Here is a 72,089-nt window from a genome sequence, read left to right on the forward strand (position 1 = left end):
TTCCTTCTACTTCATAATTATCTGCCACTTTGTGTCGGTCTATCACATAAAATCCCAATAAAATACATTTACATGTTTGGTTGTAACATGACAAAATGTGGAAAATTTCAAGGGGCGTGTATAATATATGGAGAAAGAGAGATTGCTAAATAAGAAAATTGCAATTAAATATGATGTGGCGTGATTGCACAGTGGGAGGAGTATAATAATCCTAGGTAATATAAAGGAAATCTGCAGAACATCCCAACAATCTGATTTCAACATCAGTAACAACATTGAGAAGTTTCCCGTGTCTCTATACAGGTGAGTTGATCTTCTTTTCTCATCAGTGATACATTCATAGCACACAAGTAACTATTTTGATCAAATATTATTTTATTAAAATGTTTCAGTTATATAAGACAAAATGAATCAATAATAATGTGGTATTTTGTGAGCAAACTATGGATGTGCTGACTGGTAATGCTGCTAGCACTGTTCACTCCCCATAGGTGAGTGTGTGATTGAAAGAAATATGTGATATTGTTGTGCTGCGCAAAACTAAGGAAGAGTGCTGCTTGTAAACTGCATTACCTGTGCATTGAATGTAACAAATGAGATACATTATGTGTCTAATTATAATGTGACTTATTAACCACTTTACCACTGGAGGATTTTGCTGTCTTACATCCAGGCAGTGCTGTATTTTGGCCTAGGCCAACAAGGCCCAGGCCTAGGGCGGCACTTTGCAGGGGGGCAGCAAAAAAGTCGCCCCTCTCTACCCTGGACTCTATTGGCCACTGGTTGCTAGAGCTGCCTCTCTCACCCCCTCTCTCTCATTTACCCCCTCTCTATCACCCCCTCCTCTCTCTCATCCCCTTCTCTCTCTTTCTCTCACCCCTTTCTCTCTCTCTCATCCCCCCTCTCTCTCTCTCACCCCCCCCCCTCTCATCCCCTCTCTCTATCATCCCCCCCTCTCTCTCATCCCCTCTCTCTCTCACTCTTTGATTCCCCCCTCTCTCAACCCTCTCTCTTTCAACCCCTCCTCTCTCTTCCCCTCTCTCTCTCCCCCTCTCGCTCTCTCCCCCCCTCTCTCCCTCCCTCCATCACCCAACTCCCCTCTCGTGAGATCTCAGGGGTTCATGGGACTTGTAGTCCTTCAATTTTGGAGGGAGTCACATCCGTTAAAAAAGGAGTGGGGCAAATTTACATAGGGGGGGAGCAGGGCGCCCAATTTTAGTCTTGCCTAGGGCAGCACAAAACCAAAATACACCACTGCGTCCAGGCCACTTTTTGCGATTTGGCACTGTGCGACTTTAACTGACAATTGCGGGCGGTCATGCAACGCCGTACCCAAACGAAAATTGACGTCCTTTTTTTCCCACAAACTGAGCTTTCTTTTGGTGGTATTTGATCACCTCTGCGCTTTTCATTTTTTTGCGATATTAATAAAAAAATGCGATAATTTTGAAAAAATTACAATATTTTTCTACTTTGACAGTTAAAAAATATCCAATATATTCAATTTTTGTCATATATTTAGGCCAAAATGTATTTAGCTACATGTCTTTGACAAAAAAATTCTCAATGAGCGTATTTTTAACCGCTTTAAGACCGGAAGATTTTACCCCCTTCCTGACCAGGCCATATTTTGCGATTTGGCACTGCATTACTTTAATGGACAATTGCGCGGTCATGCAAGGCTGTACCCAAATGAAATTGACGTCCTTTTTTTTCTCCACAAACAGAGCTTTCTTTTGGTGGTATTTGATCACCTGTGCAATTTTTATTTTTTGCGCTATAAACAAAAAAAGCGACAATTTGGAAAAAATAACAATATTTTTCACATTTTTTTTTTATATGAAATTCTCAAAAACAGAATGTAAAAATCAAAATTTTAACATTTTGGGTCAATTTGTTTTCTGCTACATATTTCTGGTAAAATAAATCGCAATAAGCGTATTTTGATTGGTTTGCACAAAAGTTATTGCGTTTACTAACTAAGGGAAAGATTTATGTCATTTTTGGTGTTTTTTTTTTTTAACTAGTAATGGCGCCGATCTGCAATTTTTTTTTGCGGGACTGCAAGATTGCGGCAGACAGATCACACCCCTAACTGACATTTTAGACACTGTTGGGGGTACCGGAGACATTACTACAGTAATCAGTGCTATAAATATGCACTGTTACTGTAAAAATGACACTGGCAGGGAAGGGGTTAACTTTACTGATGATCAATGGGTTAAGTGTGTCCCTAGTGGCGTGATTCTAACTGTAAGGGGGCGTGGCTAGTTAACCACTTGCCGACCGCCGCACGACTATTTACTGCGGCGGTCAGCCCCTCACAGGCAGAGTGACATAGATCTACGTCGCTAGCCTGTGAGGGTCTAGGGAGCAAGCGCGCCCCCCGGAGGCGCGCTCCCGAGTGGTCACGGACCCCCCCGCGCGTGTGACTGGCGGACCCAATCGGGAGATCCCGAGAGGGAGAAAGGCAGGCGGCTAGTGTAAACAAGCCGCCTGTCATTCTCCCCGGTGTGTGAATGGTGATCATACGGTTCTACTATGTAGAACTGTTGATCACTGTTCATACATCTCAAGCCACAGCCAATCACAGTTAGAATCACGCCCCTAGGGACATATATAGCCCCTCCCTCTCAAAAAAAGTGAACCCCTTCACTGCCAGTGTAATTTTACAGTAACAGTGCATATGTATAGCACTGATTACTGTAGAAATGTCACTGGTACCCCCAAAAGTGTCAAAAATGTCATTCAAGGGTCCGATCTGTCCGCCGCAATGTCGCAGTCCCGCAAAAAAATCCCAGATCGCCGCCATTACGCGTTAAAAAAAAAACAGCAAAAATGACAAAAATCTTTCCCTTTGTAGTAAACGCGATAACTTTTGCGCAAACCAATCAAAATAGCATAAAAACAAATTGGCCGAAAATGTTAAAAAATTTTGATTTTTACATTTTTTTGGGGGGGAATTTCATATAAAAAAAATTGAAAAATATTGCTATTTTTGCAAAATTGATGTTCTTTTTTTGTTTATAGCGCATGATCAAAAAATCGCACAGGTGATCAAATACCACCAAAAGAAAGCTCTGTTAGTGGGGAAAAAAGGACATTAAATTTGTTTAGGTACAGCGTCGCACGATCGCGCAATTGTCCATTAAAATCACGCAGTGCCGAATCGCAAAATAGGCCCTGGTCAGGAAGGGGGTAAAATCTTCCGGGGCTTAAGTGGTTAAGTAACCACAGAGACATGCGATCCTATATAGCAGGATCGCATAGCCTCTGTGATCACTTCAGGGAGACTGACAGACGGCTGTGTTTACATCAGCCGTCCGTCCTTCTCCCTCTCCTGCGGGAGATTGCGGGTGGCAGGCGGACATCGGAGCCACCGGTCACACGCGTGGGGATGTCTGTGAACGAGCGAGGGCGGGAGCGCGCCTCCGCCGGCACAAGCTCGCCCCCTACAGGCTCCTGGGTGAGCGACGTAGGTCTACGTCGGTTTGCCCAGGAGCTGCTGACTGCCGCAGTAAATAGTCGTGCGGCGGTCGACAAGTGGTTAAGACAAAATTAATCTTTATAGTAAACATAGAAAAAAACAAGTGTGTAAACAAAAAAAAAAAAGAATACCCCTTCACCAATGTTTGGGATACAGCGTACATTCCATATATATATTTTAAGGGAGTACAGCCCCAAACTGGAACATGATAAAAAATAACTCAAGTGTTCAATTAGGTAAAAAAATGATAGTTAAATCTTAGTAAATCGTATATTCTGCCTTTGTTTTGGGGATCACCTCTATATGCTTATTGTTCGTGTTACACTCGCTAAACGCATTGTCGTTTTATTCTTTTTTTGTTTATCATGCAAAATATAAAAACCTCAGAGGTGATAAAATATCATCAAAAGAAAACTCTTTTTCTGGGGAAAAAAATGCCATAAATTTTGTTTGCGTACAGCGTCGCACTCCTGCGCAGTTGTCAGTTAAAATAACGCAGTGCCTGGCCTGGTCATGAAGGGGGGTAAATCTTCTGCAGTGCAAGTGGTGATCTAGTTACTGTTCCACCCTCCAGGAACCAAATATTATTTCATAAGAATTTTGCTTCTGTTTTCCAGATCTTGGTAGCTATGAAGTTTTACGTTACTTTACTGTTTCTGTTCTTCATACCAGGTAATTTTATTTTATATTTACATATATATTTATATTACACTCAGTCACCAATGGGTTCAAGTGTGAATAACTGTGCAATGATTTCTACCAGAACCATCATAGTGCCCCATCATTGGTGTCAGTGGAAGAAATTGCGCCCCATAATTGGTGTCAGTGGAAGGAATAGTGCCCCATCATTGGTGTCAGTGGGAGCAATAGCACCCCATCATTGGTGTCAGTGGGAGGAATAGTGCCCCATCATTGGTGTCAGTGTGATTAATAGTGCCCCATCATTGGTGTCAGTGGGAGGAATAGTGCCCCATCATTGGTGTCAGTGGGAGGAATAGTGCCCCATCATTGGTGTCAGTGGAAGGAATAGTGCCCCATAATTGGTGTCAGTGGAAGGAATAGTGCCCCATCATTGGTGTCAGTGGGAGCAATAGCACCTCATCATTGGTGTCAGTGGGAGGAATAGTGCCCCATCATTGGTGTCAGTGTGATTAATAGTGCCCCATAATTGGTGTCAGTGGGAGGAATAGTGCCCCATAATTGGTGTCACTGAGAGTAATAGTGCCCCATAATTGGTGTCAGTGGAAGGAATAGTGCCCCATCATTGGTGTCAGTGGGAGCAATAGCACCCCATCATTGGTGTCAGTGGGAGGAATAGTGCCCCATCATTGGTGTCAGTGTGATTAATAGTGCCCCATAATTGGTGTCAGTGGGAGGAATAGTGCCCCATAATTGGTGTCAGTGGGAGGAATAGTGCCCCATCATTGGTGTCAGTGGGAGCAATAGCACCCCATCATTGGTGTCAGTGGGAGGAATAGTGCCCCATCATTGGTGTCAGTGTGATTAATAGTGCCCCATTATTGGTGTCAGTGGGAGGAATAGTGGCCCATCATTGCTGTCAGTGGGAGGAGTCGTTTCCCATCATTCAGCTTCGGGTGTGGCTGCTGGAAGGTTCTCTGGCTGTGTGTCTGTTGCTGCTGCAGGTGATCTGTGCAAGAGGGGAGTGAGGTGAAATCCCTCCCAGCTCTCCTGGCCCCCTTCTGGGGAAGCCATGGAGGCCAGCAGGGCCTCTCCTGCTGGAGGCTCTCAGACATCCCCTGGGCGGATGGATGGCACCCCTGCTCCTGTGCAGCCCGTGGTTGGTGATCTCTCTGCACCTGGTGAGGATGAAGATGCTGGATCCATTCGGGAGCGAGTGGTGGCCGGGATCAAAGTCCTCAATAAGGAAAGAGACAAGCTCTACAAGCTTAGAGCGGATTTAAAGCGCCTGAGAAAGCAGCGTGAAGGCTTGTTCAGCAAGAACCGTGGATCAATGGATTCAGAGGTCCAATTAGCGAAAGTCCGTGTGGATCATCAAGAAACTATCGTGGCCATGATGGAAGGCAGGGATGGTCCCTTCAGGGAGAAGTTTTGCAATGAACGGAGGTTTGCAAAGATGGAGGTGGAGGAGGAGACCCCCGGTTCTGACCCCCTTCCCCCTCAAGGTGAGGTAAGCAGCCCATTGCCATCTCAGGGCTCAGGAGGCATGTTGAAAGTTATACAGGTAATGGAGTCTCCAATGCAGGAAGATCAGCTGTTGTTTGGTGATGTGGAGGACTTACCTGAGAGTGTGCCTGATAAAGTAAAGGATATAAAGCCCCAGCTTACAGATAAAACAGTTTTTGTGCCTTTTAGCACCTTGCCTAGTGATGGGTTTCCTAATGACACTCAGTGTGATTCCCCTATGCTCAGCAATGTTGTGCCTGCTGCTGATGTCTCTAAACAGGAAAAGTTGTGTTTAAAAAATGACATTTCTGCTGAAGAACCACAAAACCCAGAAGAGCCGATTAACCCCCCTTCTGCTGAGCTTAAAACTATTTCAGTCACTGTTGAACAGGACTCTACAGCGCAGCAGCAGGAATCATCTGGTACTGCATCAGAAACAGTTATCCCTAATAACATTGCAGGCATGGTGGATCCCACCATTATATGTGGAACTGATAATGCTGCTTGTTTAGGCCAAGCTGGTAAAAATAATAATAGTAGTGTACCTGATAATGTGACATCAGTGTGGGGTCTTGGCCCTAAAAAACCTACATTTGCACAGGTGGTAAGCTGTGCTCCTGGCAATATCACCAAGCCAGGGTTACAATCAAGGAGGAGCTCTGCTTCTAATCAGGGTTTTCCCTCGCGGGCTGCCACTATGAGCACCATTGGATCTGGTATTGGATCTATGGCTTCTGCTGGGGGTCCAAGGCGGAACGTAGTCCTCCTTAAATGGGAAGGTGGTGTGGTCCCTCTAGCAAGGCGTATGGTGGTGGACCTGATCTTAGATATGGGTTTTGGGGCTAATGACCTATATGCCCTGATACATGTGGCTGGAAGCCGGGAATACACAGTTAGTTTCACCAGACCAGAGGGTCTTGACTTGTTCTGGGAACGATATATGGCTCGGTGCAGGTCAAGACCCGAATGGGAAGGTCTGGTGCCAGTGGCAGTTTCCCAAAGGTCAACAGTGAAGAAAATTACTATTGTCCTTACAAATGAGAGTGTTCCTGCTCGGGACTTAGAGGTCTGGTTGAGAAATTATGGGGATGTTTTGACCAGGCCGGATAAAATTCATGATGAGCGTGGCATCTGGACCGGGGGTTGGTCGGTAACGGTCAGGTTGGCTAGGGATGGGAATGTTGTCCGTCACCTGCCCTCCTCTGCTTTTATAGGGAGGGATAGGATGACTATTTTTTATCCCGGTCAGCCAAAACTGTGTCACCGCTGTGGAGAAAAGGGGCATTTTAGCTCCTCTTGTTCAGCACTGATCTGTTCAGTGTGTCGGGGACAGGGTCATGTGGCCAGGGACTGCACCCAGGCGATAAGGTGCAACCTGTGCCTGCGCCTTGGCCACCCCTACAGCCGATGTCCTGAAGCCTGGCATAATATGGATAGAGAGGTGATAGATGATCTGTTAAGGCTGGACAGGATGGAGGATGAGGCCCCTGTTGTACCACCCTCCTCTGCAGTGACTGACCCCCCTGGTCTTGTGCAGGATCCCTCCCTAGTCCCTGTGCCCACCCCTCCTGTATCTGTAAGTTTTCCTTCTGTGTCTGTCCCTGTGTCCCCCCAGCCTACTGTACCGGCTCCTCTTGTGTCAGAATCTGCCAAGTCTGTGCCCCCTGAGTCAGTTATTCCCGATCAGTCTTCCCTTCCTAAGTGTGACCTTAAAGAAGCCCCCCACCCACCAGGAGTGGTAGAGGGCACCAAAAAGGGTGCTGCTGCGGCTTCCTCTGTAAAGAAGTCTTCTGTGAAGACTTCAAAGAAGAAGAAGAAAACAAGAGATGAAAGCATCTCTGAATCTGACCTGCAGTACCTGGAGGAGAGAAGGAGGTTTGTGAGGCGGAAGAGACAGACGGTGAGGACGGAACAGGGACAGGATGCCTCAGTGACTGTCTCCAACCGTTCTAGGGCTTCTGCTTGGGATATCTCCTCATCTGGGGATTCTTCTGAGCAGAATTCAGAAATTGAAATGGAGTTGGAGGAGGCTTCAAGAAAGAGAGAGGCTTCTGGTGATGAGCAGCAGAGGGGAGCTAAGAAGCAATCCACCCAATAACCCAAATGGCGGTTCCCCCTCCGTTAAAAGTGGTGACAATAAATGTCGCCAGCATTAAGTCGGTAAGAGCTCGTTCTATGGCCTTATTTTTGTTCAGCCAATTAGATGCTGAAATTTTATTTTTGCAGGAGACTAGGCTCACCTCCTTGGCAGATATTCATATGGCCAAGAGAGAGTGGAGGTATGGTCCATCTTACTGGTCTCTTGCGGCCGAGCCTTACGGCGGGGTGGCGGTGTTGTTTAAAACTGGCATGGTAACTGTCCGGCGGGTTATTGAGGTGGAGATTGGGAGATGTATGGTCTTAGACGTTCTTGTGGGAGGGCAGGACCTGCGCCTAATTAATATTTATGGGCCGCACACAAAGTGGGACAGGAAATGCCTTTTTACAAGGATCAAGCCATTTCTTTTTACATCCCGGCAAGTGGTTTTTGGAGGTGACTTTAATACTGTGACTAGGCCCAAGGACAGGAAGGACTTCAATGACCGGCTGGGATATGATAGCGTTTTTTTAAATAGTATGGTTAGGGATGCTGGTCTTGTGGATGTGCACATTAAGCACCTCCCGGATGACACAGGGTTCACCTTTCATCGAGGTAATAGTCAGAGTAGGATAGATAGGTTTTTTTTGAAGGAGGCCTCTGCTTTCTCACCCCCAGTGGTGCAGGCGGTGGAGTTCTCTGATCACTGTATGCTATCTGTGGTCTTGAATGCTTCAGATTTCCCTCAGAGGGGCAAAGGCATCTGGAGATTAAATTCGACTCTCCTTGAGGAAGAACATGTTAGACAATCCTTTGAGGAATTCTTTCAGGCACAGGTGACCATCCTGGACTTTTGTAGCAGCAAGGCTGAGTGGTGGGAGCTGACCAAAAAGAGGATTGCTGGATTCTTCAGGGGCCTAGCCAATAAAAAACAGTTTAATAGATACATGACCTACCAACGTTTGCGGAGGAAGCTGGATATTCTTGTCTCGAGAGGAGGAGATCCTGGGGCAATCTCTGAAGTGAAAATCCTCCTCAGGAAGTGTCAATATGACCGGCATACCTCTTTGGTTCTGGAGCGGGACTATGGGAAATACCACTCGCCTGACCCTTACCAGAACTGCAAACAGGGTGTAGCTGTTAAGATGGTCGTTGGCCTTAAGGATAGTACAGGTTCCTTGACAAAGTCCAGGTCAGGGATCCTGGAGGTCGTGAGGTCTTTTTATGCTGAACTTCTTGGGAGGAAGGAGCTTGACCGAGACAAGATGGAAAGCTTTTTGGACTCTATTCCAGGTCTAAATGGTGGAGATGTCCCTTTGATGAATTTGACAGAAGAGATCACAGTTGAAGAGGTGACGAGGGCAATTGAACAGCTTGCCATCAAGAAGTCACCTGGACCGGATGGTCTGACGGCTGAGTTTTACAAAGCCTTTAAGTCTATTCTGGCCCCACATTTGGTAGAGATTTTTAACAGTTGTCTTGCTGAGGGGGTGCTTCCCCCTTCCATGAGACACTCAGCTGTGATTCTTCTTTCAAAAGGTAAAGATCCTTCGATGATTGAGAATTGGCGCCCCATCAGCCTTCTCAATGTCGATAGAAAGGTGCTGGCGAAGATACTTTTCTGGCGCCTATCGGCAGTAGCAGAGTCTTTGCTTTCTCGCCATCAGCACTGTTCGATCCAGGGTAGGAGCACCTTCACAGCGGTTTTAGCTGTCCGGGAGGCCTTGGAGCAGTGCAGGGCTGCAGGCTGGGGAAAGTATCTACTGGCATTGGATCAGGCAAAGGCTTTCGATCGTGTCAACCATGAGTACCTGTGGTTGCTCTTTAGTAAGTACGGTCTGCCGGGTGGTTTTGTCGATTGGTTAAAAGTTTTGTATAAGGGGGCAGAAAGCTTCCCTCTTGTTAATGGTTGGGTTGGACAGTCCTTTGAGGTTGGTTCTGGGGTGCGCCAGGGTTGTCCGCTGAGTCCCCTGCTCTATGTGTTTGCAATCGACCCCTTCATCAGGAGGCTAGAGAGCAGCATGTTGTGTGGGGTACCGGTGGGAATCCCGGGTGAGCCGCCTTTGAGGGTTGTTGCCTATGCGGATGATGTGTCAGTGATTGTCACTGGGACAGATGAAGCGGAGGAGGTGGTCTCTCTGACATCACGGTACTCTGAAGCATCAGGCTCCAAGATCAATCAGGAAAAGAGTGAAGTTTTTTGGATGGGAAAGGAAGGTGAGGGGTTTGATCTCCCGGACACTTTTCCAGTGCCCCAGGAAAAAATTAAGATATTAGGCATTGAATTTGGACCTGGCGATTATGGCCTCAAAAACTGGGAAGGCAGGCTGGAAGTTGCCAATACTAAGGTGGTCAGCTGGAAGAGATGGAAGTTATCTCTGAGGGAAAGGGTTGATCTGATTAAGAATTACCTGATACCGATCTTCTTGTATGTCAGCCCTGTCTGCATCTTGCCAGTGTCTCTCTATGCTAGGATCTATAGTGTGTTCTTCCAGATGCTGTGGGGGAACAGACTGAACCCCATCAAGAGGAATGTCACCTATCTATCCAGGAGGGAGGGTGGCTTAGGTATGGTCAACCCCGTTCTTTTCTTTTCACTGCTATTTCTCAAGTTTAACATTGGTAGTATGCTTGCAGTGGAACCTCCTGGATGGGCAGGCATGTTTAGATCTTGGTTTAGGCCTTTTCTGCGACTTTGGGAAGAAGGTGGCCAAGTGAAGAATCTCAGGGGTCATCGTGGTCAGCTCCCAGCTTATGTCGCTCCGTGTCTGAAGTTGCTGCGGCAGTGGCGACTGTCGGCTGAAGATCTCAGATCCGCTACGAGGAAAGTCCTTATGAGCCGAGTCTTGAGTGAAGTCTTTCATGACCCACTGGCCTTAAGGGATTGCCCAGGCCCAATTTTGAGGGAAGGGTTAAGATTGATTAATTTGGCTAGAGTCCCCCTTAAATTCAGGGATCTGGCCTGGTTGTGCTTCCACGGGAGGCTCTATGTTCGGGGCAATTTGAAATTCCGCAGTGGGATGGATCGTGGTTGTCCTCGGGAGGAATGTGCAGGTGAGGAGGAGACTATGGACCATTTTCTGCTTCGTTGCCCTTTTAACATAGAGGTATACAAACAGGTTGGGCGGGCCCTCGGTGTTCCTTTCCTCTCCAGGCTGGGTTATGCTGAGTGGGTGTACGGAGCATTCAATACTGGTGGGGGCTTTTGTTTGGATACACTTTTTTTAGTTAGTTTAGTAGTCCGTTATTACACATGGAACGCACGGTGTCAGGTCACCCTTCGGCGTAAAATCCTTCCTGTTCAGGTGGTGGTGTGTGACATTCTGCATGAGGTGGGGAAGATTCGGGCGCTTGAGAGAGACAAGTGGGGTCAGAGGGCTTGGCTGAAGGCGTGGAGGGGTTTCAAGCCTCCCTGACTGCCAGGAGTCTCTTTCCCGGGTGTGGCTTTCTGTCTCTTATCACCCTAGATTTTTTCTTAATGCTCAGTTTTTGATAAATGGCTGCATACATAGGTGATGGGTTGTGCCTCTTAGGCCCTCTCTGCTGCTTTATGTAAATAGTTTTCTAAGAATGTTGGAAGTGGATTATGTATATATTGTATATATTCTGCACATGGATGTGAATTCCTTTGTTTTTTTTTTTTTTTGTTGGAATATTGTACTATAGTTCTGTTTTTTACTTTTGTATAAAATATGTTGCTTGATTCTTTTCAATAAAAGATCAATAGTGCCCCATCATTGGTGTCAGTGTGATTAATAGTGCCCCATAATTGGTGTCAGTGGGAGGAATAGTGCCCCATCATTGGTGTCAGTTGGAGGAATAGTGCCCCATCATTGGTGTCAGTTGGAGGAATAGTGCCCCATCATTAGTGTCAGTGAGAGGAATAGTGCCCCAAGGGCAGGATAAAGGCAAGTAAGAGGCCACAGTTTGGAGATCACTGTTTTAGTCTATTAAATTACTGCAATCACTGTGCCTTTTTAATACCTGCCCCGGGTTCAGTTTCCAAGCAAAAATTATAATTTTGTACATCATGGGATACAGTTTAGTGTAACAGCTCTTGTTTATTATTTTGGAAAGAGACTGCCCAATCTGTTGGCACTTTATATATTCTGTATAATAATAATAATAATAATAATAATAATAATAATAATAAAATAATGCAATCCATGATCAGGGATGGGAGGGAGTGTCAGACATTCCAAGTCTCCCCTGACTTGCGGGAGTCTCCCACCTTCGGCCAGCGGCTCACGGACACCCGCAAGTACCGTGCGATCTCCCGGCTACCACGGGAGACTTAGGATGTCTGCAGTCAGTGACAGAGCCGCTGCTTCCTGTATGTGAAAAATATTGTTTTTTTTTTTCAGAATTGTTGCTCTTTGTTGTTTATAGTGCAGAAAAAAAAAATCGCACAGGTGATCAAATACCACCAAAAGAAAGCTCTATTTGTGGGAAAAAAAGGACATCAATTTTATTTGGGTACAGCGTCGCACAACCGCGCCATTTTCTGTTAAAGTAACGCAGTGCCGAATCACAAAAAATGGCCTGGTCATTAAGGGGGAAAATCCTTCCGGTTTAGAAGTGGTTAAATGTAATCATATTGCTACACTTAGAGGAGCCCTCTTCTCTTTTATACTCAGTTGTGGCGTGACGTGACGCTACTTCTATATCATGACATCGCTTGTTTATCAAGTCAAAATGTAAAAATAATTTTTGCTTGTCTTGCAAAACGCTCTCAGACCAAGTTACTCCCAATCCGAGGTTTTCCTGTATACTGTATGCTATTATTTTACCATTTAACTGAGGGACATTATTTAATGTGGTGTCATCTCTTTATGTGCTGATTTTTGTACGTTGATAATTGCATATCAGATCTATATTTCAATATTCTCCCTACAGACAGAGAAAAATAGAATAATGTATAATAGAGATGTGTAACCGATCTGTTTTTATTTCTCCAGCACTTCAATGCGAGGAAGGGCGCCCAAGGCCACCACGTAAGTAAAACATGAAGCTAATTATTATAAGACCATACAACACTTAAAGCTGAAGTTTCCCATTTTCATTTCATACCTTATATTGGAAGTGTCATTATTGGGTCCATGTGCTTCTCTATGCAATGCAGGCAGATCATCGCTGGTGGGAGGAGCCAGCAGGGTGCTGTACAGAGCTTCCAAAAATCATTTCAGCCCCCGGCCTCAGTACTTCTCAGCCCTGATGCAGGCAGTGAGCTGGTGCTTGGGAGGAGAGGGGCGTCTGGGGGTGAGGCTACATACAGGAACGCTTTCAAAGAGAGTCGCTAGGAGGAGAGTTGCAGGACAGCGTTACCGATATTCCCTCTTCATTATCTAAATACAGACCAACATGTAGGCTGCAATCTCTACCCATATGTGTTTTTTTTTTTTTAACGTTTTTAAAGGCAGTTGCTAAGGTTAGAAGCTCTGTCATCTTTTTACTGCTATTCTGCTGCAGCCTCTCACTTGTGACTTGCTACAAAGTTACAATGTATAGAGAGGAGACTGAGGAAATGAGACAAAGTGTACACCGGGGGGGGGGGGGGGTTCAGGTCTGTTGTTAGAAATCACGGGACCCCAATACTGCTTACCTGACAACAGGGCCAGAACAAGGGGTTGGCAGGAGGGGCAGTTGCCCTGGGCACTGTGGCATCATGTGAGGTGGGGGGGGGGGCGCTGTGAGAAGATGGGGGGAAGGGGATATTTGTGTTGAGAGGGGGAGTTTGGGGGTTGGCAAGGGGTAAGAATTGTCCTACGATGGTAAATTTAGGTAGAAGTGCTGGGAGTGGGGATTTGTGTTGTGAGAGGGGATTTGCAGGGGTGATATGGTGGGATTTTTTTTTTTTTTTTTTTTTGGGGGGGGGGGGGGATTTGTGCTAAGAAGGGAGATTTGGAGTGGGGGGGGGATATGTACTCAGAGAGGACATTTGAGGAGTAGAAGATTTGTGCTAGGAGGGGTGATTTGTGTTGTTGTGCTGGGGGGGGGGGGTATTTCAGCAGGGGGCAGATTTGTCATGGGAGGAGGGGGGATTCATGCTCAGGGGTTAAGCATGCAGATTTGTGTTCAATTCATGGGAGGGATATTTTGCAGACACATAACGCTCATACATCTTAGGGGGGGGGCACTGTTAAAATCATTATTATACAACATATTTATTTGTTCCATTATGTTACGTTAAATTGTTTTTGGATTATTTGTTGTTTCTTTATAGATATTATATAGATAATATAGATATAAATAGATATAGATAGAATATAGATATTCATTACGAGGAATTGATTCCTTTTATTATTTAATTGTTTTGTTTTCGGATAATTTGTTATTTATGTATATACAGTATCTCCCAAAAGTAAGTAAAAGTTACATTTTTGTAAATATTTTATTATACCATTTCATGTGACAACACTGAAGAAATGACACTTTGCTACAATGTAAAGTAGTGAGTGTACAGCTTGTATAACAGTGTACATTTGCTGTCCCCTCAAAATAACTCAACACACAGCCATTAATGTCTAAACCGCTGGAAACAAAAGTGAGTACACCCCTAAGTGATAATGTCCAAATTGGGCCCAAAGTGTCAATATTTTGTGTGGCCACCATTATTTTCCAGCACTGCCTTAACCCTCTTGGGTATGGAGTTCACCAGAGCTTCACAGGTTGGCACTGGAGTCCTCTTCCCCTCCTCCATGATGACATCACGGAGCTGGTGGATGTTAGAGCTCTTTTACACGGGCATTCCGCATGTCTGTAAATCATCCTATTTTTTTGCGGATGATATACGGACATAATGTATGTCAATGGCATTGCGGATGTCAGCGGATGACCATCCGCTGACATCCAATTTTCTTCCTTTCAGTTCTGTTCTGTTTTTTGGAATGGAACAGAACCCTATTTTTGTTCCGTTTAAAAAACGGTACGGATGCAAAATCAGATGTCAGCGGTGTCACCTTCTGTTTGAGGATGCCTCACAGATGCTTAATAGGGTTTAGGTCTGGAGGCCCATCACTTTTACCCTCAGCTTCCTTAGCAAGGCAATTGTCCTCTTGGAGGTGTTCGGGGTCGTTATCATGTTGGAATACTGCCCTGTGGCCCAGTCTCTGAAGGGAGGGGATCATGCTCTGCTTCAGTATGTCACAGTACATGTTGGCATTAATGGTTCCCTCAATGAACTGTAGCCCCCCAGTGCCGACAGCACTCATGCAGCCCCAGACCATGACATTCCCACCACCATGCTTGACTGTAGACAAGACACACTTGTCTTTGTACTCCTCACCTAGTTGCCACCACACACGCTTGACATCATCTAAACCAAATAAGTTTATCTTGGTCTCATCAGACCACAGCACATGGTTCCAGTAATCCATGTCCTTAGTCTGCTTGTCCTCAGCAAACCGTTTGCAGGCTTTCTTGTGCATCATCTTTAGAAGAGGCTTCCTTCTGGGGTGACAGCCATGCAAACCAATTTGATGCAGTGTGCGGCGTATGGTCTGAGCGCTGACAGGCTGACCCCCCACCCCTTCAACCTCTGCAGCAATGCTGGCAGTACTCATACGTCTATTTCCCAAAGACAACCTCTGGATATGACGCTGAGCACGTGCACTCAACTTCTGTGGTCGACCATGGCGAGGCCTGTTCTGAGTGGAACCTGTCCTGGTAAACCGCTTTATGGTCTTGGCCACTGTGCTGCAGCTCAGTTTCAGGGTCTTGGTAATCTTCTTATAGCCTAGGCCATCTTTATGTAGAGCAACAATTCTTTTTTTCAGATCCTCAGAGAGTTCTTTGCCATGAGGTGCCATGTTGAGCTTCCAGTGACCAGTATGAGAGAGTGAGAGCGATAATACCAAATTTAACACACCTGCTCCCCATTCTTACCTGGGACCTTGTAACACTAACGAGTAGGGTTGAGCGGACACCTAGATGTCCGTGTTCGACGGGTTCGGCCGAACTTTAAAAAAAAGTCCGGGTCCGTGTCCCGGACTTTTACCGAACTTTTCCCGGACACCGAACCCCATTGAAGTCAATGGGGACCCGAACTTTAAGGCACTAAAATGGCTCTAAAACACCAAAGGAAAGGGCTAGAGTGCTGCAAATGGCAGCAAAACGTAATTAAGAGCATGGCAAGTTCTCTGCAAACAAATGTGGATAGGGAAATAACTTAAAACAACAAAAAAAAACAGAAAAATAAAACAATGTTCTTCTTCATCTCTGAAGGACGAGGCCCATATGGAGTAGGAGGGAGGTTGAGGTGGTGGTGGATGTGGCGGTGACATAGGCGTGCGCACAGGGTGTGCTGGGTGTGCCTGGGCACACCCTAATCACCTAGGGCACATAGCATTGCCAGTGAGGAGATGGGAAAGATCTCCCTGGGACCTGCTCTGCTCTATTTCTCCTTGCCTACAGGTACATGGCCCCGATACATTACTCTCCCTGCTGGCAAACACATGCATGTGTATTTCAACTTTGGGGTGCACACCTTAATGCAATAGGCTGCGCACACCTATGGGCGGTGTAGGTGGAAGCGGCGGTGGAGGAGGACCAGGGCCGGATTAACAGCATCATGGGCTTGGTGCTGAGGATTTTGAAGGGCCTTAAGGGCCGTGCCTTGCCATGCACCCAGAGGAGGAAGGGTGCAGCCATGCATGCCTAATTCAACATGGGATGCTGTCTCTGAAGCCCATAAACACATCCATGCATCGCCAACTGTCCCTCCTTGTCCGGCCTTCACGCTGTGTGGGGAGGTTCTGAGGGTGCTGCCTGGGGAAGCGAGCATAGAAGCCAGACTTCTGTGTTTACAAGTGACAGAAGAGCGGTAACAGTGAATATGGCCAACCCGGGGCCTATATAAAAGGTAGGGGCCTGGAGCTGCAGCTCCAATAGCCCCTACATTAATCTGGCCCTGAGGAGGAGGACGAGGTAGCCAACACTGCTTCTTTTCAAAAATTTTAAATGAGGGTACACCCCAAAAGAGTGAGAAAGAGCAAAAATGGAACAATGGGTGGGTAAGGTCGGTATCCATTGCTATTCTGCATAAGGTACGGAAAAGTCCCGTGGGATCCATGCCTGGTTCATTTTAATGAACGTGAGCTTGTCCACATTGTCTCTGGACAGGCGGCTGCGCTTGTCTGTTATAACGCCCCCAGCCGTGCTAAATACCCGTTCAGATAATACACTGGCTGCAGGGCACGCCAGCACCTCCAAGGCGTAAAGGGCAAGCTCAGGCCATGTGCCCAATTTGGAGACCCAGAAGTTGAAGGGGGCAGACCCGTCATTCACTACATGTAGGCGTGTGCACACATACTGCTCCACCATGTTGGTAAAATGCTGCCTCCTGCTAAGACGTTCCATCTGAGCTGCTGGTGCTGCTGTTTGTTGTGGCGTGCTGACAAAGCTTTTCCACATTTCGGCCATGCTAACCCTGCCTTCTGAGGTGCTGGCGGTGCCCTGGTTGCGTTGGCGACCTCCTCCTCCTCCTCCTCTGCCTTGTGCTTCCACTGTGGCCCCGCTGTCAGATGGGAATGCCAGCAGCATGGCGTCTACCAGCGTGCGCTTGTACTCGCGCATCTTGCGATCGCGCTCCAGTGAGTGAATTAAGGACGGTACGTTGTCCTTGTAACGGGGATCCAGCAGCGTGGCCACCCAGTAATCAGCACAAGTTAGAATGTGGGCAACTCGGCGGTCGTTGTGGAGACACTGCAGCATGTAATCGCTCATGTGTGCCAGGCTGCCCAGAGGCGACGAAAGGCTGTCCTCTGTGGGAGGTGTATCGTCCGTGTCCTCTGTATCCCCCCAGCCACGCACCAGTGATGGCCATGAGCTGGCCTGGGTGCCACCCTGCTGTGAACATGGTTCCATCTCCTCCTCCAGCTCCTCCTCCTCCTCATCCTCCTCATCCTCCAGAACTGTGCCCCTGCTGGACAATTGCGTCCCTGGCGTTTGCGTGTGCAGGAACCCACCCTCGGAGCCCCTTGCGAATGACTGCCCTGAAAGCCTTGGAAATGTTACCTCTTCATCCTCCTCCTCCTCCTCATCCTGTGCCACATCCTCTTCCATCATCGCCCGAATTGTTTTTTCAAGGAGGCATAGAAGTGGGATAGTTAAGCTGAGAACGGCGTCATTGCCACTGGCCATGTTGGTGGAGTACTCAAAACAGCGCAACAAGGCACACAGGTCTCGCATGGAGGCCCAGTTAAATTAAATAGCGGAATAGAAAATATGATCCAAAAAAAGTGTATGTATATCACACGTACACAACCACACTGGGCCCCAATTACTATTGTTTGTACCCCTAAAAGGCTAGATGAGGAGTAGGGGGAGTATGGAACAGGCAGCACCCTCAAACCTTCAGAAGTATGAGATGAACCCCAACAACTTGGAAAGGTGGATCTCTCTCACACGTACCAACACAGACTATCCCCCAATTTAACTGATCCCCAAAGGTTTTTGATTAAATAGCGGAATAGAAAATATGATCCAAAAAAAGTGTATGTATATCACACGTACACAACCACACTAGGCCCCAATTACTATTGTTTGTACCCCTAAAAGGCTAGATGAGGAGTAGGGGGGGTATGGAACAGGCAGCACCCTCAAACCTTCAGAAGTATGAGATGAACCCCAACAACTTGGAAAGGTGGATCTCTCTCACACGTACCAACACAGACTATCCCCCAATTTAACTGATCCCCAAAGGTTTTTGATTAAATAGCGGAATAGAAAATATGATCCAAAAAAAGTGTATGTATATCACACGTACACAACCACACTAGGCCCCAATTACTATTGTTTGTACCCCTAAAAGGCTAGGAGTAGGGGGAGTATGGAACAGGCAGCACCCTCAAACCTTCAGAAGTATGAGATGAACCCCAACAACTTGGAAAGGTGGATCTCTCTCACACGTACCAACACAGACTATCCCCCAATTTAACTGATCCCCAAAGGTTTTTGATTAAATAGCGGAATAGAAAATATGATCCAAAAAAAGTGTATGTATATCACACGTACACAACCACACTGGGCCCCAATTACTATTGTTTGTACCCCTAAAAGGCTAGATGAGGAGTAGGGGGAGTATGGAACAGGCAGCACCCTCAAACCTTCAGAAGTATGAGATGAACCCCAACAACTTGGAAAGGTGGATCTCTCTCACACGTACCAACACAGACTATCCCCCAATTTAACTGATCCCCAAAGGTTTTTGATTAAATAGCGGAATAGAAAATATGATCCAAAAAAAAGTGTATGTATATCACACGTACACAACCACACTAGGCCCCAATTACTATTGTTTGTACCCCTAAAAGGCTAGGAGTAGGGGGAGTATGGAACAGGCAGCACCCTCAAACCTTCAGAAGTATGAGATGAACCCCAACAACTTGGAAAGGTGGATCTCTCTCACACGTACCAACACAGACTATCCCCCAATTTAACTGATCCCCAAAGGTTTTTGATTAAATAGCGGAATAGAAAATATGATCCAAAAAAAAGTGTATGTATATCACACGTACACAACCACACTGGGCCCCAATTACTATTGTTTGTACCCCTAAAAGGCTAGATGAGGAGTAGGGGGAGTATGGAACAGGCAGCACCCTCAAACCTTCAGAAGTATGAGATGAACCCCAACAACTTGGAAAGGTGGATCTCTCTCACACGTACCAACACAGACTATCCCCCAATTTAACTGATCCCCAAAGGTTTTTGATTAAATAGCGGAATAGAAAATATGATCCAAAAAAAGTGTATGTATATCGCACGTACACAACCACACTAGGCCCCAATTACTATTGTTTGTACCCCTAAAAGGCTAGATGAGGAGTAGGGGGGGTATGGAACAGGCAGCACCCTCAAACCTTCAGAAGTATGAGATGAACCCCAACAACTTGGAAAGGTGGATCTCTCTCACACGTACCAACACAGACTATCCCCCAATTTAACTGATCCCCAAAGGTTTTTGATTAAATAGCGGAATAGAAAATATGATCCAAAAAAAGTGTATGCATATCACACGTACACAACCACACTAGGCCCCAATTACTATTGTTTGTACCCCTAAAAGGCTAGATGAGGAGTAGGGGGGGTATGGAACAGGCAGCACCCTCAAACCTTCAGAAGTATGAGATGAACCCCAACAACTTGGAAAGGTGGATCTCTCTCACACGTACCAACACAGACTATCCCCCAATTTAACTGATCCCCAAAGGTTTTTGATTAAATAGCGGAATAGAAAATATGATCCAAAAAAAGTGTATGTATATCACACGTACACAACCACACTAGGCCCCAATTACTATTGTTTGTACCCCTAAAAGTCTAGATGAGGAGTAGGGGGGGTATGGAACAGGCAGCACCCTCAAACCTTCAGAAGTATGAGATGAACCCCAACAACTTGGAAAGGTGGATCTCTCTCACACGTACCAACACAGACTATCCCCCAATTTAACTGATCCCCAAAGGTTTTTGATTAAATAGCGGAATAGAAAATATGATCCAAAAAAAGTGTATGTATATCACACGTACACAACCACACTAGGCCCCAATTACTATTGTTTGTACCCCTAAAAGGCTAGATGAGGAGTAGGGGGGGTATGGAACAGGCAGCACCCTCAAACCTTCAGAAGTATGAGATGAACCCCAACAACTTGGAAAGGTGGATCTCTCTCACACGTACCAACACAGACTATCCCCCAATTTAACTGATCCCCAAAGGTTTTTGATTAAATAGCGGAATAGAAAATATGATCCAAAAAAAGTGTATGTATATCACACGTACACAACCACACTAGGCCCCAATTACTATTGTTTGTACCCCTAAAAGGCTAGGAGTAGGGGGAGTATGGAACAGGCAGCACCCTCAAACCTTCAGAAGTATGAGATGAACCCCAACAACTTGGAAAGGTGGATCTCTCTCACACGTACCAACACAGACTATCCCCCAATTTAACTGATCCCCAAAGGTTTTTGATTAAATAGCGGAATAGAAAATATGATCCAAAAAAAGTGTATGTATATCACACGTACACAACCACACTGGGCCCCAATTACTATTGTTTGTACCCCTAAAAGGCTAGGAGTAGGGGGAGTATGGAACAGGCAGCACCCTCAAACCTTCAGAAGTATGAGATGAACCCCAACAACTTGGAAAGGTGGATCTCTCTCACACGTACCAACACAGACTATCCCCCAATTTAACTGATCCCCAAAGGTTTTTGATTAAATAGCGGAATAGAAAATATGATCCAAAAAAAGTGTATGTATATCACACGTACACAACCACACTGGGCCCCAATTACTATTGTTTGTACCCCTAAAAGGCTAGATGAGGAGTAGGGGGAGTATGGAACAGGCAGCACCCTCAAACCTTCAGAAGTATGAGATGAACCCCAACAACTTGGAAAGGTGGATCTCTCTCACACGTACCAACACAGACTATCCCCCAATTTAACTGATCCCCAAAGGTTTTTGATTAAATAGCGGAATAGAAAATATGATCCAAAAAAAGTGTATGTATATCACACGTACACAACCACACTAGGCCCCAATTACTATTGTTTGTACCCCTAAAAGGCTAGATGAGGAGTAGGGGGGGTATGGAACAGGCAGCACCCTCAAACCTTCAGAAGTATGAGATGAACCCCAACAACTTGGAAAGGTGGATCTCTCTCACACGTACCAACACAGACTATCCCCCAATTTAACTGATCCCCAAAGGTTTTTGATTAAATAGCGGAATAGAAAATATGATCCAAAAAAAGTGTATGTATATCACACGTACACAACCACACTAGGCCCCAATTACTATTGTTTGTACCCCTAAAAGGCTAGATGAGGAGTAGGGGGGGTATGGAACAGGCAGCACCCTCAAATCTTCAGAAGTATGAGATTGTGTTCACTGTACCCCACAAAGATTGAGTTCACTGCACCCCACAATGATTGTGTTCACTGCACCCCACAAAGATTGTGTTCACTGTACCCCCCAAAGATTGTGTTCACTGCACCCCACAAAGATTCTGTTCACTGTACCCCACAAAGATTGTGTTCACTGCACCCTAAAAGGATGTTGTTCACTGCACCCCACAAAGATTGTGTTCACTGCACCCTAAAAGGATGTTGTTCACTGCACCCCAAAAAGATTGTGTTCACTGTACCCCCCCAAAGATTGTGTTCACTGCACCCCACAAAGATTGTGTTCACTGCACCCCAAAAAGATTGTGTTCACTGTACCCCCCAAAGATTGTGTTCACTGCACCCCAAAAAGATTGTGTTCACTGTACCCCCCAAAGATTGTGTTCACTGCACCCCACAAAGATTCTGTTCACTGTACCCCACAAAGATTGTGTTCACTGCACCCCAAAAAGATTGTGTTCACTGTACCCCCCCAAAGATTGTGTTCACTGCACCCCACAAAGATTCTGTTCACTGCACCCCACAAAGGATTTTGTTCACTGCACCCCAAAAAGATTGTGTTCACTGCACCCCAAAAAGGATTTTGATCACTGCACCCCAAAAAGGATGTTGTTCACTGCACCCCAAAAATGATTTTGTTCACTCCACCCCAAAAAGATTGTGTTCACTGCACCCCACAAAGATTGTGTTCACTGCACCCCAAAAAGATTGTGTTCACTGTACCCCCCAAAGATTGTGTTCACTGCACCCCACAAAGATTCTGTTCACTGTACCCCACAAAGATTGTGTTCACTGCACCCCAAAAAAGATTGTGTTCACTGCACCCCAAAAAGGATGTTGTTCACTGCACCCCAAAAAGGATGTTGTTCACTCCACCCCAAAAAGATTGTGTTCACTGCACCCCACAAAGATTGTGTTCACTGCACCCCAAAAAGATTGTGTTCACTGCACCCCAAAAATGATTTTGTTCACTGCACCCCAAAAAGGATTTTGTTCACTGCACCCCAAAAAGGATGTTGTTCACTCCACCCCAAAAAGATTGTGTTCACTGCACCCCAAAAAGATTGTGTTCACTGCACCCCACAAAGGATTTTGTTCACTGCACCCCAAAAAGATTGTGTTCACTGCACCCCAAAAAGGATGTTGTTCACTGCACCCCAAAAAGGATTTTGTTCACTGCACCCCAAAAAGATTGTGTTCACTGCACCCCACAAAGGATTTTGTTCACTGCACCCCACAAAGATTGTGTTCACTGCACACCAAAAAGGATTGTGTTCACTGCACCCCAAAAAGATTTTGTTCACTGCACCCCAAAAAGATTGTGTTCACTGCAGCCCAAAAAGATTGTGTTCACTGCAGCCCAAAAAGATTGTGTTCACTGCAGCCCAAAAAGATTGTGTTCACTGCAGCTCACACACAGAAAAATGGATGTGGATCACTGACACCTGCCTATCTCCAATCCCACACCACACAGCAATATCGATTGTAGTTTGTAGAACACAGTTTCCCTAAAATTCAGCAGACTCTGTCCCTAACAGGATTGAGAAGAGATCGTAGATCAGGATTGAGTGCAGATTCACCCCACCCCCCACACAGCAATATCGATTGTAGTTTGTAGAAGACACTGACCCTATAATTCAGCAGACTCTATCCCTAAAATGCCTACAACTCGCCCTGCCTAAACACTCCGACCTGTCCCTCAATTCTATCCGGACACAAATGGTTTTTTCCTGCCTATCTTTCCCTAATCAGCAGCCAGCACATTGATGTGTGCTCTGTCCCTTAGCTAAGCAGCAGAATGACGCTGCTGCGGCGGCTGCCTCGAACTTATAAAGACTTGGTCACATGCTTCAGACGGCCAATCACAGCTACTAAGACATTTGCAGGCATGGCTGGGATGGCTTAAGGCACACCAGTTAAACGATTGTTGATTGGCTGTTGAAAGCCCGCCATGAAAAGAGCGCCAAAGCATGCAAAACCCGGAAATAAAACGACCGAACACGGATTTTTACCCGAACATACAGTAAAGTGTCCGTGTCCGTGTTCGGGTAAAAAAAATCCAATTATTCGGTACGAACACGAATAATACAGTCCGTGTTCGCTCAACATTACTAACGAGTCACATGACACCGAGGAGGGAAAATGGCTAATTGGGCCCAATTTGGACATTGTCACTTATGGGCCATACACACTATAAGATTTTCTGAAGACTTTTTCCTTTAGATTTACCAAAACCATATAATATGAGGTCAAACCTAAACACTTTCAATTTGTATGCAATCTGGCAGGCCCTTGCACTACATAGAAAAGGTAAATCTGAAGGAAAAAGTCTTCAGAAAATCTTATAGTGTGTATGGCCCTTTAGGGGTGTACTCACTTTTGTTGCCAGCGGTTTAGACATTAATGGCTGTGTGTTGAGTTATTTTGAGGGGGCAGCAAATTTACACTGTTATACAAGCTGTACACTCACTACTTTACATTGTAACAAAGTGTCATTTCTTCAATGTTGTCACATGAAATGGTATAATAAAATATTTACAAAAATGTGAGGGGTGTACTTACTTTTGTGAGATACTGTATATTTGTGACAGCGAATCGTAATTCTATGAGTCTTTTTTTTTCTTTATTGAATACACACACACACACACACACACACATACACACACACAATGACAATGTCTCTTCTGCTGCTTCTCAAAACTCTTCTCATCTGCTCAAATACAATACAAATACCCTTTTCAGGAATTCACATTGCCAGTGGTCGTGCTGTGCCACTGCTGCTGGTACCAGGAGGAACCTGATGTTTAGAGCCTGAATCCATTAGCACACACACGCACAATATCTCTTCTGCTGCTTCTCAAAACTCCTCTCCTCTGCTCAAACACAACACCCTTCTCACTCGGTTCTCAGGAAAGCACATTGCCAGTATTAGTAATCCTCCAGCACAAAATGAATCAGCTGATTGGACTGTAAGATGTACTCCGAGTCAACCTGCTGTTTCATTAGACCTTTAACGAATTAACCAATCATGCCACCTTAATTTATTATCTTTGTTATAATTTCTTTCATATTAGTTCAAATTCATTATTTTTTTTCTTCCAGACATTTGGATGCATCCGAATGTCAGAAAAATGCAAAATTCGCCTAAATTTTGATTCGTTACGAAATTAATTGCACATGTCTACTAATGATATTAATCCTCATAAATGCCGTTTTTTTTTTATTTTTATCCTCTTTTGCAGCTCCTCCCTGTACAATGAGAAACAGCATTAAAGATTGGGGCGGAGTCTGCCCAGAATACTGCATCGCAGAACTGCCTCCTCGCAAGGACTGTATTAAGATATTAGTGGAAGCCTGTTTTTGTAAAGAGGGGTTTATTTTTTTTTCCAACAAATATACAAAATGCATTTCAAAAAAATATTGTGATGAACTCAAATCAGAAAATGATTACTGAAAAAAATAAATTGCATATATTGTGAATGATCGGATCAAATCAATAAATCAGAAATCAGTGACTGTTTATGAAATCTGTGGTCTTTGCATTTCTTCCTGGTGAATAAAAGTTAAATGTGAACTCAGATATAAAAGATACAAATGATTGCAGCTTTGTATTCATAAATACATCATTACATGGATATTTTAAATGCTGGCAGTGTAAGTACCGGAATGTGACTTCTGTATAGCAGAGCTCAGATTGGTGGAGGGAGAAGCAGCACAAGGAGCCAATCTGGTGTGCTGCAGTGCTCATGTGATACCAAAGAACATGTTGGTTGGAGAACAGAACGGAGTGACAGAGAGATCTCATCAGACTGTTTCTTTTCTCTGTCCAGTCACAGGCTGGGGGAGGGACAAGACCTGTTAGGCTCCTTTCACATGGTCCGCTGTCCGGTGCGGTCCGTTCTCTGCTCAGCGGGGGATCGATCCACCGATCCCCGCTGAGCAGGGAGGTGTCAGAGCCCCGCTGCTCTCTATGGGGGAATTGGATGAGAATGGACCGCCTGTCCGTTCTCAGTCGATCCCATCCGATCTGAACCGCTGGACGGATGGAAAATAGGGTTTTCATCCGTCCGGATGAAGCGTTTTGCGTTTATAAAAGTCCCTGACCCTTTCTAAAAACCCAGAGTCACAAAAATGCATTGATGTGAACGTGTTAAAAAGAATGTCCTGCGTTTCTGCAAAAAGCATAAGAAGGCAGACGTGTGGACCAAGCCTTACAGCTATAGGTGTGCACACAAGTAGTCAATTACGGTGGAGACACTGAAAATGTGTGTTCCTGTAAACAGATGCTTATCTTAACCACTTAACCTTCCTAGCGGTATTCCCGAGTGTGACTCGGGGTTAGATTTTAGTGCCAAAAGCGGTAACCCCGAGTCACACTCGGGGTAGCGCTAAGAAGATCGCTGGATGCTGGAGGAGGTTTTACTTACCTTTTCTCCGGGATCAAGCGAAGACTGCGAGCGGTGTGCGGCGGCGGAGCTCTCTCCCGATCGTCTGCGAGCCCCGACTTCCGTCTCCGGCGACGTGACGTCCGCCGGGGGGTGGAACCGGCGGCAAATTCGAATGTAAAATGCACCAAACACACTGATATCGTTCAAAATAAAATAAAATCACATTACATTACCCCCCAGTGCCCTTTCCTGCAGTTTTACTGTACTTTTTATGTAAATATATGTATATATATATATATATATACATATATATACAGTATATATATATATATACGTATATAAATACACATATACATATATATATATATATATATATATATATATATATATATATATATACATATATATGTATATGTATATATATATATATATATATATATATATATACGTATATATATATATATATATATATATATACACGTAATTCTTGTGAATGAGCAGCCCAAACCAACTGTATACATTATATATATATATATATATATATATACATATATATACATATACATATATATGTATGTATATATATATATATATATATATATATATATATATAATATATGTATACATAATATATGTATACATACATATATATATATATATATATATATATATATAATATGTATAATAAATGTATACAGTTGGTTTGGGCTGCTCACTCACAAGAATTACATGCTTTCAGCACCTAAAATAATGGTACCGCTTTCAGCACCTAAAATCCAAAAGAATCATACCGCCAGGGAGGTTAAGCCCCAGGCCTATTTTTGACACTTTTTGTTTACAAGTTAAAATCAGTATTTTTTGCTAAAACATTACTTAGAACCCCCAAACATTATATATATATATATATATATATATATATATATATATATTTTTTTTTTTAGCAAAGACTCTGGAGAATAAAATGGCGGTCATTGCAATATTTTTTGTCACGCAGTATTAACGCATCGGTCTTTCAAACACCATTTTTTTTAGAAAAATTAAGAAAAATCACATTTCACTGCATTTAAAAAACACTAAACAGTAAAGTTAGCCCATTTTTTTTATATATTGTGAAAGATGATGTCATGCCGAGTAAATAGATACCCCGCATGTTATGGCTTAAAATTGCGCACACCCGTGGAATGGTGACAAACTACGGTCAATAGAAATCTCCATAGGCGACGCTTTACATTTTTTTAATGGTTACCAGTTTAGAGTGTACCTCTTTTTTTTTAAATTATTGCTCACACTCTGGCGATCGCGCCGATACCTCACATGTGTGGTTTGAACAGTGATTTCATTTGTGGCTCGACTTTTCTTTAGTGCGCGAGCTAACGGCGACGGGGGCGGCTAAAAAATTTTTTTTCCTATTTATTTATTTATTTATTTTTTTACATAGGTTTTTTAAAAAAAAAAAATCTGATCACTTATATTGCTGTCACAAGCAATGTAAACATCCCTTGTGACAGCAATATGCAGTGACAGGTACTCTTTATGGAGGGATTGAGGGTCTAAAAGACCCCAAACCCCTCCACTGCACTTCAATGTATTCAAAACACCAAAAACTGCATTTTTGAATACAGTCACTTTTTGAATCTGCCGCCTTTAGCAGCCGAGTAACCCGGAAGTGACGTCATGAACGCCGCCTCCGGGTTATGTCATCGGAGACCCGATCTAAGCCAGAAGTGGACTCCATCCAGCCGGCGGATGCGCCAGCTGGTTGCTTGGGTCTCCCGGTGGGACAGGAGACCCAGGCAGAGCCGCGGAAGGCGGCGGGAGGGGGGGATGTCCCCTCCCGCTTGCCGGGGTAACAATCCAGTGGCTCCCGAGCCGCATCGGCCTTTACCACCGGAAAGCCGACCGCCGGCTCTAAACAACGGCAACGAGAAGATGCCTCTAGCTAGAGGCATCATCCCGGTATAACCACGCAAATTCAGCCGACGTAGACCTATGTCACTTTGCGTTAAGTGGTTAAGTTGCATATAACAAAGTGTCACTTCATATAACTACCGTCAATAGAATAAAAAATAAATAAATAAAATAATGGAAACAAAGAAAAAATGTATAAAAATTAAAAACAACATTAGGGTACAGTCCTATGGAGGTATTTGTTTAAAATAGGTAAATATATTTCTAAAGATGCTATTGACATGACAATTTCACCACATGTCGGTGACAACTCATGCAATCCGTACATAAAAAAAGACACCAAAACAAATACGTTCAGAAATGAAGTTACATACTGAAGCAGAGCATGATCCCCCTCTGGGCAGCGGGGCAGAATTCCAACATGATAACGACCTAAAACACACCTCCAAGATGACCACTGCCTTGCTAAAGAAGCTGAGGGTAAAGGTGATGGACTCGCCAAGCATGTCTCCAGATCTAAACCCTATTGAGCATCTGAGGGGCATCCTCAAACGGAAGGTGGAGGAGCGCAAGGTCTCCAACATCCACCAGCTCTGTGTTGTCATCATGGAGGAGTGGAAGAGGAATCCAGTAGCAACCTGTGAAGCTCTGGTGAACTCCATGCCCAAGAAAGTTAAGGCAGTGCTGGAAAATAATGGTGGCCACACAAAATATTGACAATTTGGGTCCAATTTGGACATTGTCACTTAGGGGTGTACTTACTTTTGTTACCAGTGGTTTAGACCTTAATGGCTGTGTGTTGAGTTATTTTGAGGGGACAGTAAATTTACACTGTTATACAAGCTGTACACTCACTACTTTACATTGTAGCAAAGTGTAATTTCTTCAGTGTTGTCACATGAAAAGATATAATAAAATTTTTACAAAAATGTGAGGGGTGTACTCACTTTTGTGGGGTCTGTAACCCTGGAGGAGCTGCAGAGATCCACAGCTCATGTGGGAGAATCTGTCCACAGGACAACTATTAGTCGTGCGCTCCACAAATTTGACCTTTATGGAAGAGTGACAAGAAGAAAGCCATAAGAAGTCCCGTTTGCAGTTTACGAGAAGCCATGTGGGGGACACAGAAAACATGTGGAAGAAGGTGCTCTGGTCAGATGAGACCAAAATTGAATGTTTTGGCCTAAAAGCAAAACTAGATGTGCAAAACTGGTAGAGAAATCCCTAAAAAGACTTGCAGCTGTAATTGCAGGGAAAGGGGGTTCTACAAAGTATTAATTCGGGGGGGGGGGGGGCGAGTACAAATGCACGCCACACTTTTCACAGATTTATTTATAAAAAAAATTGAAAACCATTTATCATTTTCCTTCCATTTCACAATAAATGTGAAAGAAAAAATACTTTCAGAAAACATTTTTTTTAAAATGAAAGGGGTCACTCCAGTACAGAAGGAGATGCAGACTGAGGTCAGAGTTCAAGCCTCTGGGTTGTAATGTATCAAGACAATATATCTACCGAACTTCAAACTTTTGTAAATTTGGTAAAGTTCCCTATACCCTCCTTGTCTATTTTGGGGGATAGCATCAATAACCATATTGTATACCTAAGATGTGAGACTGTGTTTCCCATTTTCCCATTTCCACAAAGTGTCTAGCAAGTGGTAGTTTGGTCATTTTATCTTGTATTGAGTATTTGTGCCTGGTAATCCGATCTTTTACTTTTTGTGTTGTTTCCCCCCACATATATAGGAGGTCGCATGGGCACTCAATCATATATACTATAAGGGGAGTTGTACTGCGCTCCAGGGGTTGCTAACAGGAACCTCAAACCTTAGCGATGTTGTGTTCACTTCCCTCTAGCCACAAATATTAATCTTATAATAAAAAAATTCTTCCTGCATCAATATTTCTATATATTTCTATATTTAGAAATAGTGATGCAGAAGTAGAATAAATTAAAAAAAAAACTTTGTATATTTAAAGTGCTGTTGTGACCATTTACACACTATAATGGTGAAGAGGGTTAATAATGTGCTTAAAATATTTTTTACTTCCAAGGGGCTGCTGTGCTTCAAATTATATCCGTGTCTTCATACCATTAAAATGTTATGTAGTGCTTGTGTTCCAATTAAAATTAAATATAAAGTGCTTATCTCATTTAAAGTGAACTCGTGCAAACGTAAATAAATATAACCAGTGTATTCCGTAGTGCTGATGTGACAATACAAAATTAAATAATTTTCTTCTCAGTAATAATTATAATAATTTCAACATATTTTCCTCAATCAGTGCCCAACCCAAATTAGTGCAAAATCAATTGTAGTCTAAGTGATCCGTGGTGTTTATTTTCTTCCTCCACCTTTTTTCTCTGTGTCCCGGATGTTTTCAGTGCTCTCACTTCTATGTTCTCTAAATGCTCACCTCAGTGAGGTCAGTAATACACCTGTATCACTTGACCCTCTTTAGATATGGTTCCTTTGTACCAGCGCCGTTCACTTCCTCCTGGGGTGATCCCTGTATCTCCTGATATTGTTCGGTCCTTTCTCCTGGGGGGTGTGTGCCGATTTTCTATGGGGGGCTTTCCTAGGGTCCTTCCGTACTTTTCCTTTAAGTTCACACAAACAAGAGACTTTTATTAAATAAAAAAATAGCCAACTCACATTTAAAATCTCAAATTTCTGTGTCCTGTGTCGTGTTCGGGGAACTCCGTCCCACTGCGTCACGTCACTTCCGGGTATTTCCTCCTACACGTTTCATCACGATACCACATGACTTCCTCAGGGAATATATACTACATGTGATGATTGGCAAGTATAATAACCTTTAATCTCTATATTTGTAAACACGTGGGTTTAAAATGTTTTACTTTTATCACTGACCACACTAAAGAAGTCTTTTTGAAGACGCAACGCGTCTGGAGGCACAAACTGACATTTGATTTTACCCACGACCATCACCAATCTGATGGCTGTGAGCCAGTGGATTTCTACTATGAGCCTATTACAGCTAGCAGGGCTTAGTGCTGTACAATGCCAGTGAGCTCTTTTTTAGATTTGCGCCAAAATAAAGGTTTTTACAGAGAGCACTAGATATGCTGTTTTTGTTCCCTATGATAGTTTGTTATAGATTGTTATGTATGCGGATAGATTGGGATCTTGACACATCCAGAGACATTGATCCATCCACTCTGAGCCAGGTAATCCCTAACGGGGAATAGCGTACTTTGACTCTCTGGTGAAAATGGAGTCAGACTCGGTTCACACATCTGCGATGACCGACATCGCATGTGATTCGGAGCGCACTGCTCTGAAAATCATATGCGATGTCTGTGCGCTGCGAATTCCGCCATACAGATAGTATGGTTGAGTTTGCATCTGATTCGGACTGACATGCACAGGACCCTTTTTTGGGTCCACAGCAGAATTGGATCGCATGGTGGTTCACACCAATGCGATCAATTCATGCCCGAATGTCAGATCTCACTGCGATATGCGATCTGATCTGGGGGGTGTCGTTAACTTTGAATTGACACCCCCAGCTATTCGCATATGGCAGTGTGAACTGCCTGTGCTAGGAATGCGATGCGGGAACCCGCAGTAGATTTGCAGGGTTCCCACATCGCATAAGTGTGAACCGGGACTGAAAGCTGGAGGTGAGCTGCTAGGAATCACTGGTGGTGGATTAGTTTTCATCACCTGTTCTTGAGTTAATCACTTCACACAGAGGTGGCAGGATTACTCGTTCATTTTTGGACTGATTGAATATCACTGGATCATTTTGATTTTGTTTTGTTTTGCTAATAGTCACATTTGAAATAGATACATTGTATGATTATTTCACTCTGAGTTTGTGTATGTGATTCAGTTACTATGTACTGTACCAATATTGACTCACACTTTAGAAATATTTACACACGTGTAGCCACTTTTGTGTATACACAGATGAGATGTGATTGTGCTGTATTTATACTATACTATATTCAATGTTTATGGATATCTCCTGATTTTTTTTATTATTATTATGATTAGGAAAATTGGCTCAAAATAGTAAAAAAAAAAAAAAAAAAAAACTTTTTTTTTTAATGTAGCTATTATTGCAATAACCTAACACTACAGAATAACCCATGATAATTTCTCCTGCTCCTGACAATTGCAGCAATACTACATATGTGTGTGTTATTTGTTGTTTGTACCCGTAGTACAGCCCAGAAGCAATAGTGTGTATTTCACTTCTTTTTATTTATTTATTTATTTTTTTTGCCCTACCTAAAACACACCATTAATTAAAAAAAATAAAAAATCTTGCCCAAAATATACTACCACTGACCTGACCTTTGACCCTTACTTGAAACAAACACTAACCCTGGCACTAACCTACATCAAACCTTGATCTAGGTATTTTTTCTTTATTTATTTATTTTATTTATTTATTTATTTTGTTTTTACACACACTTTTTTTTCTCCTCTCTGCAAGGAAATAGAAAGATACGATGTATCTTTCCTCTCCATTCACAGAGAGAGAGAAACACAGGGGCGGAATTTATAGTGACTGATCACTGTGGTAGCCAATCAGAGGCTCCCACAGCGAACAGGTGACCTGGAATTGGGAATTCCTGGTCCTCATCATTAGTATGGTGTCCAGGGCTCTTGGTGAGACCCTGATCTCTGTTCTGGGAGTGCGCTATGCGGCGCATTCCCGGCACAAAGGAAGATATGCATATACGCGGCCCTACGGAAAAAAAGCCCAGTGCAGTGGGGCCACATATGTGTGTTACATCGGCAGGGAGTATATGCCAATGTTTTTTAATTATAATATGCACTCGATATGAGTGAGGATCGTATTGTGACACAAATGGCAATGGAAATCTTTTTTCTATTTCAGTCTCTTTCATTCTATTATCTACATTACTGCTCTGATGTTCTGTACAGGATAGCCAATCTGCATTAAGTTAATCTCCATATAATTCTTTTTTTTTTTTTATCAAAAATTAAAAATGGATTGTATTGTATATATTTTCATACGGCATATCTGTGCATATAAAATAATGTTATAAAAAGATATTCCTTTTGTGATTATACCTCCTAAGTACATGTGTTTTTTACTATATATTTATTAGTTGTACATTTATCTTTTTTGGCAATAGGTTAATACCGGAATATTCTCTGTAAGATGTTGGAAGGTTATTGCATCTGGTTTAACATCACTTTAAGAATTGAGATTAATAAATTCAGGTTTTTAAATGTACTTAATACTTAATAAATACCAAATTGATTTCCGGGTATAAAGTGTTTTATATAAATTAATGTAAAAGAATTGTCATTGTATTTTTGTTCCTACCTGAAGAAGGGCGTGAGCATTATAGCCTGAAACTTTTGTGGAACATTTTGCAACAATTTTGTATGTAATTTTTTTTTTTTTTTTAAGTCTTTAACCACTTGCCGTCTGCTCACGTTGAGCCTACTGCGGCAAAGTGGTTCGTTATCGTTTGACGACGTAGATCTACGTCGTCAGACAATCCCCTTTCTCGCGCCGCCGGAGGCTCGCTCCCGCTGTATTCAGTCACAGCGGGAGTCGGGCCAGGGGAGGAGCGGCGGCGCTCGCCGCTGCTCTTCTCCGATCGTCGGGGAATCGAGTGTGGAGATCCGCCCCCCTGTGTAAACACAAGCGGGCGGATCTCTGAAGTGACAGGCAGGGTCAGATTGCAGGGTTCAGCATAGTTGAATCCTCGATCTGTCCTTGTGTCACACAGTCACCTCCCCCACACACGTCAGTAAGCACCAGGCATACATTAACCCCTCCCTCTCCAATAAAATTAACCCCTTCCCTGCCAGTGTCATTTTTACAGTAACAGTGCATATATAGCACTGATTACTGCAGTAATGTCACTGGTACCCCCAAAAGTGTCAAAAATGTCAGTCAAGGGTCCGATCTGTCCGCCGCAATGTCGCAGTCCCGCAAAAAATCGCAGATCGCCGCCATTAAGCGTTAAAAAAAACACCAAAAATGACAGAAATCTTTCCCTTTGTTAGTAAACGCAATAACTTTTGCGCAAACCAATCAAAATACGCTTATTGTGATTTTTTTTTTTTACCAAACATAGGTAGCATAAAACAAATTGGCCAAAAATTTTAAAAAAATTTGATTTTTACATTTTTTTGGGGGGGAATTTCGTATAAAAAATGTGAAAAATATTGTTATTTTTTCAAAATAAACGCTTTCTTTTGTTTATAGCGCAAAAAGTAAAAATCGCACAGGTGATCAAATACCACCAAAAAAAAACGCTCTGTTTGTGGGAAAAAAAGGACGTAAATTTAGTTTGGGTACGGCGTCGCACAACCGCGCAATTGTCCGTTAAAGTCGCACAGTGCCGAATCGCAAAAAGTGGCCCAGACGTAAGACAGCAAAATCCTCCGGTGGTAAAGTGGTTAATAAATCACAAGCGCAGCAATTCTTGGACTGTTTTATTTATATATGGCCAATGAAGATCACTGCATTTGGTCTCCTGCAGATTTTGTAAGTTTGCCGGCTTGAAATTAAGGGTCTATCATTTTTATCATAGGTGTATTCAAAATGATAAAGCCCTGAGCCCATCCAGTTGTATGGCAATAGTGAATAAATATTTGCTATTGTAACACTGATTCTCTTCCCAGCCAATCAGGAAGAGGGTTGTGAGACCCCTTTCCCGATTGGCCAAAAGGAGAAACGATCTTACTGGCCACTGGCCAGGAAGAGGGAGGAGACACACGGCTGGAGGAGAAGCACAGCGGCTCAGCCACCCAGCACTCCCCGGCTTGGACAGGAGGAAGGAGGAGGTAAGGAGGGAGGCAGGCTACCCGGGGGGGGGGGGGGATATGGTGTGTTGTTTTGCCTGCCTGCCATCCTTCCATCCGTCAGGGGAGGGGGGTGCATTGGTTTGCCCCCCCTCCCGAATTACATAGCACCAGCCACCACTGATTTTATGGGAATATTTTTTCTGATAAAGGTGTTAATTTTTTATCAAAAATTAAAAATGGATTGTTTTGTATATATTTTTATAGGGCATATCTGTGCATGTAAAATAATGTTATAAAATATATTCCTTTTGTGGTTATACCTCTTGCTTCTAAGTACATGTGTTTTTTACTACTTAACCACTTGCCTACAGTGCACTTTCACCCCCTTCCTGCCCAGGCCAATTTTCAGCTTTCAGCGCTCTCACACTTTGAATGACAATTGCGCAGTCATGCTACACTGTATCCATATGAAATTTTTATCATTTTTTTCACACAAATAGAGCTTTCTTTCAGTGGTATTTAATCACCACTGGGTTTTTTTATTTCTTACAAAAAAAAGAAAAGAAAAAAGACAGAAAATTTGGAAGAAAAAAGTTTTTCTTATTTAAATAAATTTAATTTTGAAAATAAATAATTTTTCCTCCTTCACTGATGTGCGCTGATGAGGCGGCACTGATGGGCACTGATAGGCTGCACTGATGGACACTGATGAGGTGGCATTTATGGGCACTGAGGAGGTTGCACTGATTAGGAGGTACTAATATGCCGCACTGATGGACACTGACAGATGGCACTGACAGGCAGCACTGATGAGCACTGACAGGCGGCACTGATGGGCACTTAAAGGTGGCACTGATGGGCACTGAAAGGTGGCACTGATGGGCACTGATGGGCGGCACTGATGGGCACTGACGGGCGGCACTGATGGGTGGCAATGATGAGCACTGACGGACAGCACTGATGGACACTGATGGGCAGCACCATTAATTCCCCACAATCAGTGACCATAGTGCTGCCAGTCAGTGCCTAGATGAGCAGGCACTGATGGGCACTGACTGGCAGCACTATGGGCACTGATGGTGGGCACTGATGGTGGGCACTGTGGGCACTGATTGGCACTTGATTTCACATTTGTGTAATCAGTGCCCTGATTACATGTCTTTGTCTCCCCTATGAGCAGGATCACTGATCGGCTCTCCTCGCCTCACACTCTGACAGTGTGAGGCGAGGAGAGCAGAATAACGGCACTTCCTCATTTACATGTGACCTACTGTTATTGGACACAGCCGATCACATGGGTTAAGAGAGTCATGTCATTAAATCTTTACCGAGATCGGGGTCATGCCGTGTCCTAGCAACACGGCACGGCCACGATTGCCGCTCTGCGTGCCCCTGTGGGGCTTGCGAGAGAGGCAGTTCTGGTGCGCCGTCATATGACGGCACCCCAGAACAATAGATGTACCACTCCACCGTCATTTGGCAGTGGGTGGGTAGCATGTGGTTAATTATTAATTAATTATTATCTTCTTTTCTTTTTTTTTTTTGGTAATAAGTTAATACCGGGAATACCGGAATATTCTCTGTAAAATGCTGGAGGGTGATTGCATCTTGTGTAACCATTACTCCAGGAATTAGGATGAATAAATTCAGGTTTTGATTTACTTAATTGTGTAATTAATACCTAAATGGTTCCCGGTATAAAGTGTTTTTTGTAAATGGGTGTAAAAGAATTGTCATTGTATGTTTGTTCCTACCTGAAGAAGGGTGTGTGCATTATAGCCTGAAACTCTTGTGGAACTTTCTGCAACTATTTTGTATGTGATTTATGTTCTTCATTTTCAATCACAAGTGCAGCAATCCATGGACGTATTTATCTATACATAATGTATATATATATATATATATATATATATCCTTTTTTTCCCACAAATAGAGCTTTCTTTTGGTGGTATTTGATCACCTATGCAATTTTTATTTTTTGAGCTATAAACAAAAATAGAGCCAGAATTCTGAAAAAAAAAAAAAAACAACAACAATATTGGTTACATTCTGCTATATAACATTCCCCCCAAAAAAAAAAATTAAAAATCAAAATTTGTTAACATTTTAGGCCAATGTGTATTCTGCTACATGTTTTTGGTAAAAAAAAATCGCAATAAGTGTATTTTAACCACTTAACCACCGGAGGATTTTGCTGTCTTACGTCCAGGCCACTTTTTGCGATTCGGCGCTGTGCAACTTTAACTGACAATTGCGCGGTCTTGCGGCACCGTACCCAAACTAAATTTACGTCCTTTTTTTTCCCACAAACAGAGCTTTCTTTTGGTGGTATTTGATCACCTTTGCGATTTTTACTTTTTGCGCTACAAACAAAAAAATAGCGTTTATTTTGAAAAAATAACAATATTTTTAACATTTTTTTATATGAAATCCCCCCCCCAAAAAATTTTAAAATCAACATTTTTTTAAATTTTTGGCCAATTTGTTTTCTGCTACCTATGTTTGGTAAAAAAAAATCACAATAAGCGTATTTTGATTGGTTTGCGCAAAAGTTATTGCGTTTACCAACTAAGGGAAAGATTTCTGTAATTTTTGGTGTTTTTTTTTTAACGCGTAATGGCGGCAATCTGCGATTTTTTTTTGCGGGACTGCGACATTGCGGCGGACAGATCGGACCCTTGACTGACATTTTTGACACTTTTGGGGGTACCAGTGACATTATTGCAGTAATCAGTGCTATAAATATGCACTGTTACTGTAATAATGACACTGGCAGGGAAGGGGTTAATTTTATTGGAGAGGGAGGGATTAATGTATGCCTGGTGCTTACTAACGTGTGTGGGGGGAGGTGACTGAGTGACATAAGGACAGATTGCATGTTCAGCTATGAGCTCTGTTTACACAAGCAGGCGGATCTCCAAAGTAGATTCCCCGACGATTGGGGAAGAGCAGCGGCAATCGCCACCGCTCCTCCCCTGGCCCGACTCCCGCTGTGACTGAAAACAGCGGGAGCGAGCCTCCGGCGACGCGCGCTGCCCACAAGGGGCGGAGTCCAGCGACGTAGGTCTACGTCGCTGGACGATAACAAGCCACATTGCTGCAGTAGCAGCAATATGAGCAGCAGCTCATAGCAGCAATATGAGCAGTGTTAAAGTGATTAAATTGGTTTGCACAAAAGTTATTGCATCTACTAACTACGGGAAAGATTTATGTCATTTTTATTGTTTTTTTTTTTTTTTTTACTAGTAATGGCGGCGATCTGCGATTTTTAGCGGGACTGCGACATTGCGGCGGACAGATCGGACCCCTAACTGACATTTTTGACACTGTTGGGGGGAACCAGTGACATAACTACAGTAATCAGTGCTAAAAATATGCACTGTTACTGTAACAATGGCATTGGCAGGGAAGGGGTTAACCCAGGGGCAATCAAGGGGTTAAATGTGTACCTAGGGGCGTGTTTCTAACTGCATGGGGCGGGGCTTGTGAAATGACCATAGAGACATGTGTTCCTATATAAAAGGATCACAGGCGCTCTGTGATCATGCCAGGGAGAAGAACGGTCAACTGTGTTTACAACATCTGACCGTTCTTCTCTCTCAGCGGGGAGCAATCACGGGTGGCAGGCGGCAATCGCGCGCTAACCCCCTAGCGCGCGACCGACGTATACCTATGGCGGTTCACACAGGAGGGCCAGCCTGTCGCAGTATTTCTGCGGCGGGTGGTCCGAAAGTGGTTAAATCGATTGTAAATTCTCGTTTTTTTGTTGGTTAAAAATAACAAACACGTTATACTTCCCTCCTCTGTGCAGTTGGTTTTGCATAGAGCAGCCCGGACCTTCCTCTTCTCTGGTCCCTTTTTGGCTCTCCTGGCCCCTCCCCCCTGCTGAGTGCCCCCTACAGCAAGTAGCTTGCTATGGGGGCACCCGAGCCGAGCTGCGGCTCCCTCTGTCCATTCAGACACAAAGCCTCAGCCCAGCCCCTCCCCCTCTCTCTTTCCTGATTGGCTCATTGAATTTGATTGACAAGTAGGGGGAGCCAATGGTGCTGCGCTGCCATCTCAGCCAACCAGGAGGGACCGTCTCGGGCAGCCGAGACACTTCTGAAACATCTTTTGATAGAGATGCAGCTCGGGTAAGTATTAGGGCGCTTTTTATCTTAATGCATAGATTGCACCCTCTGATTTCACAGCCACTTTAAGGGTTTCTCATTTACCCATCCCCAGTCAGGACAATCTATTGACATTAAAGGATTTTTTACCAGAGCTTCACAGGTTGCCACTGGAGTCCTCTTCCACTCCTCCATGACAACATCACGGAGCTGGAGGATGTTAGAGACCTTGCGCTCCTCCACCTTCCATTTGAGGATGTCCCACAGATGCTCAATAGCATTTAGATCTGGAGACATGCTTGTCCAGTCCATCTCCTTTACCCTCAGCTTCTTTAGCATGGCAGTGGTCGTCTTGGAGGTGTTTGGGGTCGTTATGTTGGAATACTGCCCTGCGGCCCAGTCTCTGAAGGGAGGGGATCATGCTCTGCTTCAGTATGTCACAGTACATGTTGGCATTCATGGTTCCCTTAATGAACTGTAGTTCCCCAATGCTGGCAGCACTCATGCAGCCCCAGACCATGACACTCCCACCACCATGCTTGACACACTTGTTTTTATACTCCTCACCTGGTTGCGCCACAAACACTTGACACCATCTGAACCAAATAAGTTTATCTTGGTCTCATCAGACCACAGGACATGGTTCCAGTAATCCATGTCCTTAGTCTGCTTGTCTTCAGCAAACTGTTTGCGGGCTTTCTTGTGCATCATCTTTAGAAGAGGCTTCCTTCTGGGACGACAGCAATGCAGACCAATTTGATGCAGTGTGCGGCGTATGGTCTGAGCATTGACAGGCTGACCCCCCACCCCTTCAACCTCTGCAGCAATGCTGGCAGCACTCATACGTCTGTTTCCTAAAGACAACCTCTGGATATGACACTGAGCACGGGCACTCAACTTCTGTGGTCGACCATGGCGATGCCTGTTCTGAGTGGAACCTGTCCTGTTAAACCATTGTATGTTCTTGGCCATCGTGCTGCAGCTCAGTTTCAGGGTCTTAGCAATCTTCTTATAGCCTATGCCATCTTTATGTGGAGCAACAATTCTTTTTCTTTTTTTTTATAGATCCTCAGAGAGTTATTTGCCATGAGGTGCCATGTTGAGCTTCCAGTGACCAGTATGAGAGAGTGAGAGCGATAACACCAAATTTAACACACCTGCTCCCCATTCACACCTGAGACCACGCAACACTAACGAGTCACGTGACACCCGGGAGGGAAAATGGCTAATTGGGCCCAATTTGGACATTGTCACTTAGGGGTGTACTCACTTTTGTTGCCAGTGGTTTAGACATTAATGGCTGTGTGTTGAGTTATTTTGAGGGGACAGCAAATTTACACTGTTATACAAGCTGTACACTCACTACTTTACATTGTAGCAAAGTGTCATTTCTTCAGTGTTGTCACATGAAAAGACAGAATAAAATATTTACAAAAATGTGAGAGGTGTACTCACCTTTGTGACATACTGTGTATATTATATATACACAGTGCCTTGAAAAAGTATTTATACCCCTTAATATTTTCCACATTTTCTCAAGTTACAACCAAAAACGTAAATGTATTTTATTGGGATTTTATGTGATAGACCAACACAAAGTGGCACATATTTGTGAAGTGGAAGTAAAATGATAAATGGTTTCCAATTTTTTTTTACAAATAAATATATGAAAAGTGTGCCATGCATTTGTATTCATCCCCCCTTGCTTGGATACACCAAACTAAAATCTAGTGGAATCATATGCCTTCAGAAGTCTCCTAATTAGTTAATAGAGTCTATGTGTGTTATTTAATCTCAGTATAAATACAGCTGTTCTGTGAAGCCCTCAGAGGTTTGTTAGAGAACCTTAGTGAACAAACAGCATCATGAAGGTCAAGGAACACATCAGACAGGTCTGGGATAAAGTTGTGGAGAAGTATAAAGCAGGGTTAGATCATAAAAAATATCCCAAGCTTTGAACATCTCACAGAGACTGTTCAATTCATCATCTGAAAATGGAAAGAGTACGGCTCAACTGCAACTCTACCAAGACATGGCCGTCCACCTAAACTGACCAGCCGGGCAAGGAGAGCATTCATCAGAGAAGCAGCCAAGAGGCCCATGGTAACTCCGGAGGAGCTGAAGAGATTCACAGCTCAGGTGGGAGAATCTGTCCACAGGACAACTATTAGTCGTGCGCTCCACAAATCTGTCCTTTATAGAAGAGTGGCAAGAAGAAAGCCATTGGTGAAAGAAAGCCATAAGAATTCCCGTTTCCAGTCTGTGAGAAGCCATGTGGAGGACACAGCAAAGATGTGGAAGAAGGTGCTCTGGTCAGAATGTGACCAAAATTTAACTTTTTGGCCTGAAAGCAAAACGCTATGTGTGGCAGAAAACTTACACTGCACATCTCCCTGAACACACTATCCCCACTGTGAAACATGGTGGTGGCAGCATCATGTTGTGGGGATGCTTTTCTTCAGCAGGGACAGGGAAGCTGGTCAGAGTTGATGGGAAGATGGATGGAGCCAAATACAGGGCAATCTTAGAAGAAAACCTGTTAGAGTCTGCAAAAGACTTGAGGCTGGGGCAGAGGTTTCCCTTCCAGTAGGACAACGACCCGAAACATCCAGCCAGAGCTACAATGGAATGGTTTACATCAAAGCATATTCATGTGTTAGAATGGACCAGTCAAAGTCCAGACCTAAATCCAACTGAGAATCTGTGGCAAGACTTGAAAATTGTTGTTCACAGACGCTCTCCATCCAATTTGACAGAGCTTGAGATATTTTGCAAAGAAGAATGGGCAAAAATGTCCTCTCTAGATGTGCAAAGCTGGTAGAGACATCCCCAAAAAGACTTGCAGCTGTAATTGCAGGGAAAAGCAGTTCTAAAAAGTATTGACTGCGGGGGGTGAATATAAATGCAACCACACTTTTCACATATTTATTTGTATCATTTATCCTTCCACTTCACAATGATGTGCCACTTTGTGTCGGTCTATCACATAAAATCCCAATAAAATGTATTTACATGTCTGGTTGTAACATGACAAAATGTGGAAATTTTCAAAGGGTGTGTATAATATATGGAGAAAGAGAGATTGCTAAATAAGAAAATTGCAATTACATAGGATGTGGTGTGATAGCACAGTGGGAGGAGTATAATAATCCTAGGTAATATAAAGGAAATCTGCAGAACATCTCAACAATCTGATTTCATCATCAGCAGTAACAACATTGAGAAGTTTCCCGTGTCTCTATACAGGTGAGTTGATCTTCTTTCCTTCTCATCAGTGATACATCCATAGCACACAAGTAACTATTTTGATCAAATCTTATTTTATTAAAATGTTTCAGTTATATAAGACAAAAAATAATCTTTATAGTAAACATAGAAAAACATAGTAAACATACAAAAAAAAAAAAAAATACCCCTTCACCAGTGCTTGGGATACAGCATACATTCCCGATATATCAAGGGAGTACAGCCCCAAACTGGTATATGATAAAACATAAATCAAGTGTTCAATTAAGTCAGAAAATGATAGTTAATTCTTAGTAAATCATATATTCTGTCTTTGTTTTGGGGATCACCTCTATATGCTTATTGTTTATGTTACACTGGCTAAACTCATTGGCATAAATTGATGAAGAAATTCGATTTTGTTCCATTTTTTTTTTTTTTTTTATGGATGTGTTTTAGAGCAGAAAATAAATAATGTTTTTTTTTTTTTTTTTTTTTTTTTAATGGATGTGTTTTAGAGCAGAAAATAAATAATGTTTTTCTTTTTTTTTTTCTTTAATGGACGTGTTTTAGAGCATAAAATAAATAATGTTTTTTTTTTTTTTTTTTAATGGACGTGTTTTAGAGCATAAAATAAATAATGTTTTTTTTTTTTTTTTTTTAATGGACGTGTTTTAGAGCAGAAAATAAATAATGTTTTTTCTTTTTTTTGTTTTCTTTTTAATTGTCGTTTTGTTTTTTGTTTATTTATAGCACAAATATATAACAACCTCAAAGGTGATCAAATACCACCAAAAGAAAGCTCTATTTGTGGGGAAAAACTACATAAATTTAGTTTTGGTACAGTGTTGCAAAACCGCGCAATTGTCAGTTAAAGTAACGCAGTGCCTTGCCTGGTCCTGAAGGGGGGTAAATCTTTCAGGGGCAAGTGGTTAATCTAGTTACTGTTCCACCCTCAAGGAACCAAATATTATTTCATAAGAATTTTGCTTCTCTTTTCCAGATCTCGGTAGCTATGAAGTTTTACTTAAATTTACTGTTTCTGCTCTTCATACCAGGTAATTATATTTTATATTTATATATATTTATATATATTTATATTACCCTCAGTCACCAAGGGGTTAAGGTGAGAATAATTGTGCAATGCTTTGTACCAGAATCATCATTTCAGTGTCATTTTAATAATAGCAAATTATAGAATAAACTGAATACTTTTTACCTATAGTAACGGTTGATATACTAGAACTGGAGAGTGCGAAATCTGGTGCAGCTGTGCATGGGAGCCAATCAGCTTCTAAGTTCAGCTTGTTTAATTAGGCTTTGGACAAAAAAAAAAAAAAAAACTGAATGCTGATTGGCTCCCATGCACAGCTGCACCAGATTTTGCACTCACCAGTTTTAGTAAATCAAACCCAAGACTTTTTTAAACGAAATTAAAAAAAAAAAAAAAAAAACTTTTTTTGGCTTTTTATTATCATTTTTGTCTATGGTTGCCTAAAAAAATAAAAGATGAGATCACTAACAGAAAGCATTGTTTGTCCTAAAAAAAAAACTTTAACTAATGGCAGTTATTGTCGGATAAACAGGTCCATACCAGAAACGAAAAAAATTACTGTGCTCCATAGGAGGTATACAGGTGTGAGAGCAGAATTGATTAAGCTAGTGCCCCATCATTGGTGTCAGTGGGAGGAATAGTGTCCCATCATTGGTGTCAGTGGGAGGAATAGTGCCCCATCATTGGTGTCAGTGGGAGAAATAGTGCCCCATCATTGGTGTCAGTGGGAAGAATAGTGCCCCATCATTGGTATCAGTGGGAGGAATAGTGCCCCATCACTGGTGTCGGTGGGAGGAATAGTGCCCCATCATTGGTATCAGTGGGAGGAATAGTGCCCCATCATTGGTGTCAGTGGGAGGAATAGTGCCCCATCATTGGTATCAGTGGGAGGAATAGTGCCCCATCATTGGTAACAGTGGGAGGAATAGTGCCCCATCATTGGTGTCAGTGGGAGGAATAATGCCCCATCATTGGTGTCAGTGGAAGGAATAGTGCCCCATCATTGGTGTCAGTGGAAGGAATAGTGCCCCATCATTGGTGTCAGTGGAAGGAATAGTGCCCCATCATTGGTGTCAGTGGAAGGAATAGTGCTCCATCATTGGTGTCAGTGGAAGGAATAGTGCCCCATCATTGGTGTCAGTGATAGGAATCGTGTCCCAAGGGCTGGATAAAGGCAAGCAAGAGGCCACAGTTTGGAAATACCTGTTTTAGGCTATTACATAACTGCAATCACTGTGCTCTTTTAATACCTGCCCGGGGTTCAGCTTCCAAGAAAAAATTATAATTTTCTACATCATAGGATACAGTTTAGTGTAACAGCTCTTGTTTATTATTTTGTAAAGAGCCGCACAAACTGTTGGCACTTTATATATTCTGTATAATAATTATAATAATAATAATATTACTCAATCCATGATCAGGGATGGGAGGGATGGGAAGGCTTGGGGGGGGGGGGGGGTGTTGCAATCCTGTATGAACATTTTCAGTGCTAATGGGAGACTTTCTTCAGTAGTCATATAATATATACAATAACACCTTGGATTGGGAGTATAATTCCTTCTGGAAACATGCTTGTAATGCAAAGCACTGTTATACCAAAGCAAATTTCCCCATCAGAAAGAATGGAAACCATAAAATGTCCATCCACAAATGGCGCCCCCACAAGGGGATTAGAAGCAAAATCCAGCAGGAGCCACAGACTATGAGACCCAATCACACCTCGGCGTTTCTAGCTTGAAGCTCCAAAACGCTGGAGAAGAAAAAAATAAATTATTCTCTATGGAGACGGTTCACAATCTTTGCGGCAAGTCGCCTGAAGCCAAATGCCTGAAGCTCAAAAAAGTTCTGGAGCTTTTTTTTTGTAGCTCGAATCGGGCAGATTATTCATAGAAATGAATAAAAAAGCATCATTTGCGTGTTTTTGTGGGCATTTGATCGCTTTGTCGCGCTTATTAGCATGATTTTCTGCTCAAATGAAAAAAAATGTAAAAAATTAATAAATAATATCTGAATAAATAAATGTAAAATAAATACAGAAATAACAAACGTATGTAACCCCTAACCTTAAAAAAATATATAAATAAATTATAATTATTATTATAATTAATATAAATAAAAAAATAATAATACATAAACACCCAACCCCAAAAAATAAATAAACTACTATTACTATAATAATAATAAATAATAATAATAATAATAATAATAATTTATTTATTTTGTGTTAAGGTTAGGGTTTTTAGCTATTTATTAATATTATTTTATTTCATTATTTTTTTTTAAGAGTTAGAGGTTTAAGTTAGGGGTTCATTTATTAATTTATTTATTTATTATTACTTATTATTCTTTAATTGAATGCATTTATTATAAGTTTCGCTTGTCTAGCAAAACGCTCTCAGACCAAGTTACTCCCAATCCGAGGTTTTCCTGTATACTGTATACTATTATTTTACCATCTAACCGAGGGACATTGTTTGATGCGGCGTCACTTATTTACATGCTGATTTTTGTCCATTAATAATTGCATATCAGATCTATATTTCAAGATTCTCCCCACAGACAGACAGAGAAAAAATAGAATAATGTATAATAGAGATGTGTAACCGATCTGTTTTTATTTCTCCAGCACTTCAATGCCAGGAAGAGCGCCCAAGGCCACCACGTAAGTAAAGCGTTAAGCTAATTATTATAAGACCATACAACACTTAAAGCTGAAGTTTCCCATTTCCATTACATAGCTTATATTGGAAGTTTCATCACTGGGTCTCTGTGCTTCTCTTTGCAATGCAGGCAGTTTAAGGCTGGTGGGAGGAGCCAGCAGGGTGCTGTACAGAGCTTCCTGAAAACATTTCAGCCCCCGGACTCAGTACTTCTCAGCCCTGATGCAGGCAGTGAGCTGGTGCTTGGGAGGAGAGGGGCGTCTGGGGTAAGGCTACATACAGGAACGCTTTCAAAGAGTCGCTAAAATCTCAATCTCAAATTATATTTTTTTCTAAAAATATACTAAAATCATTATTATACTGTATTACATTTTTACCGTCCCCTTTCCCGTTATCCATCCTGAAATATCCTCTTGTGTTCCGGCGGCAGAGGAGACAAGGGAAGCCGGCAGCGCTGCTGGGAAAAAGGGAGACACCGAGGGGTCCCAGAAAGCCGAGGGATGGGGGAGTGGATGCTAGAACTGAACCCCTTGCATCACAGCTGGCGGGAGGGAGCGGAGGAGAAGCCGGCATTGCTGCAGGAGAAGGCAGAAGAAGATCGGTGTCTTCAGTAAGGCAATGCAGGTGCCCGCCCAGCCCCTTTTGAACTGATGGGGCCCGGGCCCTTATCCATCCTGAAATATCCTCTTGTGTTCCGGCGGCAGAGGAGACAAGGGAAGCCGGCAGCACTGCTGGGAAAAAGGGGGACACAGAGGGGGCCCAGAAAGCCGGGGGATGGGGGAGCGGATGCTAGAACTGAACCCCTTGCAGCACAGCTGGCGGGAGGGAGTGGAGGAGAATCCGGCATCGCTGCAGGAGAAGGCAGAAGAAGATCGGTGTCTGCAGTAAGGCAATACAGGTGCCCGCCCACCCCCCTTTTGAACTGATGGGGCCCGGGCCCAGTACAGAAGGGCTGGCTGTAAAGCCTTATCAGCAGCCCTGGAAGAGGAGACTGAGGAAATGCTTCCACCTGCCTGCAACAGACTGATGACATCATCTCAGCTAAGGCAAAGTCACTGACTGGACAAGGACAGCTTTATAAGCCCCTAGACGCTGACAGTATGCAAATATGCAGAGCGGCCGAATATTTGCATACCAAATTAACAGACACAGCTGTGCCGAGAGCACGCACCCTGCACGCTCCGGGCACAGTTACTAGCGGCTGATGGAAAGCAAGAAGTTGGGAGCTTTCCAATCATGTGATCACCGTGACAGCCAATCATGGCGGTCAGGTGATCAAAATCTCCGCCTCCCGGCATCTGAAATCTCTTGAAGGGGCGGGAGGTGCCAGCGCAGAGGGGTTAATGATAATAGGTGGAGCTTTTTGTCAAATGATAGTGTTCCTGTATACTGTGACATGTCAGGAATTTATTCATGTAGAATATACTTTGTAGTTACTGACAGGTCCACTTTAAGTAGCCATTTTCTTCTGCACAGTTCCCCGGGTTGTAGAGTATCAGATCAGATCAGTATAAGATAACACTAATGAATAGACTTCTGCATGGTGGAAAATTTAGTTTTGTTTCGTTTGCATTCGTAAAATACATCATTTCCTTCCATTACGTTACGTTAATTTGTTTTTGGATAATTTGTTGTTTCTGTAGACTATAGATTTTCGTTATAATGAATTGTTTAGTTTTAATGTTTAATTGTTTTGTTTTCAGATAATTTGGTATTTATGTATATATATTTGTGACAGCGAATCGTATTTCTATAAGTCGTTTTTTTTTTTTTATTGAATCCATTAACACACACACATAATAACACTGTCTCTTCTGCTGCTGCTTCTCAAAACTCTTCTTATCTGCTCACATACAATACAACACCCTTATTATCAGGAATGCACTTTGCCAGTGGTTGTGCTGCTGGTACCAGGTGGAACCTGATGATTAGAGCTTGAATCCACTAGCACACACATACACAATGACAATGTCTCTTCTGCTGCTTCTCAAAACTCTTCTCATCTGCTCACATACAATACAACACCCTTATCAGTAATGCATTTTGTCAGTGGGTTGTGTTGTGTCACTGCTGCTGTTACCAGGTGGAATGTGATGTTTAGAGCTTGAATCTATTAACACACACAACGACAATGTCTCTTCTGCTGCTTCTCAAAACTCTTCTCATCTGCTCAAATACAATGCAACACCTTTATCAGGAATGCATTTGGTCAGTGGGTTGTGTTGTGTCACTGCAGCTGGTACCAGGTGGAACCAGATGTTTGGAACTTGAATCCATTAACACACACAATGACATGACAATGTCTCTTTGACTGCTTCTCAAAACTCTTCTCATCTGCTCAAATACAATACAACACCTTTTTAAGGAATGCATTTTGTCAGTGGGTTGTGCTGTGTCACTGCTGCTGGTACCAGGTGGAACATGATGTTTAGAGCTTGAATCTATTAACACACACACACAATGACAATGTCTCTTCTGCTGCTTCTCAAAACTCTTCTCATCTGCTCAAATGCAATGCAACACCTTTATCAGGAATGCATTTTGTCAGTGGATTGTGTTGTGTCACTGCTGCTGGTACCAGGTGGAACCTGATGTTTGGAACTTGAATACATTAACACACACACACAATGACAATGTCTCTTCTGCTGCTTCTCAAAACTCTTCTCATCTGCTCAAATACAATACAACACCATTATCAAGAATGCACTTTGTCAGTGGGTTGTGCTGTATCACTGCTGCTGGTACCAGGTGGAACGTGATGTTTAGAGCTTGAATCCACTAACACACACACACACACAATGACAATGTCTCTTCTGCTGCTTCTCAAAAGTTGTCTCCTCTTCTCAAACACAACCCCCTTCTCACTCAGTTCTCAGGAATGCACTTTGTCCGTATTAGTAATCCTCCAGCACAAAATTAATCAGCTGATTGGACTGTAAGATGTACTCCGAGTCAACCTGCTGTTTTATTATGCCCCATTCATTTATTATCTTCGTCATACTTTTTTTCGTATTAGTTCAAATGCGTTATTTATTTTTTTTTCTTTAGACATTCTGATGCATCCGAATGTCCGAAAATTGCAAAATTCGTCCCAAATTTTGATTTGTTACGAAACAAATTGCACATGTCTACTAACGATATTAATCCTCATAAATACCGCTTTTTTATCCTCTTTTGCAGCTCTTCCATGTACAATGGAACACAGCATTGAAGATTGGGGCGGAGTCTGCCCGGATTACTGCATCCCAGAACTGCCTCCTACTTATGGGTGTATTGAGATATTAGTGAATGCCTGTTTTTGTGATGAGGGGTTCATTTTCTATTCCAACAAATATGAAAAATGCATTTCAAATACCGATTGTGACAAACTCAAATCAGAAAATAATCCCTAAAAAATAATTTACATATATTGTGAATGATTGGTTTTAAAACAATAAATCAGAAATCAGTGACTGTTTATGAAATCTGTGGTCTTTGCATTTCTTCCTGGTGAATAAAAAAAAAAAAAGTGAACTCAGAAATAAAAGATACAAATGAATGCAGTTCTGTATTCATAAATACATCATTACATGGATATTTTAAATGCTGGCAGTGTAAGTACCGGAATGTGACTTTGTATCAGCTTCAGTGGCCGACAGGCACTTGCCACCTGCTAAGTTTGGAGGCGGCATGCACACAAGAATCATGACTAATGCTTGGCTGGGGCTGGACCGCTGGGCAGGTGGGGCCCCCCGGGCAAGTGGGGCCCCCGGGCAATCTCACTTTTGTGAGATACTGTATTCATGACCATTGCCCTCTATTTTTTTACCAACTGTTTATACTTTCCTAACAAGGGGCTAATTATAACCCCTATCTCTTTGTACTGATGTTTATTTTCAATAAAGTTTGGAAAGGAAAAAAAAAAATTAGGCTGCCCTGCCTAACGTTCGATTCACACCTATGCATGTTGCTTTTGAGCGTTTCAGCAGTGCTTTTTGCTGTGCTTGTTGAGTTTTTGATGCTTTTTGCGTTTCTTTCTTTTATTTGGCCAATTCGTTTTTGGGCAGATTAAATAATGCAAAACTCGTCAAAAATGCATAAAAAAGCACCAACAAATGCGCTAAAACCGCACTACATGCCTTTTATGCAGCTTCTCCATTGAAGTCCATTAAAACAAAAAAAAAAGCAGCGTTTTGCATTTAAAAAAGTCACCAACCCTTTCCAAAAACGCCATGGTGAAGAAACTAGTGGTGAGATGATTGGAGCTTTGTGACATGGTGCATTATCCTGCTGGAAGGAGCCATCAGAAGATGGGGACACTGTAGTCATAAAGGGATGGACATGGTCAGCAGCAATGCTCAGGTGCTTAAACCATGCTCAATTGGTACTAAGGGGACCAAAGTTTGCCAAGAAAATATCCCCCACACCATTACATCACCACCACTAGCCTGAACCATTACCCCCCTCCTCCACACCATTACACCACCAGCCTGGACCATTAACCCCCCCCCCCCCTCCTCCACACCACCAGCCTGAGCTGTTGATACAAGGCAGGATGGATCCATGCTTTCATTAACGCCAAATTCTGACCCTACCATCTGAATGTCGCTGCTGAAATCGAGATTTATCAGACGAGGCAACGTTTTTCCAATCATTTATTTTCCAATTTTGGTGATCCTGTGCGAATTGTAGCCTCAGTTTCCTATTCCTAGCTGACAGGAGTGGCACCCGGTGTGGTCTTCTGCTGCTGTAACCCATCTGATTTAAGGTTGGATGCGTTGTGAGTTCAGAGATGGTATTCTACATACCTTAATCGTAACAAGTAGTTATTAGAGTTACTGTTGCCTTTCTTTCATCTGGAACCAGTCTGCCCATTTATCAACAAGGCAGTTTCCTCCACACAACTGCCACTCACTGGATAGTTTCTCTTTTTTGGACTGTTCTCTGTAAACCCTAAAGATGGTCGTGTGTTAAAATCCCAGCAGATCAGCAGTTTTTGAAATACTCAGACCAGCCCGTCTGGCACCAACAACCATGCCACGTTCAAAGTCACCTAAATCCTCTTCTCAAATTTTGATGCTCGGTTTGAACTTCAGCAAGTCATCTTCACCACCTCTAGATGCCATAAATGCATTGGGTTGCTGCCATGAGATTGACTGAATAGCAATTTATGTTACTAAGCAATTGAACAATAAAGTTCAATAAATTCAATAAACTAATAAAGTGGCTGGTGACTGTGTATACACTCCTCAAAAAATTAAAGGAACACTTTGAAAAAACATCAGATCTCAATGGGGAAAATATAATGTTGGATATCTATACTGGTATGGACTGGGTAATGTGTTAGGATCTATACTGGTATGGACTGGGTAATGTGCTAGGATCTATACTGGTATGGGCTGGGTAATGTGTTAGGAAGGATCTATAATGGTATGGACTGGGTAATGTGTAGGGATCTATACTGGTAGGGACTGGGTAATGTGCGAGGATCTATACTGGTATGGACTGGGTAATGTGTTAGCATCTACACTGGTATGGACTGGGTAATGTGTTAGGATCTATATTGGTATGGACTGGGTAATGTGTTAGGATCTATACTGGTATGGACTGGGTAATGTGTTAGGATCTATACTGGTATGGACTGCGTAATGTGCTAGGATCTATACTGGTATGGACTGGGTAAAATGCTAGCATCTATACTGGTATGGACTGGGTAATGTGTTGTCAGAATTATGGGGGATATGAAATAAAAGAAATATGGAAATATGTCATATTCTGGTTTACATAGAAATGTTGAGCAGTGGCATCCATGTTGTAGAAGGTCGCTAAAAGTTTAAACCTCCTTTTAGGAAAGGTGTCTATTCAAGAAAAGTTTCAACAGACATGCTGTGTTGACCTAAGGTAATAAATAAATATATCTGTTTAACTTTCTTTAGATAAAGTCTAGCTGACGCTATACCAAATAATCTTGTTTGTGTGGCGATCATAAAACACAAGTCAGTATTTTCTGTGTTTAGACCCATTTAAAAATAAGATTTACAGATACGTTATAATCCTATATGTAGCAGAATATTAACAATGCAATATATATATAACTAACATACATAGATATGTAGAAAACCGTTATATATTATAATTGTTTCATTCTTGCTAAATCCTAGCTTTAACTGATTTTGATGACTCATCACTGCATGTTTAGTAAGGCTTCAGTAAATAAGCTCTTGTAAGTGGTAAAGCATCATAAAACTTTCCTAACCTTGCCAGTCTAGAAGGTATGAGATTGTAAGCTCTTTGTCAATATAAGGTTCAAAGTTTATTTGTAGGTAAATAATGCTGTTATACTGAATTAAAGAGCAACACAATACTGCCATCTTTGCTGACTGCTACTAATTGAAGTCTTAGGTTTAAAAGTAATTTTCAATATATATATATATATATATATATATATATATATATATATATATATATATATATATATATATATATATATATATATATATATATATATATATATATATATATATATATATATAAATAATATTAAAAATGGTGTTACCAGATTTAATCTTTACCGAGATACATGATGGAGATTAGATGGACATGTATATTAGATGATAGTATGGATAAATTATTATGTTGTTTTTATGATAGTCTTAAATGGAGAAATCATCATTTAATTGTAATATACTGGTCAACCAAGAGGTGTCACCCAACGACCTCACCAGTTAATGAATAAGATGTCCAAACCAATGGGGATAATGTTACTCCCTCTGGGTTTAACTTATGGTAATTTTAATAGTCCTTTGTTCAATACCATATAAAAAGGAGAACCCAGATGTAACACATGACATTACACAACATACATTACACATACAACACACACGCTACTACAGCCATGCATATACTCATCTACACAGACTCCATCTTGCTCCATCATGTATCTGAAACTTTAAAGGACGCCAAACGAAACTCCCTTACTGGCCACCATATTGGGAAGGCAGCCATCTTAAGGACTCTGGTAACGACCATTCTAATTTTTAAATTTAATAAAAATTTTAAATATGGGAAATATACCTTGCTGTTTATTTGATTATTTACAATTGTGTTATTTGATATTATTTACTATCATTTATTTCCTTCCTTACATGATTTACATTTCATGCTAAAGGGTAACGAGATCACAGTCCCAGCCGTATTAACCATATGTAGATTTTTCTCTAAGAGCTGATTTTTGCTTTTTATACATTTTTATTAATATCAGATTTAACACATATTGGCGTATTAGTCTCTCGTTTTGCATAGCCTATTCTCGCTTCATCTGCAGTGGAATGACTATCGGCTGCGCATTGCGCAGACAATTGTGGTCTGATTATATAGAACATTAATTTATGGTTTATACTATACCTGGAGAAAACGTAATCTTGCTTTATTTGTACTTTCATTATTGAGCTACACATCACATTGCATTTATTGTTTGAAGTTTGCATTTTATGTAAAGTTTTTTTTTGTGTCATCTCAAGTCTGATCATTTATGGTGAATACATGTCTTGTGAATAAATATTGTTATATATTCCATACTGTAGACTGTTTTCACTAAGACTGGTATATGCTTTTAAAAAGAAATTAATCAATAAAAATAATTTGCTACATATTGATTTAGCCTGTAATTGCACCCTTAATCTTCACAATAGCTTTCTTTTGGTGGTATTTGATCACCTCTGCGCTTTTTATTTTTTGCAATATTAATAAAAAAAGAGTGAAAATTTTGCAAAAAATTGACATTTTCTACTTTGACTGTTAAAAAATATCCAATATATTCAATTTTTGTCATATATTTAGGCCAAAACATATTTAGTTACATGTCTTTGACAAAACAATTCTCAATGAGCGTATTTTTATCCACTTTAAGACCGGAAGATTTTACCCCCTTCCTGACCATATTTTGCGATTTGGCACTGCGTTATTTTAACGGACAATTGCGCGATCGTGCGACGCTGTACCCAAATTTAATTTATGTCCTTTTTCTTTCCACAAATAGAGCTTTCTTTTGGTGGTATTTGATTACCTGTGCGATTTTTAATTTTTGAAGAAAAGCGCAGCAAAAAAAAAACAATATTTTTCACATTCTTTTATATAACATTCCCCCCAAAAAATAAAAAATAAAAAATGTTTTAACATTTTAGGCCAATTTGTTTTCTGCTACATATTTTGGTAAAAAAAAAATTGCAATAAGCGTATTTTGATTGGTTTGCGCAAAAGTTATCGCGTTTACTAACTACGGGAAAGATTTATGTCATTTTTATTGTTTTTTTTTTTTACTAGTAATGGCGGGGATCTGCAATTTTTTGCAGGACTGCGACATTGCAGCGGACAGATCGGACCCCTAACTGACATTTTTGAGGGGACCAGTGACATTACTACAGTAATCAGTGCTATAAATATGCACTGTTACTGTAATAATGACACTGGCAGGGAAGGGGTTAACACTGTTGGTGATCAAGGGTTTAAATGTATGCCTCATGCGTACTGACGTGTGTGGGGGGTTCTGTGACAGACAGAGATCGCAGGTTCAGCTATGCTGAATCCTGTGATCTGTCCCTGTTTACACAAGCGGGCGGATCTTCTCACACTTTCCCCGACGATCGGGGAAGAGAGACTGCAATTGCCGCCTCTCCTACTCCGGCCCAACTCCCGCTGTGTTTAAACTCAGCGGGAGCGAGCCTCCAGCAGCGCACGCGCCGCCGAGATCACTAGCAGTTCAGCGATGTAGGTCTATGTCGCTGGACCCAGGGGAGCTGACCTGACGCAGTAGTAGTAGTGTGAGCAGTCGGCAAGTGGTTAAGGGAACAGGATCGATGTTTTTGGGTTTTTTTTCTTTTAGGTTAACAAATGCTTTAAAAATAAATGCTGCTGTTTGCTCTTAAGAAAAAAATACTCAAAAATAAGTATAATGATTAAGCCCCTCCCCTTCATGACATTGTTGAAAAGGGGCGGTGCATGGGTGACCTTAAAATGATGCCCCCCCCCTAAAAAAAAAGTTCTGCGGATGCCCATGCGGTGAGATCAAACCGTCCGTATCCACAAGACACCATTGAGGGACAAGAGTTCCAACAGTTGCATATGGAGATATCTATCATAAGCGAGAAAGCTCTATTTGTGGGGGGGGGGGGACATCAATTTTATTTTGGAGTACAGCGCTGCACGACCGTGCAATTGTCCGTTAAAATAACGCAGTGCCAAACCGCAAAAAAATGGCCTGGTCATTAAGGGGGCAAATCCTTTCGGTCTAGAACTGGTTAATTCCCACTAACAAGGGGCAGGATTGCTAGATTTCAGCTGGTGTCTTTCCATGCCTTTCTTGCACCTCCCTTTCTTCATGTGTTCAATACTTTCTCCCCTGCATCATTCCATTTTATTACACATACCTTCATTTCTGAATGTATTTGTTTTGGTGTCTTTGTATGTGTGCATTGCATGAGTTGTCACCGACATTTGGTGACAGTTTAATGTAAACAGCACCTTAACTGTCGGTTCACACTGATCTGGCTTGTCAGGCGACTTGGTCGCCTGACAAGTAGCGGACAGTGCTGTGCAATAGGAACAGTTCTAATAGGAGCTACTCAAGGTTCCTGCACCTTTTTTTTGCAAAGTCGGAGCGACTTGCATTGACTTCCATTATATGAAGTTGTTGCAAGCCGCGCCAAATTCACGGTGCACGGGCGACGGCATTAGTCGCCCTAAGTCGTGTTGGATCAGTGTGAACATATTTACCTATTTCAAAGAGATATCTCCATATGACTGTACCCTAATGTTGTTTTTTATTTTTATTCATGTTTTCTTTGTTTCCATTTTTTTTTTTTATTCTATTGTTGTTTTCCTTCTATAACAATAGTTATTGGAACTGACACTTTGTTATATGCCACGTAAGATAACCATCTGTTTATAGGAACACACATTTTCTGTGTATCCATAATTGACTACTTCTCATACGAACGTTCCATTATTGTTGCTTCAAATATTTATAAGAAAATCTTTTTTTTTTTTTCAATAAAAAAAAATTGTATTAAAAAAGAAATATATTTACCTAGAAAATTGGTGATGTGTTCAATATTTATTTTATACACACAGACACATGCGCGCACACGCACACACATACATGCACATGCGCATGCACACACACACACACGTGCGCGCGCACACACACACTCTGCCCCATCTGCACACGATCTCCCTGCCTGCAGTTCGAGAATGAGAGAGAAATGCTTCCACACTTCTCTTATAAGCAGAGTTGCTCAGTAAGAGATCTTTCCCATCTCCCCAACAGTGCACACAGCAATAATGCTAATGGGATTGAGTGATTAGGGTGTGCCCAGGCACACCCGGCACACCCTGTGTGCACACCTATGGCTGTAAGGTTAGGTTCACACAAATGCGTTTTTTTTCATGCTTTTTGCTTTTTAACATGGGTTCCTATGGAGCACGTTCACATCAATGCATTTTTGTGCCTCTGCGTTCTTTTTTAAATGCAAAACTCTGCTTTTATTTTTTATTTTTTTTTTTGTTTTAATAGACTTCAATGGAGAAGCTGCAGAAAAGCATGTAGGGTGTTTTTAGCGCATTGTTTTGGTGCTTTTTTATGCATTTTTGACACGTTTTGCATTATTTAATGACGTTATTATTATTATTTTATTATTTATTTGTTATTGTATTTTTTTATTTTATCTTTAGTTATTATTTAAACGTGTGTTTGAAAACACAGCAAGCACAGCAAAAAGCACTGCTGAAACTCTCAAAAGCGAATTGCATAGGTGTGAATCGAGCCTTAGGCAGGGCAGGTAGCCTGATTTTTTTTTTCTTCTTTCCAAACTTTATTGAAAATAAAGATCAGTACAAAGAGATGGGGGCTAAAAGTAGCTCCTTGCCTGGAAAGTATAAACCCGGTGATCAACAAATAAAAGGCAATGGTTATGAATATGCATACAGATCAACCTAATTTTTTTTTGTCTGCAGTTCAGTAACACTTACAGGCAGGGCCATCTTTAACACAGGGCAAAATGGGCAGCTGCCCCGGGCCCAGTCATTGTTGTGGGGCTCAAAGCAGCTGCCCCTTGAGCTCGCACTGCCTGCAAATATTTGATAAGTGAATTTTGGAAAGACTAAGAAAATGTTTGCCCAGGGTCCAATCAATATTAAAGACGGTCCTGCTTACAGGTCTTGTCCCTCCCCCAGCCTGTGACTGGACAGAAAAAAGAAAAGCAACAGTTTGATGAGATCTCTCTGTCACTCTGTTCTCCTATCAGCATGTTCTTTGGTATCACATGAGCACTGCAGCACACCAGATTGGCTCCTTGTGCTGCTTCTCCCTCCACCAATCTGAGCTCTGCTATACAGAAGCTGATTCAAAGTCACATTCCGGTACTTACACTGCCAGCATTTAACCGCTTGCCGACCGCCGCAAGTAAATTTACTGCTGCGGTCAGCCCCTCACAGGCAAAGTGACGTTAATTAACGTCACTAGCCTGGGAGGGTCTGGGGAGCGAGCGCGCACCGCCGGAGGCGCGCTCCCGCTCCCGCCCGGTCACGGACTCCCCCGCGCGTGTGACCGGCGGACCCGATGTCCGCCAGTCACTCGGCGATCGTCGGGGGAGAGGGAGAAAGTCCGGCAGCTTGTGTAAACAAGCCGCCTGTCATTCTCCTCGGTGTAAAAACACTGATCACACGGTTCTATTGTGTAGAACTGTTGATCAGTGTCCTTACACCTCAAGCCACAGCCAATCACAGTAAGAATCACGCCCCTAGGGACACACACAGCCCCTCCCTCTCAAATAAAGTTAACCCCTTCACTACCAGTGTATTTTTACAGTAACAGTGCATATTTATAGCACTGATTACTGTAGAAATGTCACTGGTAACCCCAAAAGTGTCAAAAATGTCAGTCAAGGGTCCGATCTGTCCGCCCCAATGTCGCAGTGCCGCAAAAAAATCGCAGATCGCCGCCATTACGCGTTAAAAAAAAAACAACAAAAATGACAAAAATCTTTCCCTTTGTTAGTAAACGCGATAACTTTTGCGCAAACCAATAAAAATACGCTTTTTGTGATTTTTTTTACCAAACATATGTAGCATAAAACAAATTGGCCGAAAATGTTAAAAAATTTTGATTTTTACATTTTTTTGGGGGGAATTTCATAGAAAAAAATGTGAAAAATATTGTTATTTTTGCAAAATTTACACTCTTTTTTTGTTTATAGCGCAAAAAGTAAAAAGCGCACAGGTGATCAAATACCACCAAAAGAAAGCTCTGTTGGTGGGAAAAAAAAGGACGTCAAATTTGTTTAGGTACAGCGTCGCACGACCGCGCAATTGTCCGTTAAAGTCACGCAGTGCCGAATCACAAAATACCCCCTGGTCGTTTAGCAGCCAAATCCTCCGGGGCTTAAGTGGTTAAAATATCCATGTAATGATGTATTTATGAATACAGAGCTGCATTCAATTGTATCTTTTATTTCTGAGTTCACATTTATTTTTTTTATTCACCAGGAAGAAATGCAAAGACCACAGAATTCATAAACAGACACTGATTTCTGATTTATTGTTTTGACCCGTTCACAATATATGTAAAGGATTTTTTAGGGATTATATTCCGATTTGAGTTTATCACAATCGGTATTTGAAATACATTTTTCATATTTGTTGGAATAAAAAATGAACCCCTCATCACAAAAACAGGCTTCCAATAATATCCTAATACACCAATCGCGAGGAGGCAGTTCTGGGATGCAATAATCCGGGCAGGCTCCGCCCTGATTTTTTGCGCTGTTTTCCATTGTACACGGAGGAGCTGCAAAAGAGGATAAAAAAAAATAAAAAAAAAACAATATTTATGAGGATTAATATCATTAGTAGACATGTGCAATTTGTTTTGTAATGAATCAATATTTGGGCGAATTTTGCATTTTTCGGACATTTGGATGCATCCGAATGTCCGAAGACAAAAAAATAACGAATTTCAACTAATATGAAAGAAATTATAACGAAGATAATAAATTAAGGCGGCATGGTTCGTTAATTCGTTAAGGGTCTAATGAAACAGCAGGTTGACTCAGAGTACATCTTACAGCCCAATCAGCTGATTCATTTTGTGCTGGAGGATTACTAATACTGGCAAAGTGCATTCCTGAGAACTGAGTGAGAAGAGTGTTGTGTTTGAGTAGAGGAGATGAGTTTTGAGAAGCAGCAGAAGAGACATTGTCATTGTGTGTGTGTGTGTTACTGGATTCAAGCTCTAAACATCAGGTTCCACCTGGTACCAGCAGCAGTGACACAGCACAACCCACTGACAAAGTGCATTCCTGATAAGGGTGTTGTATTGTATTTGAGCAGATTAGAAGAGTTTTGAGAAGCAGCAGAAGAGACATTGTCATTGTGTGTGTGTGTTAATGGATTCAAGCTCTAAACGTCAGGTTCCACCTGGTACCAGCAGCAGTGACACGGCACAACCCACTGACAAAGTGCATTCCTGATAAGGGTGTTGCATTGTATTTGAGCAGATGAGAAGAGTTTTGAGAAGCAGCAGAAGAGACATTGTCATTGTGTGTGTGTGTGTGTGTGTGTGTGTGTGTGTGTGTGTGTTAATGCATTCAAGCTCTAAACATCAGGTTCCACCTGGTACCAGCAGCAGTGACATGGCACAACCCACTGACAAAGTGCATTCCTGATAAAGGTGTTGTATTGTATTTGAGCAGATGAGAAGAGTTTTGAGAAGCAGCAGAAGAGACACTGTCATTGTGTGTGTGTCAAAGACCAGCTGTCGCAGGGCTGTCTCTCCTGCACAAACTGACGTATGGGCACGTCGGCTCGTGGGAGCGGGTCTCAGGCACGCGCGTGCACCGCCGGCGGCATGATCGTGTGCCCACTCTCTAGCCCTGCAGCTAAGCAATGGGTCCAGTGGCCGCCGGGAACCCAGCGATCGCTGCAGGGACTGACAGAAGGCTGAGTGCTGTTGTAAACACATAGCAACGCACTTCTACCCAAATTTACCATCCTAGAACAATTCTTACCCCTTGCCAACCCCCAAATTCCCCCTCCCAACACAAATCCCCTCACCCCCCATATCCTCACAGCGACCCCCCCCCCCTCCCCACACACCTCACATGATGCCACAGTGCCCAGGGCTACTGCCCATCCCTAGTTCTGGCCCTGCGGTCAGGTACGCAGTATTGAGGCCCCGTGATTTCTAACAGCAGACCTGCCCTTCCCCCTGTGTACACTGTAACTTTATCTCATTTCCTCGCGCTCCTCTCTATACATTGTGACTTTGTATCAAGCCACAAGTGAGAGGCTGCAGCAGGATAGCAGTAAAAAGATGACAGAGCTTCTAACCTTAGCAACTGCCTTTAAAAACGTTAAAAAAAAAAAAAAAGAAAGATCGCTAGAGATTGCCGCCTACATGTTGGTCCGTATTTAGATAATGAATAGGGAATACCGGTAACGCTGTCCTGCAACTCTCCTCCTAGCGACTCTCTTTGAAAGCCTTCCCATGTTCCTGTATGTAGCCTCACCCCAGGCACCCCTCTCCTCCCAAGCACCAGCTCACTGCCTGCATCAGGGCTGAGAAGTACTGAGGCCGGGGGCTGAAATGTTTTCTGGAAGCTCTGTACAGCACCCTGCTGGCTCCTCCCACCAGCCTTGATCTGCATTGCATAGAGAAGCATAGAGGACTCAGTGATGACACTTCCAATATAAGCTATATAATGGAAATGGGAAACTTCAGCTTTAAGTGTTGTATGGTCTTATAATAATTAGCTTCATGTTTTACTTACCTGGTGGCCTCGGGTAATCTTGGCATTGAAGTGCTGGAGAAATAAAAAGAGATCGGTTACACATCTCTATTATACATTATTCTATTTTTCTCTGTCTGTGGGGGGGAATCTTGAAATATAGATCTGATATGCAATTATCAACGTACAAAAATCAGCACATAAATAGGTGACGCCGCATCAAACAATGTCCCTCGGTTAGATGGTAAAATAATAGCATACAGTATACAGGAAAACCTCGGATTGGGAGTAACTTGGTCTGAGAGCGTTTTGCAAGAAAAGCGAATTTTTTTTTATACATTTTGACTTGATATACAAGCGATGTCTTGATATAGAAGTAGCGTCATGTCACAACTGAGTATAAAAGAGAAAAGAGGGCGCCTCCAAGTGTAGCAATATGGTTACATTTATTGAAGGTTCAACATTTAGCAACTCAGATGGTTGATAATTAATACAGACACATTTAAGTATGCCCGCATCTGGTGTAAAGCTGTCCACATAGACCGTCCTCCTCACCGCCATCGACTTCATCCGTTCCATGCTGCACTCCACGAGCTTCGCTTTTAGATCGCTCTTCTGCAAGGGAGTCTTCCCGAACACGAATGCAGACTGACAGTGGTGAGAGCCGACGGTGCGGAGGGCGGTCTATGTGGACAGCTTTACCCCAGATGCCTGCATACTTAGATGTACCTCATCAACCATGTGAGTTGCTAAATGTTGAACCTTTATTAAATGTAACCATCTTCCTACACTTAGAGGCGCTCTCTTCTCTTTTAGGCTGCATTCACACCTGAGCGTGGCTTCTTTGAGCATTTTTTCCCGCACAATTTTGGCGTGTTTTCATTCAGCGTTTTTGAGCTTTGGCATTTTTTTTATTAGCCAAAAGAGAAAGCTATCATCTGTTGCATCATTTGTTGCTAGGATTTTTCAGCTTCCTTAGCTTTTCCATTAGCTTTTATTTATTTTTTATTATTATTCATTTATTAGGGTAAGGGGTTAGAGGTAAGGTTAGGATTAGGGGATAGGGTTATATTTTATTTATTCCTTTTTTTTGTTTTGTTTTGTTAGGGTATTAATAATACTTCTAATAATTATTATTCCCACTGACACCAATGATGGGCACTATTCCTCCCATTGACCCCAATGATGGGGCACTATTCCTCTCACTGACACCAATGATGGGGCACTATTCCTCCCACTGACACCAATGATGTGGCACTATTCCTCCCACTGACACCAATGATGGGGCACTATTCCTCCCACTGACACCAATGATGGGACACTATTCCTCCCACTGACACCAGTGATGGGGCACTAATCCTCCCACTGACACCAATGATGGGACACTATTCCTCCCACTGACACCAATGATGGGACACTATTCCTCCCACTGACATCAATGATGGGGCACTATTCCTCCCACTGACACCAATGATGGGGCATTATTCCCCCCACTGACACCAATGATGCGGCACTATTCCTCCCACTGACACCAATGATGGGACACTATTCCTCCCACTGACACCAATGATGGGGCACTATTCCTCCCACTGACACCAATGATGGGGCATTATTCCCCCCACTGACACCAATGATGGTGCACTATTCCTCTCACTGACACCAATTATGGGACACTATTACTCCCATTGACACCAATGATGGGGCACTAGCTTAATCAGTTCTGCTCTCGTGCCTGTATATGTCCTATGGAGCACGGCAATTTTTAAATTTCTCCTATGGACCTGTTTATCCGACAATAACTGTCATTAGTTAAGCTTTTTTTTTTTATTGAACAAACAATCTTGGGGTTTATTTACTAAAACTGATGCAGCTCTGCATGGGGGAGCCAATCAGCTTCCAGGTTTTTTTGTCTAAAGCTTAAACAAGCTGAAGTTTGAAGCCGATTGGCTCCCATGCAGAGCTGCACCAGTTTTGCACTCTCTAGTTTTAATAAATCCACAGTTACTTTAGGTAAAGAGTATCCAGTTTATTCTAGAATTTTCTATTAACAAAAGAAAACTGAAATGATGATTCTGGTAGAAAGCATTGCACAGTTATTCACACTTGAACCCCTTGGTGACTAAGGGTAATATAAATATATAGATATAAATGTAAAATAAAATTACCTGGTATGAAGAGCAGAAACAGCAAATTAAAGTAAAACTTCATAGCTACTGAGATCTGGAAAACAGAAGCAAAATTCTTATGAAATAATATTTGGTTCCTGGAGGGTGGAACAGTAACTAGATCAACCACTTACCCTCCAGAAGATTTACCCCTCCCCTTTATGACCAGGCCGGACACTGCGTTACTTCAACTGACAATTGCACGGTCGTGCGACGCTGTACCCAAACAAAATTGATGTAATTTTTTCCCACAAATAGAGATTTATTTTTGTGGCAGTTCGCGGGAGCGCTCCTGGGGTCGCACGCGCCCACCCCCATTAGGCAGCGGGGAAACCGATCCATGGATTGCCGCTGGGCACCCATGATCATTCCCCATGGAGAGAGAACGACGGTCTGCTGTTGTAAACACAGCAGACCGTTGTTCTCTCAGCTATCAACACAGAGTTCCTGTGTTCCTCCTATTTAGAAACACAGGTCTCTGTATTGATTCCACAAATCCCTCCCCCATACAGTTAGAAAGCACCCCATAGGCTCACACTTTGGTCGCCGCCCCCCCCTGGGTTAACCCCTTCCCTGCCAGTGTCATTCACAGTGCATATTTTTAGCACTGATTACTATAGTAATGTCACCGGTCCCCCCAAAAGTGTAAAAAATGTCAGTTAGGGGTCCAATATGTCTGCTGCAATGTCGCAGTCCCGCTAAAAATTACAGATCGCCGCCATTACCAGTAAATAAAGAAAATTAAAATTACATAAATCTTTCCCCCAGTTTGTAGACGCAATCATTTTTGCGCAAACCAATCAAAATACACTTATTGTGATTTTTCTGACCCAAAATATATCACAGAAGATAAATTGGCCTAAAAGGATGAAAAATGTAGATTTTTTTGGGGGGGGTGGGGGGGGGGATGTTATATAGCAGAATGTGAAAAATATTGTTTTTTTTTGTTTGTTTGTTTTTTCAGAATTGTTTCTCTTTTTTTTGTTTATAGAGCAATAAATAAAAATCGCACAGGTGATCAAATACCACCAAAAGAAAGCAAAAGCAGCGCCGAATCACAAAAAATGGCCTGGTCATTAAGGGGGAGGGGGCAAATCCTTCCGGTCCAGAAGTGGTTAATGACCAGGCCATTGTTTGCGATACGGCACTGCCTTATTTTAACTGAAAATTGCGCCGTCGTGTGACACTTTACCTAACCTTAACCCCCCCCAAAAAATAAAAAATAAAAATTATGCTTTTAGGCCAAATTGTATTCTGCTACATATTTTTGGTAAAAAAAAATCTCAATAAGTGTATATTGATTGGTTTGCGCAAAATTTATCGTGTCTACAAACTAGTTGTTAAGTAGTTAATTATGCCTTCTAATTTTGGCTTTTACCTTTTCTCTCATTGGTAGTCATGTCTTCTCTTTTTTCTCTTCCAATATTTTATTTATTTTATTTGTTTATTTATTTTATTTATTTATTTTATTAATGTATTTATTTTCTCTCTTGTTTGTCTTCCAATATTTTATTTATTTATTTTATTTTATTTATTTATTTTATTTTCTCTTTCCCCCTTCTCTCTGATCTCCTTCTGCGTTTAGCGAGTGTAACACGAACAATAAGCATATAGAGGTGATCCCCAAAACAAAGGCAGAATATACGATTTACTAAGATTTAACTATAATTTTATGACTTAATTGAACACTTGATTTATGTTTTATCATATACCAGTTTGGGGCTGTACTCCCTTGATATATAGTGAATGTACGCTGTATCCCAAGCATTGGTGAAGGGGTATTCTTTTTTTGTACACACACTTGTTTTTTTTTTTCTATGTTTACTATGAAGATGAATTTTGTCTTATATAATTGAAACATTTTAATAAAATAAGATTTCATCAAAATAGTTACTTGTGTGCTATGAATGTATCGCTGATGAGAAGGAAAGAAGATCAACTCACCTGTATAGAGACACGGAAAACTTCTCAATGTTGTTACTGCTGCTGATAAAATCAGATTGTTGGGATGTTCTGCAGATTTCCTTTATTATTACCTAGGATTATTATACTCCTCCCACTGTGCAATCAAGCCAAATCCTATGTAATTACAATTTTCTTATTAAGCAATCTCTCTTTCTCCATATATTATACACACCCCTTGAAATTTTCCACATTTTCTCATGGTACAAGCAGACATGTAAATGTATTTTATTGGGATTTTATGTGATAGACCGACACACAGTGGAACATAATTGTGATGTGGAAGGAAAATGATAAATGGGTTTTTACAAATAAATCTGTGAAAAGTGTGGGGGGGGAGGACAATTGTATTCACCCCCCTCCCCCCGCAGTCAATACTTTGTAGAACGGCCTTTCCCTGCAATTACAGCTGCAAGTCTTTTTGGGGATGTCTCTACCAGCTTTGCACATCTAGAGAGGGACATTTGTGCCCATTCTTCTTTGCAAAATAGCTCAAGCTCTGTCAGATTGGATGGAGAGCAGCAATTTTTAGGTCTGGCCACAGATTCTCAATTGGATTTAGGTCTGGACAGTGACTGGGCCATTCTAACACATGAATATGCTTTGATGTAAACCATTCCGTTGTAGCTCTGGCTGTATGTTTCGGGTTGTTGTCCTGCTGGAAAGAGAACCTCCGCCCCAGTCTCAAGTCTTTTTCAGACTGACAGGTTTTCTTCTAAGATTACTTTTGTATTTGGTTCCATCCATCTTCCCATCAACTCTGACCAGCTTCCCTGTCCCTGCTAAAGAAAATCATCCACAAAACATGATGCTGCCACCACCATGTTTCACAGTAGGGAGGGTGTGTTCAGTGTAAGTTTTCCGCCACACATAGCGTTTTGCTTTTAGGCCAAAAAGTTCAATTTTGGTCTCATCTGACCAGAGCACCTTCTTCCACATGTTTGCTGTGTCCCCCACATGGCTTCTCGCAAACAGCAAATGGGACTTCTTATGGCTTTCTTCTTGCCACTCTTCCATAAAGAGCAGATTTGTGGAGTTCACGACTAATAGTTGTCCTGTGGACAGAGTCTCCCACCTGAGCTGTGGATCTCTGCAGCTCCTCCAGAGTTACCATGGGCCTCTTGGCTGCTTCTCTGATGAATGCTCTCCTTGCCCGGCCGGTCAGTTTAGGTGGACAGCCATGTCTTGGTAGGGTTGCAGTTGTGCCGTACTCTTTCCATTTTCCCATGATGGATTGAACAGCGCTCCGTGAGATGTTCAAAACTTGGGATGCTTTTTTATGATCTAACCCTGCTTTAACCACTTGCCCACCACCCGCCCCAGATATACTGTGGCAGGCTGGCTCGGCTGCGCGAACCGCTGTACCTGTATGGCAGTTCGCTGGAGCGCTCCTGGGGGGCGCGTGTGTGCCCCCATTAGGCAGCGGGGATGCCGATCCACGGTTATTGCCGCCTGGGCACCCGCGTTCGCTCCCCATGGAGAGAGAATGACGGTCTGCCATTGTAAACACAGCAGACAGTTATCTCTGGAATGAACACAGAGTGCCTGTGATCCTCCTATTCTATCCTACAGTTAGAAAGCATCCCCTGGGGCTAGGCTGACACTTAACCCTTTGATCACCCCTAGGTTAACCCCTTTCCTGCCAGTGTCATTATTCCAATAACAGTGCATATTTTTAGCACTGATTACTGTAGTAATGTCACTGGTCCCCCCAAAAGTGTCAAAAATGTCAGTTAGGGGTCCGATCTGTCTGCCGCAATGTCGGAGTCCCACTATATATCGCAGATCGCCGCCATTACTAGTAAGAAAATATGTGGACACATGTAGCAAAATGGGTGGCCCGATCAGGTCCACCTGAAAAACGGACAGGTGGACCTGTTGGGTTTCATCGTGTGAAAGGGGCCCTAGGATGAATAGTACCTAATCGTGAAATCCATTCCTCTTCTCTCTGTCTAAATTTTATTTCTCGATTCCCACCTCTCTTCCGCCGTGGAATAGGATCAATTACCATGAATCTAAGCTGGACTACAATATGGTAATCCAGACTGTGGAGAAGGAATAGAGGATTTGTGCTGGCATATCCTATCCTTCATTTTCTGAGTGGTTTTCCCCACATAATATAATCCACATGGAAGTTTCAAAATATAAATTACATATGTACTCTGACAAATCCTTTAATGTCAATAGATTGTCTTGACTGGGGATGGATAAATGAGGAACCCTTAACCGCCTAAGGAGTCGGACCAGGCCTATTTCTGACATTTGTTGTCTACAATTTAAAATCAGCATTGTTTGCTAGAAAACTAATTAGAACCCCCAAACATTATATATATATATATATATATATATATATATATATATATATATATATATATATTTTTTTTTTTTAAAGCAGAGACCCTAGAGAATAAAACAGATATTGTTTCAATACTTTATGTCACACCATATTTGCACAGCGGTCTTACAATTTTTTATTTGTTTTTTTTTTAAATAAAAAAAAAATAAGAAACAAATAATGTTAGCCAAATTTTTTTTCTATGATGTGAAAGATGATGTTAAGATGAGTAAATAGATACCCAACATGTCATGCTTCAAAATTGCGTACGCTCGTGGATTGGCGACAAACGTTGGTACCTAAAAGTCTCCATCGGCAACGCTTTAAAAATTTCTACAGGTTACCAGTTTAGAGTTACAGAGGAGGTCTAGGGCTAGAATTATTGCTTTTGCTTTAATGATCGCGGTGATACCTCACGTGTAGTTTGAACAGGTTTACATATTAGGGCACGACTTGCGTATGAGTTTGCTTCTGCGTGCAAGCTTGAAGGGAGGGGGGCGCTTTAATTTTTTTTTCTTATTTATTTTCCCTTTTCTTTTATTTTTATTTTTTTTTTTTTTACACTGTCACTTTAAAAACTTTTTTTGATCACTTTTATTCCTGTTACAAGGAATGTAAAGATCCCTTGTAATAGAAATAAGTAGGACAGGTCCTCTTTAATGGGAGATCTGGGGGTCAAAAAGACCTCAGATTTCACATCTACCCTTAAAAGCAAAAAAAAAAAATAAAAGTCCTTTAAGGCTGTTGGGTTCCCACTGAAGAAGTCTTTTTAAAGACGCAACGCGTCTGGAGGCAAGAGTTGACATTTGATTTTACGCACAACCATCACCGATCAGACGGCTGTGAGCCAGTGGAATTTTATTAGGAGCCTATTATCAGGGCTGATGCTAGACTATTTTGCGCCCTAGGGAAGACCAGCTACTTGCGCCCAGCCCCCCTTATCGTCAGTTAAAAAAAAAACAGCAGTAAATATTATATATACAAAAACAGCAGTCTTGTGTGATATTATACTGTATATCACTGACATATAATGTTTGGGATCACACAAGACTGCTGCTTTTGTATAGATTATATTTACTGCTGGTATAATATTGGGGACACTGGTCTGGTCCCCATCTCTTCTCTCTTACGGACCAGTATTACCTTCTCTTCTCAGCTCCGTGTGGGACAGACAGGGACTGACTGTGGCAGGCTCCTCTGCTCTGTGGGTGGAAGGAGGAAATTATGTCACGTTGAGGTGCGCTGAGCACAGCACCTCATTGGCTGAAGTGCCTGGCACCTGTCCTGGCATACTGCTGGCAGTGGCAGCCAGGCTGCAGCCTCATCCTATTTGGGATCCAGATTGGTGGCGAACATCAACCAGTCCGGGTCGCGGTCCCTCACGCAGTCAGCACAGGTGACCATAAGGCCCGAACTGCACACTAGTTGCACAGTGACAGGAGGACTCAGCAGTGGTGTGGCGTTGGCTGCGGCCACCGGTTATCAACATGAATGATCCCTAGTCTGTGCGTGTGATTCCTTGATGGAGCCGCATGCCGCCTGGGGGCGCAGGCTAAAAGGAAGGCACAAAAATCACTGCTAACACTGCCAATTGACTTTTTGCTCCCCCCTTAGCCTGCGCCCCTGATGGGCACCTGTCTCGACATCCTTTTGGTACGCCCCTGCCAATTACAGCTAGCACGGCATAGTGCTGTACAATGCGAGTGAGCTCTTTTTTTTTTATTTGTGCCAAAATAAAGGTTTTTACAGAGAGCACTAATTATGCTGTTTTTGTTCCATATGGTCGATTGTTATGTATGAGGACAGATTGGGATCTTGACACATCCAGAGACATCCATCCATCCCCTCTGAGATGGGTAATCCCTAACGGGGGAATAGCGTACATTGACTCTCTGGTGAAACAGGAGTCAAAGCTGGAGGTGAGCTGCTAGGCATCACTGGTGGTGGATTGGTTTTCTAGCACCTGTTCTTGAGTTAGAAAGGAAGTGAACTCTTCCTTTCTTTTTTTTTTTAGATTTTTTTCTTTCTTGCAAAGTAAATGCATAATGTGCACTTCCTTCTAAACAAAGCCCTCGTCATCCTGCTGGAGGCCGCATCCATCTTCAGCCGTCTTCCTTCCTGGTCTACAGACTCCGACTAGGTTACAGAATATCAACCAAAAATCCAGAAAAAAAAAACATTATCAGTGGCGGCTGGTGTTCCATCAGTGGGGGGGGAAGGGGGACGGCAGACGGACCTGCCCCCCGCAGCCAGACCTGCCCCCCTATATCACCTGCATCCACCCATATCACCTGCACCCCCCACATCTCTCCCCCCTGCCCGCCTGCCCGCCATTTTACTTACCTTGTTCCTCTGGAATGACAGGTGGCGGCAGCTTCCCCCTCAGGCTCCTTCATGTCCCTTCTCGGCGGTCATCTCCTCCCCCCTTCTTGGCCAATAGGATGCCTTCACCTTTTGTGCCCCCATAAATGCAGAGTGACCAGCGTGCCCCCATTAGAGCAGATTGACCAGTGACCAGTGTGCCCTCATAAATGCAGATTGACCAGTGTGCCCCCATAAATGCAGATTGACCAGTGACCAGTGTGCCCCCATAAATGCAGAGTGACCAGTGACCAGTGTGCTCCCATAAATGCAGATTGACCAGTGACCAGTGTGCCCCCATAAATGCAGATTGACCAGTGACCAGTGTGCCCTCATAAATGCAGATTGACCAGTGACCAGTGTGCCCCCATAAATGCAGAGTGACCAGTGTGCCCCCATAAATGCAGAGTGACCAGTGTGCCCCCATAAATGCAGAGTGACCAGTGACCAGTGTGCCCCCATAAATGCAGATTGACCAGTGACCAGTGTGCTCCCATAAATGCAGATTGACCAGTGACCAGTGTGCCCCCATAAATGCAGATTGACCAGTGACCAGTGTTCCCCCATAAATGCAGATTGACCAGTGACCAGTGTGCCCCCATAAATGCAGATTGACCAGTGTCCAGTGTGCCCCCATAAATGCAGAGTGACCAGTGTGCCCCCATAAATGCAGATTGACCGGTGACCAGTGTGCCCCCATAAATGCAGAGTGACCAGTGACCAGTGTGCCCCCATAAATGCTGATTGACCAGTGACCAGTGTGCCCCCATAAATGCAGAGTGACCAGTGACCAGTGTGCCCCCTTTAATGCAGATTGACCAGTGACCAGTGTGCCCCCATAAATGCAGAGTGACCAGTGTGCCCCCATAAATGCAAAGTGACCAGTGCACTTACCTGATTTGCAGTGGTGGCTTCTCAGTCCTCAATTCCCCGCATCTCCGCGAGTCCTCCCTCCTCCTCCTCCTTGGCATGGGTTAGTCTTTCGGCCAATCAGGAAATGGGTCTCGGACCTGCTTCCTGATTGGCCAAGAGGAGGATACGTGTGACAATAGCGAATATTTATTCACTATTGTCACACAAATGGGTGGGCTAGGGCGCAGTGCTCTGTGCCCCGGACCCACCCTTTTCTGAAGCCTATTAGAGCCTCTGGCTCTAATCAGGTGCTTCAGAAAAAAAAAAAAACATTGAACTCCATGCGTCCAGTGCCCCGCATGTAGATTAGGGGGCCAGATGCATGGATGGGGGGAATGGGCGGCGCCCCTGCACCCCCAACGCACCAGCCGCCACTGCTGGAAGCTATAGAAATGTATCAATGAAAAGAAGAGGGGGGAGGAAAGGACAGTTATAGCTGGAACTTTTGACGCTTCAATGGGGCACAGGGGTATGGGGGAGCAGAGGATTGAAGAGGGCACTACCCAACACAAGGGACAAATCTCATTCAATATATGAACCCTCCTTTGTGCCGATTGAAAAATCAATGTAACTATATTTTGGCGTTAATGCTCTGGGTTCTGGAAGAGTTGCACTTTTTTAATTTTTAAATTGCTGGGAACTGATAATTAAATTTTTCCCGAAAGCAGAATTGGGTTTTAATAATTTACGCCCAACTCTTGAAATAAAAAATATGCAATAAAAAGTGGGTGTGGTGCGGAGGATTCAGTAGATGTTATTATTTCACAATGTTTTATAGTATAATGAGCTAGTAAGACAGGTTTTCATTACCATTATGGTAACTCAATTTTTTTTCGGAGAAGAGGATTTTGATAATGCTGGGATACACGAGCATGCTTTAACGTGACACTTTACCCAAATAAAATGTATTTACTTTTTTCCCCACAAATAGAGCTTACTTTGGTGGTATTTGATCACCTCTGCGATTTTTATTTTTTGCGCTATAAACAAAAAAAGACCAATAATTTTGAAAAAAAAAAATATGTTTTACTTTCTGCTATAAAACACTCCCAACAATAAAAAAATGTAAAAAAAAAATCTCATTTATTCATCAGTTTAGGCCAATATGTATTTTGCTGTATATTTTTGATTAAAAAAATCCCAATAAGCGTATATTGATTGTTTTGCGCAGCAGTTATATTGGTAACAAAGTATGGTATATATTTTTTTTTTTTTTACCAGTAATCGAAGCAATCAGCGACTTATAGTGGGACTGCAATATTGCGGCAGACAAATCGGACATCTAACTGACCCTTTTGACACTTTTTGGGGGCCAGTGACTCCAATACTGTGAAATTATATAAACTTAGAAAAACTTTTTTTCCCCAAAATTTTCGGTCTTTTTTTATTTGTTTAGCAAAAAAGAAAAAACCCCAGTGGTAATAAAATACCACCAAAAAGAAAGCTCTATTAGTGGGAAAAAAATGATACAAATTTTGCTTGGGTAAGAGTGTTGCATGACCGCGCAATTGTCATTTAAAATGCGACAATGCTCAAAGCTGAAAATTGGCCTGGGCAGGAAAGGGGTGAAAGTGCTTGAAGTGGTTAAAATAACCCAAATTTTTTGTTTAACCACTTCCGCACCAGAAGGTTTTACCCCCTTAATGACCAGGCCATTTTTTTGTGATATGGCACTGCATTACTTTAACTGACAATTGTGGGGTTGTGCGACACTGTACCGAACAAAAAATTGATGTCGTTTTTTCCGGTGGTATTTGATCACCTCTACAGTTTTTTTTTTTTTTTTTTTTGCACTATAAACAAAAAAAGAGCGACAGTTTTGAAAAAAAAAATAATATTTTTTACTTTCTGCTATA

The 72,089-nt window shown here is 42.5% G+C and overlaps 1 long non-coding RNA gene across 1 annotated transcript; it reads left to right on the forward strand.

Annotated features, from left to right (window-relative positions):
• Positions 1-4,100: 4,100 nt before the first annotated feature.
• On the forward strand, positions 4,101-49,041 carry LOC309568054. The gene is made up of 3 exons (XR_014225987.1): positions 4,101-4,159; positions 45,706-45,741; positions 48,920-49,041. It is a non-coding gene; the product is annotated as an uncharacterized lncRNA (long non-coding RNA).
• The last annotated feature ends 23,048 nt before the right edge of the window (positions 49,042-72,089 follow it).

The sequence above is a fragment of the Pelophylax lessonae genome (assembly GCF_965119305.1).
Source record: "Pelophylax lessonae genome assembly, chromosome: 12".
Taxonomy (NCBI): Eukaryota; Metazoa; Chordata; class Amphibia; order Anura; family Ranidae; genus Pelophylax; species Pelophylax lessonae.